This window comes from Sapajus apella, unplaced genomic scaffold, assembly GCF_009761245.1.
Source record: "Sapajus apella isolate SASKATOON/1434 unplaced genomic scaffold, GSC_monkey_1.0 scaffold31, whole genome shotgun sequence".
NCBI lineage: Eukaryota > Metazoa > Chordata > Mammalia > Primates > Cebidae > Sapajus > Sapajus apella.
This window is the reverse complement of record NW_022436971.1, coordinates 7,903,256-7,975,344: the sequence shown is the minus strand read 5'-3', so window position 1 is coordinate 7,975,344 and position 72,089 is coordinate 7,903,256. Positions and strand designations below refer to the sequence as shown.

At 42.1% G+C, this 72,089-nt stretch overlaps 1 protein-coding gene and 1 long non-coding RNA gene across 2 annotated transcripts in view; both read left to right on the top strand.

Moving 5' to 3' along the window:
• Nucleotides 1–11,753, top strand: part of LOC116562000 — a 20,231-nt gene extending 8,478 nt beyond the window's left edge. Inside the window, exon 3 of the long non-coding RNA XR_004273703.1 lies at nt 10,821–11,753. This is a non-coding gene — a long non-coding RNA (uncharacterized LOC116562000). The remainder of the gene's footprint in view (nt 1–10,820) is intronic.
• A 9,146-nt stretch (nt 11,754–20,899) lies between these two features.
• KCNS3 (potassium voltage-gated channel modifier subfamily S member 3) lies at nt 20,900–69,158 on the top strand. Its single transcript, XM_032294058.1, has 3 exons — nt 20,900–21,050; nt 52,807–53,005; nt 67,147–69,158. The coding sequence occupies exon 3, from the start codon at nt 67,206–67,208 to the stop codon at nt 68,643–68,645; it is 1,440 nt and encodes a 479-aa protein (XP_032149949.1). The 5' UTR covers nt 20,900–21,050; nt 52,807–53,005; nt 67,147–67,205; the 3' UTR covers nt 68,646–69,158.
• The last annotated feature ends 2,931 nt before the right edge of the window (nt 69,159–72,089 follow it).

Here is a 72,089-nt window from a genome sequence, read left to right as displayed (position 1 = left end):
GCAGTGGCAGAATCATGACTCACTGCAGCCTAGATCTCCCAGGCTCTAGAGACCTCCCACCTCAGCCTTTCAGGTAGCTGGGACCACAGGTGCTCACCATCACATCCAGCTAATTTTTTATTTTTTGTAAAGACAGGATTTCCCTATGTTGCTCAGACTTGTCTTGAACTCCTGGGCTCAAGCAATCCTCCTACCTTAGCCTCCCAAAGTGTTAGGATTATAGATGTGAGCCATTGTGCCTAGCACAGACTATTTCTTATATGTAATCAGTATCGTCAACTGGCATACAACCAACTCCTTCCTTCCACTTCCTGGGGAGATTTCATAAGTTCTTGGTTTGTTTATTTATTAAAATCAGTCAAGTCTAGTTTCAAATGCCAACCTCATATGTGATTCAAAACTGTTCTTGCTTATCCTAAGCCGTTTCCATGCTCCAAGGGCTTGGAGAGGCCATTGGAGCATGGTCTGCTTTTCTTCCCAACTTTCTCCTCCCTGGCTTCCTCCCTTGGTCAGCTGTCACTCCAGTAATGGGTGGGAGCATAGGTTTGGGCAGAGGCAGTGGTGTGCTAGTAAATTGTTGACAACAGGCTCTCTGGAAAAATGCCCTGATTTGTAGTGTTTACAGATTTCTGTGGGGTAAATGTCCCATCGCAGCTGATTTCAAGCTCCCAATGTGATGTTACTGAACATGGAAATTGGGAAGAGATATGCAGTAGCACACTCTCACAAGTTGGTATGACTAGGTGTGAGCTGGTGTGAACACACTCCTGGATGAGGGACAAAAAGCCAGTCTCTAGCTAAGTCAGCACAGATAGTCCTCTCTCTGCTGATTGTCACTGCTACTCTGGCTGAGATGGATGTGTTCTTTTTTTTTTTTTTTTTTTTTAACAATTTCAACTTTTATTTTAGATTCAGGGGGTAAGTGCAGATTTGTTACTTTGGTGTATTGTGTGATGCTGAGGTTTGGGGTACAACTGATCCTGTCACCCAGGTACTGAGCATAGTACCCAATGCTTAGTTTTCAACATTTCCTCCACCACCTCTGCTAGTAGTCCCTTTTGTCTGTTTCCTTCTTTATATTCATGAATACCTAATGTTTAGCTCCCACTTATAATTGAGAATATGTGGCATTTGGTCTTCTGTTCCTTTGTTAATTCATTTAGGATAATGGCCTCTAGTTGCATCCATATTGCTGCAAAGGACATGATTTTGTGCTTTCTTATGGGTGCATAGTAACTCCATGGTGTGTATGTACCACATTTTCTTTAAAGAATGGGCTTTTGATGTCCTCTGTGGGCTAGCTCCTTAGTGGGGTCCCAGGGCCTCCATTTTTATGGAGGATAAAGCAACTCCATCTTGGATGCTAACCTGCAATGTTGACTTCTGATTAATCCCAGTTCTGGAGATGCCTCTAAGATTTCTATTTTATCTACTGTTACTGTAAATCGTGACTTTAGACAGATTTCATGGCATTCTTGCCTTTCCTTGAGGGGTCCATTACAATTGTCCTACACGTTCCTCCCTGTGGTATAGAAGCCCTGGGTCTAGAAGATAATGGTGCAGGGATCCACTATCCCATCTTGCCATCCCATCTCATGGCTCCTGGGACACAGCTTCTGTTTATAAATCCTTAATAAAGATTTCTTTCTGAGAAACTGGATTTGTCAGCCTCTTTCTTTGGCCTCTCAGCTTCCTTGGCCTTTGCGTTTGCACAGACCTGCTTACTGTAGAACACCCCTGCTTTGTCTCTGCATGTGGGAGACCCAACTCTTCTCCTTCCCCTCAGCTCCTGCCATTGCTGCCCAGGCAGGGCCTCTTGTTGACAGGGTTCTTGTGCCAGATGGGCAGTCCTCCCATGTGAGGTGCCTGCAAGGTGGCCCAACCTAAGCAATGTCCTATAGGGTCTACTTTACATATGGGGAGTCACACATCCCTGACAGCAAATCACAGGAACACAGGCAGCTCAGCCCTGCTATGGCCTGAATGTTTGTGTGTTCCTCCAAAATTCATTTGTTGAAATTTTAACCACCTGTATGATAATATTAGGAGGTGGGAATTTGGGGAAGTAATAGGCCAAGAGGTCACGAATGGAATTAGTACACTTAAAAAAGAGATGCCAGAGGGCACCCTTGCCCCTTCAACCATGTGAAGACATAGCAAGAAGGTGCTATCTGTGAATTAAGCCATCGGTCCTCACTAAGACTTTGAATCCACCAGTATCTTGATCTTGGACTTCCCAGCCTCTAGAACCATAAGAAATGAATTTCTATCATTTTTAAGCTACTCAGTCTATGGTATTTTGTTACAGCAGCCCAGATGGACTAAGACAAGGTCTTTGTCTTCCCACCCCCATCTCTTTATTATCTTCTTCATCCTGTTTAAATAGGTGCAAGGATAGAGCAACAAATCTATTGTATTAGCAGAAATCAAACTAGAGAATAAGCTGCTGATCTCCCTTTCCTGTAGGCATTCCTCAATAAGAGAACATTAGGGGCAAAGCCCCTAGAGGGCTGGAAGGCCACAGTATCCATAGAGAAGACCATTTATTTGTTTCTTCATTCAATAAGCATTTTTGAATATCTCCTTCATTCCAGGAACTTGGTTTTCAGTTGCCTAGGGCTAATAATGGTACCTACCACATGGATTAATATAGGTAAGACACTTCAAAAATATCTGACATAAGTGCTTGATAATAGTTATTGGCTGGGTGTGGTGGCTCACACCTGTAATCCCAGCACTTTGGGAGGCTGAGGTGGGCAGATTACCTGAGGTCAGGAGTTTGAGACCAGCCTGGCCAACATGGTAAAACTCCATTTCTACTAAAAATAAAAAAATTAGCCAGGGGTGGTGGCAGGTGCCTGTAATCCCAGCTACTTGGGAGACTGAGGCAAGAGAATCACATGGTCCTGGAAGGCGGACGTTGCAGTGAGCCAAGATTGTGCCACTACACTCTAGCCTGGGTGACAGAGTGAGACTGTTTTAAAAAAAAAAAAAGGTATTGTTACAAAGACTTATTTCAGTTATCCTAACTTAACATGTGCTTGACCTGACCTGAAGAGAAAGTATCCATGTGACATGTGACATGTCTCCAAAAGGGAACTGAGGAAGAAGGCAGTCAATCATCTAGGTCTTTAAAAATATGTGTTTCCTTACTTCTCCAAGAGTGTACCAAGGATAGAAACTGTTTAATCTAGCTTTGTATTCCCATTTCCTCTCTCTCTCCCCATTTATCCTGTTACTTGGATTTATTGAAATGATTTGTTTTTTCTGCTGAACCGGACTGCCCCACATTTCCAGAGCTAACAGTATATATTACAGAAGTTTCTTAGTAATTGTTGAAGTGTGAGCAGTGTCCTGCCATCCCGAATCAAAGCATTCCATAGAACTGAGCTAAACAGGGTCTCATTGTAGCATCTTAGCTCTGAGCAGAATGGTGCCCAGGAGTCAGAGAAGTGAGGGGATCACCATGAGAGGGTTCTGTGTCTGAGCACTGGAACCTTCTTGAGAATGAGCTTTTCAATCAGGAGCCTGGAACTCTCTGCTGTCCTGTGTGAATTTATCAGGCCGTTATTTGCACGTGATCTTCTGTAGGGGAAAGTGACCTAGGCAGAGAATTTTATAAATGTGTGTCTTCCAACATGGGCTTTTTGGAAGAAAGTTGGATTTCTTCAGGAGAGAAGAGAGATCATTAGCAATGTGGCAGAATTGGTGGGAGGACATGAATAGCCAATGAAAGTAGTGGTCAAGCAGGGAGCCTAGACAGGTTCCAGGACAGCAGTATTGGATACTACAGGTTACCTGAGGCTGTGAATTTGTGTACATATGTGGGGGTGGGGTGGGGCAGGGGTTATGCAGGAGAAACATAAGTAAGAGGTTGCCAGATTTAGCAAAAAAAAAAAAAATGTATATATACCCATACATAAGTGTGCATGTGCATATAAATGCATGTGTGTATATACATATGGTACATAGAGTTTTTTTGTATAAATATGTCCAATTCAACATTTGGAAAATCTTTTGGAAAAATAGTTCTGTCAGAGCAATGACTTAGGGACCATATTAAATACATGACATATATGAGTTTTAAAATTCACATGTATTCTCACTTGTATTGAGATGAAAAAAATCAGAAAAAATTAAAATATGTGTGAATTATGGGACACTAATTAAATAAATTAACAGTGGTCCCAGATTTGGATATACCTTAATCTGTTTAGTACTGGTCCAGTGGTTTTCATATTTAATTTTATATGTGAGTATTACTACATAAGTCCATGGCTGAGATAGAAAATAAAGGAACAGCCTTAATTTTTTCAGGATGATGATGATGATGACTTTTATCATTTTGGTCCTCTCCAATGTGCCAGCCCCATTTTAGCTGCTGGTTGAGAGAATCCTTGGGAATATGAATGATTTGGTGGTGCCTCTGCCTTTTTTTTTATACAGAAGGAGTTGGAGGACTATTAGACATGATTCTCTGAGTGCTACTCTGCCCCAAGGAGATACGAATAGCACTTCCCTGACAAGTGAGAATTCTCTGGCAACTCTGAGAAATAAGTGGCAGACACTTTTCCCACTAGGAGTAAGTCTTGATCTAGAAATGTTTCCTCCCTTGAGTGAATGAGGATCACCAATCAAGAGAGGTGGATAAATTGGGAGGGATATTTAGAGGATATTTTGGGCAGTTAGAAAACAGAAAACTAGGATTACAAGTTTCTCATCAGGGAACAGACTGTCAGGTGCCTGCAGGGCTGAAATAGTTGGATGAATGGATGGATGGATAGATAAATAAATGAATAAATGGATGAAGACATAAATGGATATGTGGATGGAAGGAAGGATGGATGGATGGATGAATGGATGGATGGATGGATGAATGGATGGATGAAAGGAAGTATGGATAGATGGATGAATGGATGAGAATATTAGCCTCTGAACTTGCTAGAGAGAGAGATAAACTGAGGCCTGTGAAAAGCAGTCTGAACTCTGATGAAATGGCTAGACAAGGATTCCACATCAGTGTTTGCTGACCTTAATTAGCCTTTCATATGATGTACTAACACCTGTTTCAAAGGCTTGGGTGTGGTGTTCTCTTAGGAGAAAGGAGGAAAAGCATTTGTGGTAACTGGAATTTTTAGAATCCATCCAAAGGCAAGGTCCAATACCCTATTTATAATGTGGAACTATTAGCAATAAAGGTGTTGGTGATGTGCCCCTGGGTTCCAGCTCTAGTAAACATTAGTTTTAACATTACCATTAATCAGTGAAGAGGCACAGGGATGTGGGTCTTCTGTCCTAGTTCCACCCTCAGACCACTGGCATGAGCAAAAAAATGAGAGACCATGGGTCTACAATGAGAGACCACTGGTCATCTGGAATGATTATGGGTCTGGTCTCCTAAAGAAGATGGTATGGGTGATGGCCTGTGGCTATAATTGATGCAGGAGGTTAGACTCACAGAACTCACAATGTCACTCAAACATGCCAAAGATAGGGAAGAAAGAATGCTTGGCAAAGAAGTCATAAGATTCAGAGCTGCAGACAGCAGCAGAGGGAAAGAAACAGATCTTTGTGGTGGCAAATTTGATTGTATTTCTGGTCGCAAGTAATTGAAAAATGACAAATTTAAGCAAAAGGTAATTTCTTGGGAATTCACAGAGTCCATGATAGTTGAGAAGATCATAGTTGGGAATTGTCAAGAATCAAATGCACTCTGGATGGTTAAGAAGCAAAAAGCAGAAACAGCCACTTTATCAAACCTGCTGCTATAGGCACTGGTACTACCACTCTGACAAACCATGTCCACCACGTGCCCCAGGTTTGCACCATCTGTTTTTATAGAAAGCCATGGGTGGGAATGGCTAATTGGCCAAACGTGGATCTCAGTTTCTGTAAGGTTAAATTGCTCCCTTTTCCTGGGAAAAAGTAATGACTTGGCGTTCCTCAAGACCCATCCATCCTTTGCTCTGATAAATCTTTTGAATCAATAAATATTGACAGTAACTTCCAGCCTTACATAAAGCCTAGATGCAATACTGAGGGAAAAAGAGTTGTCAAGAAAGCTTACCCATTCCAGTGTGGATTCTGGATGGAATCATTTTTTTCTACTCTCACAGACAGGTTTGGGTTTTATATTTATACTAGGTCTTATGGTCGACAGAACTACGAAGCCAAGACATTAGCTTAAACATGATCTCTAGATGGTAACACATCTGAGAAAATGAAAACCTTCTGGCACAACATATTCTGAAGCCATGCTTTATAGACATCTTGACTGTGGGTTGAGGTGTCCTTCAAGATGAGTGTGGGGTTCCCTGAGGCTATTGGAAGGAACCAGATGGAAAAGCAGGAGTATTGGGTCAAGGGCTGGGGATCTTGATCTGAACTCTGGTTGTGGCTCCACAAATGTTTGGAATAGGGCTGAATCTATGGGTTGCTTTACAAATCAGCTTTTACTAATTACAGCCAATCTTTGCAGTTTACACTGGATCTGGTCAATTGGCCTAAAACTCACCATTTGGTGAAAATTACTTACTGACTGTCAGCTTTTCAATGCAGGAACCATATGTGGGTTAATATGTAGTTAGACAGCGTTTTAAAATATTAACCAGAGTGCTTCCCCTTCCATGATTTTTGTACATAATTTGCTCACTAGTCAGAGGCATCCTGTCACCTCAGGGAGGACTGCAGTTGTTATTACGGGAGTGCAAAGCGAAAGAAATGTCAGAGTTCCACTTGGGACTGGCAAAATAGGCACTTGAAGCCCAAAACAATGACTTTGAGAGAAAGGGATTAATTATTGAAGTTCAAGAGCCAAGTCCTGGCACAGATGCCAGATGGAAAAAAGAATAGTTGAAGAACCAGTTTTTCTACACAGAGCTTGCCATGAGATGGTGGGAAGTCCTTTGTGATTTAGCCTCAAGAGAGTTGGTGGAGGCCCTGTTAAGGGGAGGAAGCTGGAAATCCCAGATAAGTTTGGAAAAATCCCATGGCAAAAGATACCAATTCCACCTTTGCTAGCAATATCTGCTTTCAGCATGGTGATCAAACCAGAGGAGTGACAGCTGGAATTGAGAGGCCAAGTGCCTTAGAGGAGCCTTGAGTAAAGGGGAAGGGGCTGAGAGTTTCTGAACCCTATAAAGGTACTCTGGAAATGCCGTAAGTGATGGACCAGAAGCACTGGGGTCAGGGCCATGAGGGAACAGAATGCATTCAATGAGCAACTGAGGGCCCAGTCAGCAGGTGGACATCAGTGATGAGTCATGGTCGTAGGATGAGCATCAAGCCGTGGGGAGCCCATCCCAGCAGAGGCCAGTGTGGGCAGAGGCCCACTGTGGAGACTTTACTCCACTTACCCCATTGATGGGTGATGCACAGCCCTCCATGATCACAGATACTTCAAGGGATAAGAGAAGGAAGAGGGCAGAGAAAGAGCCTGAATTAACAGAGTTCAACTTTAGGAGTTACCAGATTTACCTGGAATTACCAAAATTGTCTTCTGCTGCCACGAGAAATAAAGACAATTAAGATTTGTACCTCTAAATCTGTGTCCTTGAAATTCATATTTAATATAATCTCAGTTCTTTGCACCCAGCCTGGTACAATGTTAATGTTAGGAAAACATTTGTTGACTGGTGGAAAGAGTGAATGGAAACATAGCTCTTCTGACTGCCAGGAAGACCATATTTGGAAACCATGTTTCTAGCCCTTTAGCCTGAGGGATTCTGCTTGTCATCATATGACAGTATTTGCCGACTCTGCCCTGGGATAGTTTACATATACAAGAATTCAGTTCAACCAGATTACTTACAGCCCAGTACTTCATTGTGAGAATGGAAGGGTATGCCTTGAGGTTTATTCAAAATTTATATTGATGCTCTTCATTATCCAACTAGGAATTTATTTTGTTTATGAGAAATTTATCTTTATATACAGAAAAGGAGTATGGGTAGCCAGGGCCAGGAACAACAGTGGAAGATAATTCATATTTATTATTCCCTATTGTACATGGTGGGGCACTGAAACCTCAAGACAAACTTGTAAGTAAATATTAGTATTACCCTCATTTTAGAATGATTAACTGGTATCTTTGGTTAGTGCACTTGGCACTCAATAGAACTTAAAATGTTGGTTGAATAAATTAATGAATTAAAGTTGAGCTACATGCTCAAGGCTACAAAAGAGGTAAGTGGTAAGAAGCTCTGAAACAACTCTGAAGACTGTAAATTTCCACAAGGCTGAGACGTTCATGTTACAGTTGTAAATTAGCTTCTTGCTGATTGTTTTAGTCCATTAATGCTACTATGACAAAATACTTGAGATGGGCAATCTGTAAATAACATAAATTTATTTTTCATAGTTTTTCAGGCTGGGAAATCCAAGATCAAGGTACCAGTAGGTTTGGTCTTTGCCTCCAAGGTTGCCCTTGTACATTATTTCCTTACATGGTGAAAGGGGAGTAAACTCCCTTGCCTAATCCCTTTTATAAGGGCTCTAATCCCATCTATGAGGGCTCTCCTCCTCTTAATGCTGTAACATTGGCCATTAAGTTTCAACACATAAATTCTGGGGAACACATTCAGGCCAGTGATTGTTTATTAAAACAATAGCAGTGATTGTTTATTAAAACTCTCTTTCGTTATGGTCTTCTTGGATCTCTTGGTCATTATTGTTTTGACTCTCCAAAGTACTTGGGTATAAGCATCTTTCTTCAAAGCAAGAGAAAAAGGGAGACTTCAAGATAGACAAGATGGAAGTTGAGAGACCATACCTCCCGTGGCCTCTATTTTCTTAGTAAATAGGTAAACAGGTTCTCTACTATGAATGAGACCTGGGGATTGAATTGGTATGAAGATTTCCATGGTTTAGAGTGAAGAAGACTTGGATGGGGTTTTGTGGGAAATGTTGAATAAACTAGAGTTGAGTAAAAGGTTTGCTGAGTAGTAGAGAGAATCTCTAAATAATTTGTGAGGGTAGTTTCTAAGATCACAAGTTTCTGAGGGCAGAAATTATTATTCTTAAGTTGTGGATGAGACAACTGAGAATTTCCCAAGGTTCTAAGATTTGTATCAACTCCTGTAATTATCTATATATTTTTATGGAGTTGGCTATGAATGTTTATTTCTTGATTATTTGATAGAATGCTCACTTCTTAAGAGCAGAGACTATGTCTTCTTCATTTTTGTGTTTTCTTAAATCCTGAGCATAGTGTACAGCCCCCAGGGGTCTCTCAAAGGACTGGGTTCAGAGCTAGAGGCTGAGCTCAAGGAGATAGCAAAATATACAAGCAGTGGTTGAATCAATTGAGAATTGCTTGTCTAGAGCAGCAGGCCTGGAGGGAGGAGGACAGAAGCTCAGGGTGAAGCTTAACTCATACTTTTATGGCAGTATCCTCCATGAAGGTGAGGCCTCCGGATGTCCAGATTGCTCCTGGCTCATCAAGATTCTCCTTTTGACCCTGGAACTTTTGCATAGAAGGGAGTCTGCCTTTCTCTGCTTTTCCATGAATCCACCTTCACCATCAAGGACTGACTGCCAAGCTTTCTTGCTCTTGTTCTTTATGACTCATCACCCCACTTCCAGCCTTGTATAACCAAGTTATTGAAAATAATAACTCATAATAGCTTAGTGTTCTGGTGAAGAGAAAATCTAGGACCTTCACAATTGCAGGGAACCCATTGGATCCTGCTATTGAGTATGGGTGTGAAAGTTTAGCTGTGTGTGGCTGTGTATGTGTGTGATACATAGGTGTGGCTTCCTGAAAGCACGTGTCCATCCATGCAGGTAAGCATGTGCATATGCTTGTGAATGAGGAAACATGTTGGCTCAAGTCATGTCTAGCTGATTTATTCTCCTGGAAGTCCAACTACTAGTTCAAAAGAAAGTAGAATTTTCCACACTTCTCAGTCATAAAGTGATCTGAGCCCAAGCATTGATTTGAATCTCCTAAAGATAGTTGTGAAAACACCTGCATTGTTCAGCACCACTATATCACTTGATATTACAGAAGTTAAAAAAATTCTTGAAGCATGTTAGTTTTAGAATGAATCTCATGAGAGCTTTAAGAGCTAAATAAAGTTGGGATTATGTGTCATACTTATTAATGTTAAATATTTGTTGTATCAGTTGAGATTGGAATCAGTTGCATTAATATACACATACACACACACATATACATACATTAGCTGTTTATTTCTCATGTAAAAGAAGTCCAGTGATTTGCAGTATACAACACTGATAAAATAGCCCTGCAAAGAGGTGAGGGACCCAGATTCTAATGAGCTCACACTTTGCCATCCCTGGGATGTACCCATTGTTCTCATGGCCCCAAATGGCTGCAAGAACTCCAGTCACCTCATCCACATTCTAGGCGGGAGGTTGGAAGAAGAAAGGGAAAAGGGCATGCCTCTTATTTTCAGAGACTCCCTGGAAACATAAGAGAATGCATAGGCTTATGATTCTAAAAGTTGGTCTCTATACACTAGTTGCAAGACAGGATGAGAAATATAATGTGTTTAGTTGGGGACATGTCAGCCCTATAAAAATGGGAGTTCTGTTACTAAGATATCAGGGCAGAATGGAAATTGAGTGACAAGCAGCAGTTCCTGTCACATTATATAGTGCTCTTATCTCTCAACTCTCTATCCTGCTATGTTATCCTAACACTCTATCTGGTGGATAAGGCAGATGGTGTCAGCCCACTGAATTGTGAGCTCTTACAGGGAGGAACCTGTTATTCGTCTTTTTTATCCTGTCTCTTCAGCTTCTTTCTTTAGCTTTGTGTCTGGCATATTAGTAAGTTCAAAATCCCCATTTTACAGGTAAGAAAATGGAGTCAAAGGGACATAGTGTGACTTACAATGTGGATTGATGAGACTTGAGAGCAGAGTCAGTTTGCTGTCACCCAGATGCCGACTACTTATCGCCCATTGCTGCCGTGGATTCCAGAGACCAGGCATCCTTTTCAGGTTCCTGGGGATTTGGAGAAGAAAGCAGTCTTTTATTATACCCTTATTGTTCAGATCGTGAAAATGCAAAAATATAGCCTGTCCAAGCAGTCACCATTTTAATTTCGAATGAAATTTCTTATTGTCATACAAAAAAGAGCATGTTCATAGGAGTGTATTTTTAAATTTTTTTTTTTTTTCATTTTTGGCAATGAAACATGAAGTCAGTCAGCACAAGGTAGGGTCTTTTCAAAAGCACATAAGAGAGATCCTGCTTGATTCCCATCCAGGTTCGGGCAGTGCCTCAACCTCTGGCTGTTACCAACAGCCTGTCCCGGCTACATTATTGTTTGCTTTTATTTCTGTTTGCATGAGCTTCTACCAGACTTAGGCAAGGTGCTAGGTGCTTTATGTATATCATTCCCTTCAGTTTCACAACTCTTTAAGACAGGCATCTGTTCTGATTACCTCTTAGTCACTCCGCTGGTAAAGGTGGACTCCTTTGCTCTAAATAGTATGGGATGGCTGCACATAGGATATTTGACACTTGACAGGTGGCTCTGACAGCAGTTTATTAGTCACATATACTCACAGCCTGGGGGAGGAGGCTGCTGCCTGCTATGCAGGGCCACATGGGGTGGCACTCAGGAGCAGAAGGAACCAACAGGGACTGTGGGAGGCAGGCTTTGCAATAATAACAGCCTCAGGTGCCTCTTGGTTTCTTTAAGAGGATGTGATCGGTTTTATGAGTAGCCTTGTGTGCTGGCAGGGAAGTGAAATCCACTAGGTTGAGTTAGGGTTAGGGGATGCAGCTGGTCCAGCTGAGAGGCGATACAACCAGGAAGGCAGCCTTTACTACTGCGTGGGGGCATATCTGGAGAGAGGATGGGAACTCACAGCTAAGCCTCTGGAGACCTGTGGGGTTCAAGGATGTCAGTGGCACATTGAATTTCATACTTTACAATATAGTATCATTATCCTCATTTTGCATGAGAGGAACTGAGGCACAGGTGGAACAAGGTGACTCAGCTAGTATAATACTGAGCCTGACTCCATATAGCTTTTCCTTTCCCTGCTATTGTTCTTTATCAAATCATTTATTTGAATACATGCCCACCTTGTGGAAGAGCATCTTGCAAATGGGGAGACTGAAGATCAGAGAGAGAAATGATATGCTCAAAGGCACTCAGCTAGAGAGGGATGGGGCTCAGGTAGAACTCGAGGTATGGAGTCCAGTGCTCTTCACCTGCTGTGACAACTGCCTTTGGCTGCATTGCCCCTGACATTAGAAGGCTAGTCACAGCCTGCTTGCTCCCACATCTCTGGGCAGACAGCGTAGAACATGACTTTGGTAACGCCGATTGAAATATCAGCAGGGTTCCTGTAGCTCTACTATTTCTTAAAGATTGAACTGGAGATTGGACTGGTAAGTTTTTGTTTTTAGCTGTTCTGTAGCGAAATAAGGATTGAAACAATCATATTATATCTGGGGATGATATTCAAATATTTAACAACTGCTAGAAAGACTGTCAGTTCTAGCTGGTCCAGACATTAACTCTTCAGTTTTTGAGAAGGTAGAAAAGTCTGAAGTGTCCCAGGGACAGGGCTGGGGCAACAGGAAGGATGCTCATGGAGCTTGGGGGTGTGGTTATTTACCAGCCAATGCAGAAGAGTTTCAGTATTCTCATATCAGCTCTGTTTGTATTCTATGACCAGCAATCCTGCACTGTGTATACATCCCGTTCACATTCTTCCCATGTTCATAAGGTGGCACATGCAAGGATGTTCATCCCAGTGTTGTTTGTATTGGTGGGAATTTGGGATATTTTGGGCATCTGTCCTGAGGAGTGTTGGGCAGCATGTGGATAATATGGTAATACTGAGGAACAGGCCAGATACACCCAGAGCAAGAGTGCTGGAGCTAAAAACACTACATCGTGTGGAGTGGAACACAATAAAAGCTTCAGATAAAGGACAAATGATCATTTACATAAGTTAAAACTGTATACATTCAAAACAGTCATATACATTTTATAGGGACACATGGAAAAAGAGGCTATCAATAAACATGTTAGAACGGCTGCCTGTATGGCTGGAGGCAGTGGCTCATGCCTGTAATTCCAGCACTGGGAGGCTGAGGTAGGCGGATCACTCGAGGTCAGGAGTTTGAGACCAGCCTGGTCAACATGTCAAAACCCCGCCTCTACTAAAAATACAAAAATTAGCCAGGTGTGGTGGTGGGTGCCTGTAATCCCAGTTAATCGGGAGGCTGAGGTATAAGAATCACTTGCACCTGGGAGGTGGAGGTTGCAGTGAGCCAAAATTGCTCCACTGCACTCCAGTCTGGGTGACAGAGCGAGACTCTGTCTCCAGAAAAAAAAGAAAAAAAATGGCTGGCTATGGATAGTGGGTTGGCCAAGAAAGTGTGGAAGAGAGAATAAGAAAAACAAACCAACCAACCAGGAGAGAGGCCTTGGACCTGCTAATGATGACAATATGCCATAACGCTCTGCATCCAAGGGAAGTAAAAAAGGAAAGAAGGATGAATAAGTCAGTGCAGCTGACCAACACTCCTTGATATTTCCAGCTGTTCATAAAGAAGAGTGAGGTGCATTCAAGATGAAATGACCTGCCAGTTACTGCTTAGAGAGTGGGGCATTCACATTTTGAACCCTTCTCACCACCATATTTTGAAATGAATTTCCTCATCATTATTGTGATAAGAAATAGTGATTTTTTTCAAAAGAGATTTTAATAGAAAATGAAATGACAAAATATGTAGAACAGAAAGACATTCAGAGAAATAGTGTCTAAACACACTTTAAAAAAAAAAACCAAAAAACCCTAAGAAATGAGCATTCTAGTCCCCGGACTCCTGGCTGAGTCTGCGCCTGGATGCCTGGCCTTGGGCTCCCTTCCTTGCCCCACACGGGCCTCAGGCCCTGACCTCATCTTCCACCTCCACTTTCGGAGTACATTCAGGGTGGAGTTACGGCTGACTCCAGGCCTCTGTCCCTGGGGGGTGTAGAGCAGCTTGTGCCCCCTTTCTTTCAGAGGATATGGGGTAACTTCCTCACAGATGCAGCCCAGTGATGCCATGTGTGCTCCTCTTGTGTCGATATTTAGTTTAACATGGCTTTTTGGAACACACGGGAGAACCTGAGTGCCTCTGTTGTGGGGTGATGGGTTTCCACTTGAGCACTTAGAAAACGCTTTGTCTCACGATGATGGGCACTCCTATTTCCTTCTCTTCTCGGACCCCGAGTCATACTAGACCTGTCATTCCTCCTTATATCACTGGAAAGCAGGGCAGTGAGTTTGACAGTTCTTTCCCAAAGGGCTGAAGGAAGGCTCTGTCCTAGAGGCCTTGATTCTGGTAACATAGGGTCTCCTCTTCTCCTCTCCTCCCCTCCCCTCCCCTCCCCTCCTCCCTTCATTCCTTCTCTCTCTCCTTCCCTCCCTCTCTCACTTCCTCCCTCTCTCTCTTTCTATCCCTCCCTCCCTCCCTCCCTCCTTCTTTTCCTTCCTTTTTTCCTTTCTTTCCATTCTTTCTGGGATTCCTTAAACATTTTATTTAAATCTCATTCGTAAATATATTTTAACTTTTAAGAACGAAAACCATCATGAAGACTCAAGAGTGCTATGCCCAAACTTTAACACACCAAAACTCATCAACTGGTTGAACGCTTGTGACACAATCCCTCAGTTTGTTCACGCTTTGGAATAAAACTTCAGCTGTGTCTAGTACTCATCAGAGCCTCCTCTGGCTTAGACTTGGGGGAGCTCTCAGTGGCTTGCACATGAGAGGTGGGAGGGACTGGACTGACTGCCATGGTCACCTGCACCAGACACACAGACTGGGACCTGGTACCTGGGCCAGAAGGCATGAGCTACTCTCACTTTCAACACTAGGTATTTTCATAATACAAGGGACTGGGAAACATGAAGAGGAGGGATTTTCAGGAGCCAGCACCCAGGGGTGATGATGACATCAGAATCCCTACTTTTCAGCAGGCAGAAACTCCATCCTTGAAGATGGAGTTCAGCAGTGAGTGACAGAAGCCACAAATAACAAGGGCTGAAATGAGATGAAAGTTTCTTTCTTTCATATAAATGAGGGCATTCCAGTGCTAAGAGGATCCAGGCCCCTTCTGTCTACTCACTTGACCATCTTTATCATGCAGTTTGTTCTTGTGGGTCCAAATGTCTATCTAGATACAGTGATCTTTGTGCTCTAGAGTGTGGAGGCAAAAGAGGGAAGGGGAAGGGCACTCCCCTATTCCTTTGAGGACATTCCCAAAAGCTGAATGTGCCACTTCCACTGATGTCCCATAGGAAGGAAACCAGGTACATGCTCTCCTCTTGCTGCATAGGATGCTAGGACGTGTAGATTTTATCCCAGGCAGCAATATTGCTAGGAGGATGGCCAACTGTCCTGGTTTGCCCTAGACTGAAGTGGTTCCTGGAATGCTGGACTTTCACTTTTAAAACTGGGACAGTTCCAGACAAACTGGGAAGACCTCTTCACTCTAGTACCCAGATAATACTTGGAGATATTGTTACTGAGAAAGCAGAAAAGATCATGAGGGTGTGCCCAGCATTCTTTGCCATGGGGATACTCTTTATTTGTCTAGTTGGAAATGAAGGCTCTGCCCTGAGTTCCACTCCACACATGAAGGGCTAATAAAGGGGTGCAAAACGCCCCCAGAGAAACAACCACATGAGGATGGAATATCTGGCCTTTGCTTCCTCTTGGTTTGCTTTTCTGTATCTTCCCCTGCTGTGTTTGTTCATCCATCCATCCAGCCATCTACACAGGCATCAAGTCATCTCCCTTTTCATTCTTATTTTTTTGATATGGAGTCTTGCTCTGTCACCCAGGCTGGAGTGCAGTGGTGCAATCTTGGCCCACTGCAACCTCAGCTTCCAGGCTCAAGCAATTCTCGTGCCTCAGGCTCCTGAGTAGCTGGGACTACAGGCGCCCACCACTGCGCCCGGCTAGTATTTGTATTTTTAGAACGATGGTGTTTCACCATGTTGGCCAGGCTGGTCTTGAACTCCCGACCTCAAGTGATCCACCCGCCTTGCCCTCTTAAAGTGCTGGGATTACAGGCAGGAACCACCACGCCTGGCCACCTTTCATTCTTAAAGCATTTGCTGAGCATCTGTAATGTGCTATGAAGACATTCAGATGAATAACACCACTTAGTTCCTGCCCTCAAGGGGCTCACAGTTTAATCCATACAGACAATGAATGATAGTGCAGAAGTCTAACTGTAATTGGAGCTTTGTACAAAGTGTAATAGGACCCAGTAGAGCAAGTAACTAAATTTACTTTGTGAGTCAGAGAAAGCCTCATAGAATGGGTGACATGTACTGATCCTATTTTCCAGGTGGATAAAGAAGCACTATAGGAATGAGGCACCAGCAAGGCGAGGCTCAGATGGCATGCAGTGAGCACAGAGGAGAGATGGGCCACTTCTGTCGGGCTGGAATGTGAGGAAAGTGCCGAGGGGAGGGGAGGTGGTGGGGAATGAGTAAGGCAGAGAGAAACGTGTGAAGAGCTTGAAATGTGGTAAAAAATCAAGTTGTGACCAGAGTATGAGCAATCTGGAAGGCCATGCCTTGAGGTATTTTTGTGCGCTAACTTCTCAGACAGAGCCTTTCCTATGCTAGTGTGTTATGAGGACCTACCAGTGTGATGGAGTAGACACCTTCCTTTCTGTGCCTAGACCAGGCACAGGTGTTCTGTGACACTCATCTTGGACAATGCTCAAGGGCTTTCAGAGTGTGACTCTGAGTACCTGAGGACAGTGTTACTTTGTGTCTGGAGACAGCCTATCACAGCGTTTTTCTTTCTTTAATAATTTATAAAGTGTCTCCTTTTATCTATAGAAACATAAAGCTTTTAGAGTTGGCAAGGACCTTAAAGATCATATAGTCCCAACCCAAATGGAGTGCCTGAGAGGAAATATCACTGAGCTAATCAGGGACAGAGGTGAATCAGAATTCAAGTCTTTGGACTTGAAGATCATAAAGATTTAAGGATATATATATATATATATATATATATATATTTTTTTTTTTGAGACAGGGTCTCAAACTGTCACCTAGGCTGGAGGGCAATGGCACCATCTTGGCTCACTGCAACCTCTACATCTCAGGCTCAAATAATCCTCCTTCCTCAGCGTCCCAACTAGCTGGGGCTGCAGGCGTTCACCACCATACCTGGCTAATTTTCATATTTGTTATAGAGATGGGGTTTTGACATGTTGCCAAGGCTGGTCTTGAACTCCTGGACTCAAGCAATCCACCCGCCTTGGCCTCCCAAAGTGCTAGAATTACAGATGTGAGCCACTGCACCCAGCCCTAAAAACCTTTTGATATAAAAATAATACCAAAGGGCAGTTAGAGTAAGCATACAATAATTTTGTGAAAAGAGCATGATCTTTGTAGCAATAATCTGAAATAAAAGCATTCTAGCTGATTGAGAACTAAATTTAATTTAATGTAAATTTAATTCTGAGCTTCCTGGCAGCCAAGCAAAGACAGCGATATGGTGGTTTACATGTTTTGTTTTTACTTGGCAAAAAGTAGCATAAACATAAAGGATTTAGATTTCGACCAGGAGCAGATGGAACTGGGCAGCCCAATGCCAGAGCCTTCAGTAACTCACTTCACAAACCTGCAGATCTCACAAAATGTCCTGGAAATTCAGTCTTCAAGGAGCACATTGTCTAGTGGAAAATAAACAGTTAAAATCTCATATTGTAGATGCTATGCAAGAGGGAGACAAAGGATGCTGAGGGAGCGTGGAGAGGAGACACAAAACCTAGGATAAGAGAGCTGGCTTCCCAGAGGGTCATGATTATGACATGATTATTCACTGAATCTCGTCCTAAGGGAGAAGGGGTTTGTTGGGCAATGCAAAGCTTGGTGGTGGGGAATTATGTTCTCATCAGAAGAAGCACTGCTGTGAGTTCAGGGAGTCATGGTGGGTTTGGGGAGCTGCAGGTGTTTCATGTGCTCAGACTGGCTGGAGTGATATTCAGGCAGCTGGGTAGAAAGTGGCAAGTGAGAGGCACCCAGCAAATAAACGTTGCCCATTATGGCTAGACCCCTCACTCGTGACCTTCCTGCCAGAGATGAGCACATCTTCATTTTCACCTGCAGACCTGTTCCAATTTAAGAAGCTAATGAGTATTTGCCTTTCCTTCAGGGCTAAGGTAAGTACTAATCCAGCTGGATTTCTGTCATTTGGACTTTAGTGAGAATAAAAAGTCAGGGACAGGTTTGGATGGGGGGAGGGAAGGGAAGACATAAACGTGTGATAGGTGGGTAAGAGAGGGGGACCTTCATAGGAGGCCCAGAAGACGATCGAATGCATCCCACATTGGTGGGATGTCTCCATCCACTCCAGGAATCCTGAAGCCACGAGGAGTGAGCACTATTGTCAGCTGATGATTCAATGATTGGTCCCTCACACATTAATGCATGGCATATCCAGATGCTTTCCTACAGGCACAGTTAATTAAGATGGAATGGAATATCATGTCACCAGGCATAAAGACTGGGCAGGAGATGGGGCAGTAGGGAAAAAGAGGCAGTTAGGTCACAGCATACCCCTGGTCATGGAGACTGGGGTTGGGGAAGGGGCTGCATACTGGGTGTGTGTGTGTGTGTGTGTGTGTGTGTGTGTGTGTGTGTGTGTGAGAGAGAGAGAGAGAGAGAGAGAGAGACAGAGAGACAGACAGACAGAATTTACCACTTTGCCTAGCTCAACCTTGGTGTCAACATTCAAGAGCAAACTTTTGGGGAGCAGACCTGCCTCATGGGTCATCCAATGTAGTCCTGATTGTTATTTCATTGGCTTCACACGATCACCCTGTGAGAGAGGAACTTTCCCTACAGATGACAAACACAGGGCTAAATGATGCAGTGGGTCCCTGCAGGGCTCAGCAGGGTGAGAATTCCCGTCTATTTTTCTGCCTCTCAGATCTGTGCCCCTTCTCTGTGCCCACTCCTGCATGCCCACCATGGGGGCCCACCTCTTCTGTCCTCAGCTCCTGAAGATGCACAGCGACCCTTCCTGACTCCCACTGTGTGTGCTTTCCTGCCTGCTTGCATCTGCCGTCCAGACTCCGGGAGAAGGACCTCCCTGCCGACTCTTCTGCAGTGCAGATGACTTCTTCAGTGCTTAGAGATTCTGAACATATTTCCTTCTCAAGTAAACCATGCTGGACTTTTTGGATAAACTTAATGATTTAAAAATGATTAAATAGCTAACTGCTAGGAGAGATTTGGGAGCATTCTTCTAAGAGGTTGATAAAATGTAAATATATTTTTAGAACAATCTTAGATCTTATGCTAAAGATGATGAACTGTGTAAGAAAATTACCTTCATCAGGGGCTTGCAAATGGCAGTGTAGACCAATGCTTCGGCTTCCACAGGAGAGGAGACAAGATTGGAGGAACCAGAGAACCATGGAGTTAGGGACAGAGGGCTCAAAACTGCTCTGCAGATGCATTCATCTGTACTTTGCTTTCCAGAAGCAAATGAAATTGTTGGAGCTTGGTGGGCTCCAGGCCTCGGGGGAAGACCACCTTAGGGTTTAGCTTTTCCTCTGCCCTTCCTGTCTTCTGTTATCGTCTTCTTTGGGCCAAAACTGTCTTTAAAAGGAAAACCTCCTCTTTGAAACCTGCAAGATACTACGAGCCTTGCTTCCTTTTTCTGATTTCCAACGTGTGCTTTTGATTAAGTAAAAAACAATTAGAAAACCCACAGATAACACAGGGTATTCAAGAAGTTTAGGAAAGTGTTTTTCACCATCTCTTTGCCCTCATTCCCTCCTCAGCGATTGCCTCAAGGCCTGGAGCTTGAATCTGCGTGGTCTCCCTAGGCGCCTACCTGAGGTGAGTGGTCAGCGGGTGCTGGCTTGGGGGCAGCTGGCAGAGCGCATGCTGCGGGTGGGAACCCAGGGAACACTGGGCGCTTTAGCTTGGAGCAGCTGGCACTGAGGAATTATTGTACGTCTGCACAACTTAAAAATCTGCAGTTTGGGGGAGGGAGGGGGAGCGCGGGGGTGGGTCCTCGAGCGTCCCATTTCTCCTGCCGGCTGTTGACTGAGCACTCTCGCTCAGTGCAGCTGGGCCAGCGATGCCTTCTGGACAACACGCTGTCCTCGCCGAGGTCTTGGTTTGTTCTCAACCTCGGCTGAAGGCATCATCCCCTGACTGCCTCTCCCAAATTCGTCCTTCGGAAAGGGGACCCGAATGGTTTCCTCTTCTACCTATGAGGCGCATCTGCTTGGTGCAAATGTCCAGCCACCTCTTCTGACTCGGTGAGTCGAGGAATGAGACAAAGCATCTTGTTCTGCACCGTGCGTGAGTCTTCGGGCAGCAGGACCGGTGGCAAACATTGGCAGGAACTGGAGCTATATGTATTCTCCTTCGCACTTTGTTTTAAAACAAGTTTGGGCCTCGCGACTTCCTGAGAAAATCCAGGCAAATTAGTAAAGTGTCGCTTGGGCAGCGACTTTGGAGAGGCGGTCGCCCCAGCCGCCGGGGCCGCGGGGGAGGTCATCCTTTTCCCGCCCGGTCACTGCGCTTCCGGCCCAGGAGGGAGCGCAGGTGGGAAGCGCGGGGCGCGCTCCTGCTCCCACCCGGACCGCGCCGGCCGCTCCGGGGTGACTCTGCACTTGGGCCTGGGCAGGGGCGCGCAGCCGGCAGGGCCGGGTCTCGGTCCATCCGTCTGTCCGCCTGTCCGCCTGTCTCGCGGTGGGAGCCCGACAGTCCTGGGCCGCCAGTGCCCTCGGCCCAGGACGCCCGCCTGAGCGCCCCATGCGGGGGGCTGGCGGAGCTGGGACCAATGGGGCTGCGGCCGAGCGGCGGGCCCCGCCCCGCCCCGCTCCGCCCCGCCGGCAGCTCCTAGGAGCCGCGCTCCAGCGGGGCGGGACCGACGGACAGACCGGCCGACGCGGGCCACCCCGCTCTCCTCGCCGCCGCGGCGGCAGGCGCGGGGCCGCGCCGCGAGGCCTGATCCCTGCAGCGCGGGCGGGCGGCGTAGCAGAGCGGAGCGAGCCGGATGCGCCCGGACTCCTGCAGGTACCTGGCTGGCGTCCCCACCTCCCTGCGCCCTCCGGAGACTTCTCCGGGCGACCCTGCAACTTTACCGCACCTTCTCCCACCTTTTGCTGCCCCAGTCCCCTGTGGTCCAGGTCGCGGCTGCAGGACCCCAAGGGTCTACGGCCGCGGGGCACTTTCCGTCCTGCTAAGTGCCTGGCTCGCGGCGCCCGCATCCTCCGGTCCCCAGAGCCAGCCGTCGCCGGAGCCTAAGGCTCCGCCTGTTGCGTGAGCTGCGGGCAGCTGAAGCGGTGCCTGGTTTCCTTTGAAAGCCGCGGGGAAGGTATTTAGGATCAGCTTTCCAGGCGTGGGGTGGGCTGTGGTCGGGGGGAGGACCACCTGGAGGCGGGAGAATCGAAGAGCCGGGGAAAGGCGGCACCTGGCACAGGGGCATCCCCGGGGCGTTTCCTTAGCCGGGAAGCCGTTCCTTCCCTTCCTCGAGAGGAGGCGCTTGTAAATGCTCCCTGGGCCGTCTGCTCCGCCTTCTTCTCTGTCATTCCTCCCCTCCCTTATGCCCTGTAGCTGTGCAAGGCGCCCCGCCACAGTTGCAGGGAAGAGCGAACCCAAGGCCCTTGCCCTTGTGCAGCGCTGCGCCCTGGGTGGGGACGCGTGGGGCTTGCCGCGCAGGTGTGGAGTCACTTGCGGACTCCGCGTTGGGATCAGTGGCAGTGGTAGGGATGGGTGCCCCGGGGTCAGGAACTCCTCTTTTCCGCGCCCTTCTGGGGGGCTGCCCCACCTCCTGAGGCGCCTGGGCTAGCAAGCGAGTCAGTCTTGCCGGCAGGGGCCGCGGCAAGCCTGGCTGGGCGCCTTTCGCATTGCAGGGCTTGTCTTGCACCCCCCCCACCCCCCGCCATCCCGCTCTGTCCCTTCTAATCCGTTTGGAGAAAGGAGCACCGTTTGCATCCTTGATATCTCCCTCCGGTTTTGTCTGGGGAGACCTAGCCGAAAGCTTCACTCGGGTGGCTCGCGGGAGAGGCAGAAGACAGCAAAGAGCTACCTCCACCTACCAAAATGACCTAGGGGCCCTGGTTTGGTGCCCAAGCGTGAAGTGGGGGAGGGGCGGTAGGCGTTCCTTACGTTCCTCCTGGAGAGTAGCTTTGCGGTTGACCCAGAGCCCTCGGGTTTTTTGTCTTTCACTGTTTCCTCTGAAAATACTGGGTTAGGTGAGGAAAACCAGTTCAGAAGACTTTCCTGTTTCTTTCCCTGTATTTGCTCAAGAGATTTGCGTAATCATTCACTTAGAACTGTGTAAGTCACTCCTAGTTGCCCCCCTCCTTAGACTATTTGCAAATACCTGCCCAGGTAAACAGGAAGCATGCATTTTCCCAAGCACCTGTCCCCTTGCTGAAGGCATATACCCTCATGCTTTGTCCTCCCTGCATGTCTGGAGCCAGAGAGGTGGCTTTGATTCTCTAGTTGAACTAGGTGTAATGTGTAGGCTCCACTTCTTACCTGAGTTGTGACCTTCTTGAGATTGACTCGTTCAGTATGCACTCACAACCAGCCCGCGTGGGCCAGGCCCCAGGATGCACTCTGGGACAGACAGTAAACGGATGATATGATTTCTGCACCGAGTCTAGTCTATTCTTTATTTCTCACCAGCTTCCTTTCTTCTCTTGTTCTGTTATTATGTTTGTCATTTCCAAACTAGGAATTGTCAATAATGGGATACAGAAAAGGTCATATGGAAGTGCCACAGAACTCTGAATCCAAAGCCTGTTGTGAATATGCTAAGGAGACTTGTGGGATCTGTTTTAATTGAATCTTTTGTCTGAGCCATTATTGCCTGAATAGAGCCATTGACGAATGCAGCCACACCAGGTGTTTGCTGGTCAAGCATATGAGGGCAAATTGGGAGGTCAGAAGTAGTCTTTGCTCTGTTCCACAATATTATAATATTAAAAACCCAAAGCTCTGGAGCTCGAGTTTGCCAGCAAGGCACCAACTGAGCATTATGATCTTCTTTTAAGAAGGAAGGGGAAGAGTGGGAACTGCAGCCCCCTCCTGTCTTCATTGGGTTTTGCCCTTCACTGTAATTCTTCACAGACGTGTGTCCCTCTGTTCTACCACACATCTCAATCTGCGCTGTGTCTGGCATTTGCTGTTGGAATGTGTGTCAGCTTTGAGAGAGAAGGCACCACAGGGTTTTCCTCCTCCTTTTCCTTCTTTTATTTTTTAGTAGATAACATTTATTGGCTGCATACTATATATCAAATACTCTGCTAGGCACTTTTCCAGGCACTATCTCATTTAATCCTCATAATAACTGCATGAGGTAGTGATACGCAGTATTGCTGTGGGAGCCAGCAGTAGATGGAGCCCCCAGGTGCATGTTGAGTCAGATGGGAGGCAAATGAGAAATGGTGGGCCTGAGGTCCCGCTAGGAGGAAGGACAGATCTGCAGGGTAGGATGAAGCAGAGAAGGTGGGTGTGTTTGTTGACTCTGCTTGTCAGGTGTCAGGAAAGTGGATCTTCTAGAGTGCCACCTGTGTTAAATACCCACCTAGAAACTTAATAGAGAACAGACTAGGATGTGGGGAACTGGCTTGCAGCTCTGATATCTATTTCTTTATGGCTCCTTGACTTGACATGTCACTTTGCTAATCTAGGTCTTGGTCTATTGAGCTACACTGATCTAGATCTCTAATATTTATTATTACCCTGTACTAGGCACTAAAAGCTAAAAGCTTTTAAATGTATTAACTTATTTCATCCTAATGACAATCTTAGGATGATATGTTCTATTATTACCCTATTTTAGAGGAAGAAAGAGAGACAAACTGAATAACTTGTACAAGGTCACCCAGCCAGGACAAGATGAAGCTAGGATTCTTTCTATCCCTGGCAGTCTGACTGCAGAGTCACTGTGAGATTCGGTCTTCCCCATTTATTCCTGCAGTTCCAACGTGGTGCCCTATTCTTAGTGGGATCTTGGATGAGGTTTATTGAAGAGTGACAGAGAGGGCTTGCAGTTATCAAGTGACTTTTGGGTTCCATGTCTCAGCCTTAAAAGGAATTTTAAAGACTGCATTAGCAAAATATTATTTTTGCCTTTGCCAAAATAGTCTGCTTTTCAATGGAATTCTGCCCAGCTGGTTAGGAAAAAAGGAAGATAAACCAAAAGGATCGCGGGCCAGGCAAACATTATGGTGATTTTCAGAAAATGTGTTTATCAATATAAGAAATTCAGAAAAATCACAGAACACTCTGCACTTTGACTCAGACTTGTGAAGTACACCAAGCAGTGACCAATTCATGAGTACTTACTGTATGGGTGCTAAGTGCCCAGTACTACAGGCATTGAAGGTAGGCAGAATCTGTGACATGGCCTTTGAGCTTGAACTTGTAGTGGATCTGGAAACTCCAGATAAATGAGACAAGATGGAACAAGACAAGATGCTAAATATTGAAGTCCTGATAAAAATCACAATAACTTGGTCACATTTGTATAACCTATTATGGTTTGTAGGAACTTTCACATGGGATATCTCATTTCAGTCCTCAGAGCAACTGAGAGTTATAAGCTATAGGTGGGACAGAGGTGAGGAAGCCCATATTGCTGATGAAGAAATTAAGGCAAAGTAAGCCTTGAACTTGGACACAGTCATGGGTCATCTGACTTCAAGTCCGGCATCTTTCTGCTTCATGTCTGTCTGGAGCTAGAGGGCAGAACAGGAGGGCAGTGAGCTATTGAGAGTCCTTGGGGAGTAGAGGGCTGAGTTTGAATTTCATCCTGGACCTGGCCTTTGATTGCTGGTCTAGACTACCCAGGGTGCTTAGTGGAGGCAGGGAAGGGGGAGAAAGAGTGTTCTTGTTTTATTTTTTTGGAGGCCTGCTTCTATGTGAAGCCTGGAGTGAATATTCAGTCATCATGAACATAATAACAAGGCTTAAAATGTACAATAAGACATAGAAGCTGATTTAGAATTTTCATTGTGGTTTTTCTTTATCATTTCTCTAGATCACCTTTTGAAAGTTTTTAGCATACCTGCACATTATACTTTCTTTTTTTTTACAGTTGTTAAGAGGATCAAAATGTGCACATTATAAAAGTGAACTCTTCAATAAGTTAAAAATAGTTACTAGACTAGGTTGTGGTAGTTTTCTTGTGGGCAAGAGGTCTCATTCTCTTTGGAGACCTGCAGAGCCTTGCACTATGATTTGCTTTGAGGAGATTCTGTATAAATATTGTCTTCAGTTGCACAAGCATTGAATGATAAAGGCATAAGATCTGCTTTTAGCCAATAGTGTTACAGTTAAGCAGTTAATGTTGACAGCAGCAGCTTCAGTGAGTTTGCGGAAGTCCCAAATGAATGAAGTATTTTGCTGACTATCCTACTGATCAGTCACCTGAGCACTTACCAGATGTTGACCAAAGATGACATAATGATTAACTTACAGTCACATATAAGTATTCTCATTATATATTCAAATATGTACATATATTCATTCAACAAGTATTTGAGTACTTACCTGATGTTATGTACTATGGTAGGTACTGGGTATACTGTGGTAAAGGAAACAGATAGTGGGGGTGAGAAGTGGGAGGGAGACAGACATGAAACAAACCAATGCAAAATTTAAGTGGCAATTAAGTATTCTAAAGGACTTCATGGGAGAGGGTAACAAGGGTAGGGAGGCATAGTTTAGATGAGAGGGTCAGGGAAGACCTTTCTGAGGAAGAGATATTTCATTTTGATTGATAAAAGGAGTCCATTAAGTGAAAAGTTGAGGAGAGAATTCCAGGCTGAGGATTCTAAGGCAGGAATGAGCATTGAGCATCTTTTTGTTCTATTCAGGAACTTCAAGAGAACAAGGGTGGGGATGGCTGGTAGGAGGTTGTAGAAGAGGGCCGAGGTCAGATCATGCTGCGCCCTTTAGGCCAAGTTCAGGGTCTTATGGTTTATTCTGAGGGCTGTGGAAAATGGATTTGCAGCAGGTAAGTGTCACAAGCCAATTTAAATTCATACAAGGTTGCTTGGGAAAGCTGTGAAGAACAGATAGGAGAATAGACTGGAGAGGTGCAAGCATGGGAATTAGGAGCCTCGTTTGGAGGTGTGCTGCAGAAGTGGGGCCTAAAGAGAGCTTGGACTGGGTTGAAAAATGAATGGAGATGAGGAAGTGCAGACCATACACATATAGCTCCTGAAAGGGAGCAGAGAGACAGGATGCGTGTGGAGGCAGATTGTATCTATGTGGAAGGCGACCTTAGATGAGGTTAGGGATGTAAGTCCAGCTCCTTGGTGAATTAACACATATGTATCTCTGTGTGTAGAGTTGTAGCACTTCTAGAAGATTAGACATTTGAATCCTGGCTCTGGCTCAATCTTGAAATCTAAGTAACTTTAAGCATATCACTTTGAGTACTTCCAGAAGATTAGACATTTGAATCCTAGCTTTGGTTTTGTCTCCAAATCTGGGTAGCTGAACATATCGCTTGTACTTACCTTTGTGTGTATGTTTTTTTCCCCCACTCCCTGGTGATTTTATAATTTTTTTAAAAAATGCAGTCTTCCTGCAATGTTCTTTAATAGTGTAATTTATATGTGTTAATATGGGTTAATTTTAAAAAATTGAATTAGCAGAACTATGAATGGTCATGTAGGAACATTTGTGATAGGATTCTAAGCTTTTGCTCATTGATGATCATGGATAAGCTGCTTTCAAATTAGCTTAAATAGACAGACACCAATAATAAAGTCTGGTGGTAAGGAGAAAGTAACCCTTCCAATGTAGATGGGGTAAGGACCGATAGAGCCCTGGGGATGGTTATGAGCCACTTTCTTGTGTTTCAGTGGTATCTCTCCTTACCTGGTCTTTTTCATTGCATGAGACACATCCTCTGGCAGGAGTGAGCAGTGATAGCTGTTAAAAAGATAAGAGAGGTACATCTGGTCTGTTTTCTGAGAACCCATTTGTATTAGGGTTTTCCAGGCAAGCAGAACCAATAGGATGTACATACATGTAAAAAGAGATTTATTATAAGAAATTGGATCACACAATTATGGAGACTGGCAAGTCTAAAATTTGCAGGGTGGGCCAGCAGGCTGGAAACCTAGGAAAGCCAACACTCCATTTCAAGTTTGGAGGCAGTTGCTCTACAGCCTGGAAGAGCTGATGTTACAATGAAGTCCGAAGGCAGGCTGCTGGAAAATTCTTTCCTGTTCGAGGGAGGCCAGGCTTTTTGTTCTGTTCAGGCTTTCAACTGACTTGATGAAGCCCACCAACATTATAGAGGGCAGTGTGGTTTACTCAAAGTCTACCAATTTCTATGCCAGTCTCTTCCAAAATACCCTCACAGAAACACGCAGAATAATGTTTGACTAAATATCTGGGCACCCTGTGACCCAGCCAAGTTAACACAAAATTAGCCATCACATCACATTTAGCAGAATACACTGGTCTAAACATCAGTAATGAACATCCACAGATAGCCTGATGGGGCATTATGGAAAGATAGAGTATCCAGTGATCAGTTCCTAGTTATAGGGCCGTAGAACTCAAAGTTACTCCAAAGATCAGTCAAATCATTTGCTGCCTCTGAACTTCTTTTGGGAATGCTGGCTTAAATCCTGGCAAATAATTAGAGTATTAAAAGAATGTCAGCAGACTAAATTTGGGGCTTCAACATGCTTATGTATTTTTTACTTTTATTTTGCTGTGGACTGGATTGGCTTTTCTAAGCCCTGATGAACATGCCATGGTGAACCTAAAAGCATTTCTTATGATTTACTTGAGATAAAAATGTAATTGGCCAAAGAGTTGGGAGAACTTCATGGTTAAAGACTGTTGTTTGTAGACTTGGACTGAGAGGAGAAGTTGTGGCAAGGGCATTTCATTATTTTATTCTTTGAGTTCAATAAATCATACCTTCTTGGCAGTGTTTTTTTGTGGGTTTTTAAGATCTGAGTTTTCTAAGCATGGTACATTCATGAGGCCACTGACATAAGACCCCGGCCTTCCTTCCCTTGGTGCTTAGATGATACATAGATGAGATTCAGCCCCGAGGCTCAGACTTGAGCCCCTTGACAGGGCTCATCTCCTCTAGGATAAAAGGGTAAAAAGAAAGTACTACATATGGCAGTGTTTATCTGTGTGTCCACCCATCCGCCCATCCATCCATCCATCCATCCATCCATCCATCCATCCATTCATCCATTCATTCCATTCATCCACCCACCCATTTAAATGTCCATCCATCCATTTGTCCGTCCGTCCATCCATCCATCCATCCATCCATCCATCCATCCACCTTTGCCACAGTGTAAAAAGGTATCTGTGTCCCCATGCCTGCTCATCTTCTCCTTAAATCACAACTCCTACAAAGTAGGTTCTTTTCTCAGATGTATAAGTAGGAGTCTTGTGAAAGTTCATGCAAAACCTGAGAACTTGTTTTTTAAGCAGGTTCCCCAGACTTTTTGATGTAATTAGAAATTGAATATTAGCATGGTGCATCTTTTTGGTGATGAGCACCAAATTTTCTTCTCCCAGCCTCCCTAGACTTAAAGTAGTATGTGTTGGCTTCTCATGTAATTTTTAATTTTTAAATTATTTTTTTCTTTTATTATTTTTATTTTTCCATAAGTTACTGGGGTACAAGTTGTATTTGGTTATATGAGTAAGATCTTTAGTGGTGATTGGTGAGATTTTGGTGCATGTGTCACCCAAGTAGTATACGCTACACCTTATTTGTACTCTTTTAATCCCTCGCCCCACTCCCACTCTTCCCCTGGAGTCCCTAAAGTACGTTGTATCATTGTTATGGCTTTGCACACTCATAGCTTAGCTCATACATATCAGTGAGAACATACGATGTTTGGTTTTCCATTCCTGAGTTGCTTCACTTAGAATAATAGTCTCCAATCTCATTTAGGTCAGTGCAAATACTGTTAATTCATTCATTTTTATGGCTGCATAGTATTCCATCATGTATATGTATGTGATGGAATATGTGTGTGTGTATATATACACATACATCATATATATGTATCATATATATCCATCATATATATATGTGCATATATATACATATACATATATATGTGTGATATATATATTACAGTTTCTTTATCCACTTGTTGATTGATGGGCATTGGGGTTGGTTCCATGATTTTGCAGTTGTGAATTGTGCTGCTCTTTTTTTGAGACGGAGTCTCACACTGTTGCCAGGCTGGAGTGCAGTGGTGTGATCTCAGATCACTGACACTTTCTCCTGGGTTCAAGTGATTCTCTTGCTTCAGCCTCCCTAGTAGCTGGGACTACAGGCATGAGCCACCACGCCTAGCTAATTTTTGTATTTTTAGTAGAAACAGGGTTTCACCATGTCGGCCAGCATAATCTCTATCTCTTGACCTCATGGTCCGCCCACCTTGGCCTCCCAAACTGCTGGAATTGCAGGCGTGAGCTACTGTACCTGGCTATGCTGCTATTAACATGCATGTGCAAGTATCTTTTTCTAATAATTACTTCTTTTCCTCTGGGTAGATACCCAGTAGTGGAATTGCTGGATCAAATGGTAGTTCTACTTTTAGTTCTTTAAGGAATCTCCACACTGTTTTCCATAGTGGCTATACTAAAATACATTCCCACTAGCAGTGTAGAAATGTTCCCTGTTCACTACATGCATGCCAACATCTACTGTTTTTTGACTTTTTGATTATGGCCATTCTTGCAGGAGTAAGATGGTATCACATTGTGGTTTTGATTTGCGATTCCCTGATCATTAGTGATGTTGAGCATTTTTCATATGTTTTTTGTCCGTTTGTATACCTTCTTTTGAGAATTGTCTATTCATTTCCTTAGCACAATTTTTGATGGGATTTTTTGTTTTTTTATTACTGATTTGTTTGAGTTCATTTTAGTTGTAGATTCTGGATATTAGTTCTTTGTCAGATATATAGATGGTGAAGATTTTCTCCCACTCTGTGGGTTGTCTATTTGCTGACTGTTCCTTTTGCCATGCAAAAGCTCTGTAGTTTAATTAGGTTCCAGCTATTTATCTTTTTTTTTTTTTAATTGCATTTGCTTTTGGGTTATTGATCATGAAATCCTTGCTTAAGCCAATGTCTAGAAGGGTTTTTCCAATGTTATTTCTAGAATTTTCATAGTTTCAGGTTTTAGGTTTAAGTCCTTATTCCATCTTGTTGATTTTTGTGTTAAGTGAGAGATAAGGTTCCAATTTCATTCTCCTACAGGTGACTAGACAATTATAGCAGCCCATTTGTTGAAAAGGGTGTCCTCTCCCTACTTTATGTTTTTGTTTGCATTGTTGAAGATTAGTTGGCTGTATTTGGGTTTATTTCTGGGTCTTTTCCATTGGTCTCTAGTCTGTTCCATTGGTCTATGTGCTTTTTTTAAATGCCAGTATGATGCTGTTTTGGTAACTAAGGCCTTACAGAATAGTTTGAAATCAGGTAGTGTGATGTGTCCAAATTTGTTCTTTTCACTTAGTTTTGCTTTGGCTATGTGGGCTCTTTTTTGGTTCCATATGAATTTTAGAATTGTTTTTCTAATTTTGTGAAGAATGATGGTGGTATCGATGGAACTGCATTGAATTTGTAGATTGCTTTTGGCAGTATGGTCATTTTCACAATATTTATCTATTCTATCTAACTATTTATCTATCTATTCACAATATCTACCTGTCCATGAACATGGGATGTGTTTCCATTGGACTGTGTCATCTGTGATTCCTTTCTGCAGTGTTTTGTAGTTTTCCTTGTAGAAGTCTTTTGACTCCTTTGTTAGGTGTATTCCTAAGTATTTTATTTTTTTTGCAGCTATTGAAAAAGGGTTGCGTTATTGATTTGATTCTCCGCTTGGTCATTGTGGGTGAATAGAAGCACTACTGATTTGTGTATGTTAATCTTGTGTCCAGAAGCCTTGCTGAATTATTTTATCCGTTCTAGGAGTTTTCTGGAGGGGTCCTTAGAGTTTTCAAGGTAAACAATCATATCATCAGCAAACAGTGACAGGTTGACTTCCTTTTTACCAATTTGGATGCCTTTTATTTCTTTCTCTTGTCTGATTGCTCTGGCTAGCACTTCTGGTACTATGTTGAAGAGGAGTGGTGAGAGTTGGCATCCTTATCTTGTTCCTATTCTCAGAGGGAGTGCTTTCAACTTTTCCCCGTTCAGCATTATGTTGGCTGTGGTTTGTAATAGATGGTTTTTATTACATTAAGATATGTTCCTTGTATACTGATTTTGTTGAGAGTTTTAATCATAAAGGGATGCTGGATTTTGTCAAGTGCTTTTTCTGCATCTATTGAGATTATCATGTGATTTTTGTTTTTAATTCTGTTTATGTGATGCCGCTCATTATTGACTTGTATGTGTTAAACCATTCCTGCATCCCTGGTATGAAACCTAGTTGGTCATAGTGAATTATCTTTGTTGTATGTTTGATTTGGTTAGCTAGTATTTTGTTAAGGATTTTAGCATCAATGTTCATGAAGGATATCAGTCTGTAGTTTTCTTTTTTGGTTATGGCCTTTCCTGGTTTTGGTATTAGGGTGATGCTGGCTTCATAGAATGAATTAGGGAGGATTCCTTCATTCTCTCTCTTGTGGAATAGTGTCAGAAGGATTGGCACTTTGTCTGGTAGAATTCTACTGTGAATCCATCTGGTCCTGGAATTTTTTGTTTGTTTGTTTGTAATTTTAAAATTGCCATTTCAGTCTCACTGCTTGCTATTGGTCTGTTCAGGGTATCCAATTCTTCCTGATTTAAGCTAGGAAGGTTGTATTATTCCAGGAATTTATCAGTCTTTTCTAGGTTTTCTAGTTTATGTGAATAAAGGTGTTATAGTAGCCTTGTATGATCTTTGTATTTCAGTGGTGTCAGCTGTTTTGCTTCTTAGTGAGATTATTTGGATTTTCTATCTTCTTTTCTTTGTTAATCTTGCTAATGATCTATCAATTTTATTTATCTTTTCAAAGAACTATGTTTTTGTTTCATTTATCTTTTGCATTTTTTTTTGTTTCAATTTCATTTAGTTCTACTCTGATCTTGGTTATTTCCTTTGGGTTTGTTCTAGTTTCTCTAGTTCTTTGAGGTGTGACTTTAGATTGTCTGTTTGTGCTGTTAGACTTTTTGATGCAGCCATTTAGGGCTATGAACTTTTCCTCTTAGTATTGCCTTTGCTATATCCCAGAGGTTTTGATAGTTTGTGCCGTCATTGTCATTCAGTTTGAAGAATTTTTAAATTTCCATCTTGATTTCATTTTTGACCCAATGCTCATTCAGGAACAGGTTATTTAATTTCCATATATTTGCATAGTTTTGAAGGTTCCCTTTGGAGTCAATTTCCAGTTTTATTCTACTGTGGTCTGAGAGAGTGCTTGATATAATTTCAATTTTCTTAAACTTATTGAGGCTTGTTTTATGGTCTATCATATGATCTATCTTGGAGAAAGCACCATGTGTTGAATAGAATGTGAATTCTGTGGTTGTTGGATGAAATGTTCTGTATATATATGTTAAGTCCATTTGTTTCAACCGATAATTTAAATCCATTGTTTCTTTGTTGACTTTCTGTCTTGAAGACCTGTTTAGTGCAGTCAGTGGAGTATTGAAGTCCCCTGCTATTATTACATTACTGTCTATCTCATTTCTTAGGTCTGTTAGTAATTGTTTTATAAATTTGGGAACTCCAGTGTTAGGTGCATATATATTTAAGATTGTGATATTTTCCTGTTGGACAAGGCCTTTTACCATTATGCAATGTCCCTATTGGTCTCTTTTATCCATGGTTGCTTTAAAGTTTGTTTTGTCTGATATAAGAATAGCTACCTGTTCACTTTTGGCGTCCATATGCATGAAATGCCCTTTTCCACCCCTTTAAGTTTATGTGAATCCTTATGTGTTAGGTGAGTCTCCTGAAGGCAGCAGATACTTGGTGAGTTCTTGTCCATCCTGCTGTTCTGTATCTTGGAAGTGGAGCATTTAGGTTATTTACATTCAATGTTAATATTGAAAGGTGAGGCAGTGTTGCATTCATTGTACTCTTTGTTGCCTGTGTACTTTTGTTTGTTTGTTTGTTTTTGCTTTTTAACTTGTATTTTTTGCTTTATAGGTTCTGTGTGATTTTTACTTGAAAGACGTTCTGTTTTGATGTATTTCCAAGATTTGTTTCAAGATTTAGAGATCTATTTAGCAGTTCTTGAAGTGGTGGCTTGGTAAGGGCAAATTCTCTCAGCATTTGTTTGTCTGAAAATGATTGTATCTTTTCATACATGATTCTTAGTTTTGCTGGATACAAAATTCTTGGCAGATAATTGTTTTGTTTGAAGAGGCTGAAGATAGGACCCCAATCCCCTCTAGTTTGTAGGGTTTCCACTGAGAAATCTACTGTTAATCTAATAGGTTTTCCATTATAGGTTACCTGGTGCTTCTGTCTCACAGCTCTTAAAATTATATCCTTCACCTCAACTTTGGATAACCATCAGGTACATAGGTTATGTACCTGATGACAGTGTACATAGGTGAAGATCTTTTTGTGATGAATTTCCCAGGTGTTCTTTGTGCTTCTTGGATTGGACGACTAGGTCTCTAGCAAGGTCGGGGAAGTTTTCCTCAATTATTCCTCCAAATATGTTTTCCAAGCTTTTAGAATTCCCTTCTTCCTCAGGAACACTGATTATTCTTAGGGTTGGTCATGTAACATAATCCCATACTTTTTGTAGACTTTGTTCATATTTTCTTATTCTTTTTTCTATGTTTTTATTGAATTGGGTTAATTCGAAGACCTTGGCTTTGAGCTCTGAATTTCTTTCTTCTGCTTGTTGGATTCTATTGCTGAGACTTTACAGAGCATTTCACATTTCTAAAAGTGGGTCTGAAGTTTCCTGAATTTGTGATTTTTTTTTCTTTAAGCTATCTATTTCTTTGCATATTTCTCCTTTCACTTCTTGTATCATTTTTTGAATCTCCTTGCATTGGGCTTCATCTCTCTCTGGCTCCTCCCTGTTTAGCTTAATAACTAACCTCCTAAATTCTTTTTCAGGTAATCAGGGATTTCATCTTGGTTTTGATCCACTGCTGGTGAACTAGTATGATTTTTTTTGGGTGTTGAAGAGCTTTGTTTTGTCATATTATGAGAGTTGATTTTCTGGTTCCTTCTCATTTGGGTAGGCTCTCTCAGAGGGAAGGTCTAGGGCTGAAGGCTGTTGTTCAGATTCTTTTGTCCCACATGGTGTTCCTTTGATGTAGTACTCTCCCCCTTTTCCTATGAATGTGGCTTCCTGTGAGCTGAACTGCAGTGATTGTTGTCTCTCTTCTGGACCTAGCTACCCAGAGAGTCTGCTTGGCTCTGGGCTGGTCTGAGGGGTTGCCTGCACAGAGTTCTGTGATGTGAACTGTCTATGGATCTCTCAGCTATGGGTATCAGTGCCTATTCTGGTGAAGGTGGCGGAGGGTGCAGTGGACTCTGTGAGGGTCCTTAGCTTGGATGATTTTATGCTGGTTGGCCTCCTGCCAGGAGGTGGCACTTTCCGGAAAGCATCAGCTGTGCTAGAATGGGGAGGAGCCAGCAGTGGGGGGCACCTAAGAACTCCCAAGATTACACGCCTTTTGTCTTCTATTAACAGCTTGGATAGGGAAGGACCATCAGGTGGGGGTGGAGCTAAGCACAGGTGTCTGAGCTCAGACTTTCCTTGGGTAGGTCTTGCTGTGGTTGCTGTTGGGGATGGAGATGAGATTCCCAGGTCACTGGGGTTGTGCACGTAGGAGGGTTATGGCTGTCTCTGCTGAGTCATGCAGGTTGTCAGGGAAGTAGAGGAAAGCCTGCAGTCACAGGCCTCATCCAGCTCCCATGCAAACTGAAGGGCCAGTCTCACTCCCGCCGTGTCCCTGCTACAGCCCCCCCTACAGTCTCTTTCCAGGCAGAGGGTGAGAGGGTCTTGAAAACTTGCCTGAGGCTATCTGCCTGCTACCTGAGAAAGAAAGGGTTTTAATTCTTCCCCTACCTGCAAAGTCTGCATGCCAGATTTGTACCCTCTTCTGAGTTCTGGCCAGGTTTCTCGCCCTGTTCAAATTATTAGTTTGCCTAGAGGATTCCTTCTCCCTGTGGAGTTTCACCCCCTGCTCCTCTGGCCACCCTCCCAATGTATTTCTGTGTTGCCAGGCAGGGATGGGCTGCCTGGGGACCCAGTGAACTCCCAGGGACTTTCTGCTGCTTCCTCTACCCCTGTATTTCACTCAGCTCTCTAACTTGACTCAGCTCCAGGTAAAGTTGGAAACTTCTCCCGCAAACAGACCTTCAACTTCTCCACTGGGGATGTGTGTTTGGGAAAGGAGGGTTGACCTTTCCCAATTCTGCAGTTGGGGCACTCACAGTATTTGGGGGTCTCCCTGGTCCTGAAGAAGAAGTATGCTTCCTTCAGAGGGTCTGTGATCCTCTCGGGATTACTGGTTTTTTTCTTGCAGTCAATTTGGAACTTAAAATTCACAGTGCAACCCTCCACGTGCTGCTCTGCCCAGAGCTGCAATCTAGTACTCTCTTCTGCCATGATCCCAGGAGCCATTTTTTTTCTTTTAATATGGGGGTTTGAAGTAAAGAGTATAGGATACACAGTTTAGTGTGGCCCTGAACTCCAATAGATTTGCTTTTAGCTGCTTTTGACCAGTCATCCCTATAACTCCATCAGTGGAGTTAAGAATACATAAGCAAGCCCTGTTTTACAACCCTTCGTTTATAAGTTATGTGAGCACCTCAGAAAAAATTTCCATGCAGACATCATTAGACACTAGGATTAGGTTTCAGACTGCCCCACTGAAGCAGATGTAAATCTTAATGAGTACACAGTGACATGGTTTTGAGTATTGGAACCCGAGCACTATATGATGTAGAAGGAAGCTTTTCTCTCCTAGGAAGGGTCTACACACTTGCACCATACACCCACCCATACAAACACACACCTTAGAGGAGACAGAGTGCTCACTAGTGTGGACTACTTAGCTAATTAATTTTAAGTAGACAAACAACAAAAGAGCACCATCATATTTTTTTTTATGTAACAGACAATAACACCTCCACAAACCCTGTTCGTGCTATTCTACTGTGACTTTCTCAGATTCCACCAAATAGATCAAGTGTGGAACTATTTCAGATTTCCCTTGTTAAACTGACTTCAGTAGGAAACTCACAGAAACTTTGATTGTGAACACCAGGTAAAGAAAGCCATGTTTTACTCCAGATTGCTGGGAGTTTGTTTTTTTCAAATGTGCGTTTGTATTTGCTGCAGAGTGAGAACTTTCGGCGTGGCAGAAGGAAAGCCTGCACCTGTTCAGAGATGACGCCTGCAGCCATCTCCTGATGCTCGGCTCTGAGCTGGCTAATGTTACTGCTGGGCTTGCTGGAGAGTGTGGGTGTTCTGCCAGGGACCTCTTTTTCTCCCTCAGCTCAATTCCACCTTGTTCTTTCTTGTATGGGGAACTTGGAAACTCAGATAGCTGGGTGTATTTAGAAAATAGGCTGGAGAAAGGAGATAGGTGTGAGAATTCATTTTAGTAAGCCAAATTTAAAACTTTTTCAACTTGCATTGTCTGGGGATCTCATTATTTTATAATTTTTTATATCGATAAAGAATAGGATTAATTATAATTGATAGTTCTGGACAAAGTGTTTAAAAAATCCTCCCAGGATGGTTTCCAGGGACTGGATATGGATGTTTGTAAAGCATAACCACACTTTTACTACCTTCCAAAGAATGGTCTAGATGCTGTATAAACCATCATACTTACTTTATCTTTTAAAAAGTTAAATAAAACTTTTTGTAACCTAGTGAAATAGTCACTCTGGCAACATATTACAACAATAGACACTTACTTGGCTCTCTGAGAGTTTTGCTGTACATATGCTGAAGATTTATAGTTTGGCAAAAACACTGTGTTTTCTTCTAGCAGCAATAAACACTTTTCTAAAATCCTTTGGAAACGCTATAACATATCAGGTGCTCAGATGGGGTGCAGAAAAACAACAGCTTAGGTCAGACATTCTCATCGACATGTTCTGGAGCCCACACAAAAGCCAATATAGTGCGAAGGTACCTCCCAAGCAGCCCTCTCCACAACATTTTGAGCAGGAAATCCCTTGGTTTTTTTTCCTTTAAGTGGAATGTTCATTTGGTTAAACTTTCACCAGGCATTTCCCATTTGTTTACTGCATAGCAGGCACTAATGCCACCATATGTCAGTGATAGTACTAAGAAATGCCGTTCTGCAGGCACAAAGGAGAATGTAGCATTAGGCGCGGGTGTATGGGAAGAAGGGAGTACATTGAGACAAAGTTTCCTCAAAGAGGTGACATTTGGACTGATTCCTTGAAGACAGAACTGGAGTCAACTGGAAAAGAAGGGAAAGGGACACCGCAATCAGAGGGAACAGCTTTGATGAGGTTTGGAAGAGAGAGTGTGTAGTGCAGTCGGGGATGGTAAATAATTTGGTGGAGTGAGGCAGAGGTATAAGGTATATTGGTGGGTGCTGAGGCCAGACAGGATAGAGCTTAGTCTCCATTCTGAAGATGCTAGGAAGCTGTTGAAGATTTACATAAAGTATTGGCACATTTGACTTATGTTTTTATTTTATTTATTTTTATTTTTTAGAGATGGGCTCACTCTGCTGCCCAGTGGAGTGCAGTGGTACAATCATAGTTCACTACAACCTTCAACTCCTGGGCTCAGGTGATCCTGCTACCTCAGCCTCTTGAGTAGCTGGGACTATAGGCTTGCACCACCACACCCGACTCATTTTTCATTTTATTTTTTTTGTAAAGATGGGATCTTGCTATGTTGCCCAGACTGGTTATGGACTCCTGGACTCAAGCAATGATTTTTCTGCTTCAGCCTCCCAAACCACAGGCATTACACGTGTGAGCCTCTGTGCCTGGCCTGTGGCTTATAGTTTAGAAAAGCCCCTCTGGCTGTCCATGGAGATGGAAATGGCATTAGAGGTAAAGCCAGATGATGTCACTGTCTTATGTACTGTTGTGACTTTGGTGGCATTGGAGAGGGGCCTCTGTCACCCAGAGAGTTAATTGGTTTTGTTCCTTGATGGATAAAATTCCTCAACTTTTTTTTTTGGAATGGAGAATTCTGGGATAGTTGAGTGGAATTTTTGGCTATATGTTTGTTTGTTTGTTCTGCTTCAGGTCCCCCTAATTCCCTTTGGGTAATTATACTCCACTGTTGACTATTGACTTTGTAAGTAACTGTTAAGATCTCCCAAGAGGTCCCTTTGGCTAGCTTTTTCTCCCTGCCCCAGTATAGCCATTGGGTGAACAGGTGGCGTAGGCTCAGCCATTCTGACACTGTCAGTTGAGTGACTGGAGAATGAAAGAGAACGCTGCAGTGAGTTCTTTCCTATGGTGGCTCCCTGAAGAGGTATCTTCCTCTATAAATTATTCCTGTAGTTTCCTTTCTCGATTTTTTCAACTTTTATTTCAGATTCAGGGAGTATGTGTGCAGATTTGTTTACATAGGTATATTGCTTGATTATGAGGCTTGGGGTATGATGGAACCAGTCATGCTGGTAGTGAGCATAGTACCAAATAGGTCGTTTTTCAACCCTTGACCCCCTTCCTACCCCCCATCAGTAGTCCACATTGCTTATTGTTCCCATCTTTATGTCCATGTGTACCCAATATTTAGCTCCCACTCACATAAGTGAGAACATGTGGTGTTTGATTTTCTATTTCTGTGATAATTCTCTTAGGATAATGGTCTTTAGCTGCATTCATGTTGCTGCAAAGGACATGATTTTGTTCTTTTTTATGGTTGTGTAGTATTCCATGGTGTATATGTAGCACATTTTCTTTATCCAATCCACGGTTGATGGGCAACTAGGTTGATTCCATGTTTTATTATTGTGATTAGACTGCGAAGAACATACAACAGCATGTGTCTTTTTGGTAGAATGATTTGTTTTCTTGGATATATACCCAGTAATGAGACTGCTGAGTTGAATGGTAGTTCTGTTTTGAGTTCTTTGAGAAATCTCCAATCTGCTTACCACAATGGCTGAACTAACTTACATTCCCAGCAACAGTGTATAAATGTTCCCTTTATTCAGCAACCTTGCCAGCGTTTCTCTGATGATTAGTGATAATGAGCATTTTTAAACATATGTTTGTTGGCCGCTTGTTTGTCTTCTTTTGAAAGGTGTCTGTTCATGTTCATGTTCTCTGCTCACTTTTTAATGGAGTTCTTTGTTGTTGATTTAAGTTTCTTATAGATTGTGAACGTTAGTCCTTTGTCAGATGCATAATTTGCAAAACTTTTCTCCCATTCTGTAGGTTGTCTTTTTACTCTGTTTATAGTTTCTTTCTGTACAGAATCTTCTTACTTTAATTAGGTCCCACTAGTCAATTATTGTTTTTGTCAAAATTACTTTTGATGACATAGCCATAAATTCTTTGCCAAGGCTGATGTTGATAAAGGTATTTCCTTTAATAAATGATTTTTAGAAAGAAAACCTAGGTTTTCTTCTAGGATTTTTATAGTTTGAGATCTTACATTTAAGTCTTTAATCCATCTTGAGTTAATTTTTATACACGGTGATAAGTAGGGGTTCAAAGTCATTCTTCTGCATATGGTTAGGCAGTTATCTCAGCACCTTTTATTGATTAGGGAGTCCTTTCCCCATGGCTAATTTTTGTTGACTTTGTTGAAGATCAGATGGTTATGGGTATGTGGCTTCAATTATGGTTCTCTATTATTTTCCAGTGGTCCATGTATCTGTTTTTACACCAGTACCATGCTGTTTTAGTTACTCTAGCCTTGTAGTGTAGTTTAAAGCCAGTAATGTGATGTCTCTAGGTTTTTTTTTCCCCTTAATATTGCTTTGGCTATTCAGGCTCTTTTTTTGGTTTCATATAAATCTTAAAACAGTTTTACCTAATTCTTTGAAAAATGACATTAATAGTTTGACAGGAATAGCATTGAATCTATCTGTAGATTGCTTTGAGTAGTATGGCCATTTTAATGATGTTGATTATTCCTGTAATTTTGACTTTCAGGTTCCTCAGAAGGGCCCTGACTCCTGTCTGCTTCCAGGTGTGACTTTTCAGTCTCCTCTTTGATTCTAGGAGTTTCACATAGCCATCTGAAAAAAATTGCATTTGTTTGAGTTAGCTGCAACCAGTTGCTGCTGCTTGTGTCCAAAGAACCCTAATAGATGAAGGAAATGTCCAGAGGTCTTGCTTCACACCAGAGTTTAAAGACTAATCTCCTAGGCTTTGCTACTGGTTTGAGAGGGGCACAAGGAGAGAACACAAGAACATTATTTTTAAGGAGGGAGCAAGGGATGTTCTCAATGGGGCAGAGGAAACTGGATTCCTGCAGACCAACTTTGCTGGCATGCCAGTATTGTTGCAGGCTGGTCTTGCTCTCAGGTCTACCTGGAGTGGGTCAAGTTAGCATCAAAGAGCTCGGAGCAATTCCTGTGTACTTACAATTCCACTTCTTTCTCAGAGGGCACTCAGGGCTATGGTAATACTTAGTGATAAAAATAACAATAGTAAATATTGATGTAGCACTTACAGCACTGATGTAGACACTATTATAAATGTGTTATACATATTAACCCATTTATTTCTTATAACTAAACTTTGATGTAGGTACTATTATCATCTTATCTTATATTGTTATTATATTACATGTGTCTGCCCTTTGCTTTCAGTCATCTATTACCCATCAACAGATGAAGAAACTACAAGGAACAATTTAAATAATTTAGCTAAGTTATACAAATACAAAGTGGTAGTTACAGAATCTATGCTGTTACTCCTGGATTCAAATCTTAGCTCTACTTCTTTTTGGCTGGGCAAGTTATTTAACCTCCGTGTCCTCAGTATCCTCATTTGCAGAATGGGAGTAATAATAGTATTGATTTATCTAGTATTAGGTAGCATAAAGTAAAATGTTTACAATAGTGACTGGCACAAAGTAAGCACTGTATAAAGGTTTTTCCAGAATAGTGATTTGATAATGGACCTGAACATACGTACTTTATAGATATAAGCCCATAGCAAATTGTGACTCTTCTATTAATCCCTGTGCTTTGTAGGTGTTTTGTAGTCTTCACAAAAAGGGCATGAGGTGATAAGTCATTGGTATTGTTTCCATGCTCATTTAGGGAGATAAGGCCAAAATGCAGTTTAATTTAAGGACATGGGCCTGGTGTGTCAGGACAGACAACAACCACTGCCTACAGAAGCAAAGAGTACGGTGAGCCTCCCCAGTATGGGTGTCACCGGAGAGCGGACTTGGGCTCTGAGGTTGCCACCTCTGCTTTCTACTTAACTATTTGAAACCTTAATTTCCTCATCTGTAAGTGGGGAATCATCATAATGCCTGCTCTTCTGCATTGATCTTGGGATTTAAAAAGATCATTTGCCCATTCATTACTTTTGACTGAGCACTAAGGATGCAAAAATCAAGAAAAAATGGGCCCTAATTTTGCAGAACTCACAGAGCAGTGTGAAGATGATGAGTAAATTGTTCTACTGCATTTCAGCAAGTTAAGTACTCTGGTGGAGGCAGGTGTTGGTAGGTGGGGTGCAGTGGAAAGGAGCCTGGTTTTGAGGTAGGAAGAGGTCTGGAGTCTGGGGTTGGTTCTAGAAAATATGGTAGAGCTGAGTCGTAAAGGACATTCTGAGCAGACCAAACAAGTGCAGAGAAGACCTGGAGTTGTGAGAAGCTAGAGTGCATTTGGAGATTTTCATTAATTCTTTTTTTTTTTTTTTTGAGATGGAGTCTTGCTCTGTTGCCTGTGCCGTAATGCAGTGGCGCAGTCTTGGCTCACGGCAACCTCTGCCTCCCAGATTCAAGCAATTCTCTTGCCCCAGCCCCCCTAGTAGTTGGGACTACAGGCATGTGCCACCACTCCTGACCATTTTTTGTATTTTTAGTAGAGACAGGGTTTCACCATGTTCACCAGGCTGATTTCAAACTCCTGAGCTCAGGTGATCTGCTTGTCTTGGCCACCATGCATGGCTGTTTTTCACTATTTCTTTACTGTTCTAGAGTTTCAGTTGGGTTGTGACAGGGAAGGCTAAGGGATAAGGAATAGTAACAATAACATTTAATTGAACATTTATTATGTCCCAAGCACAGAATGCTTTACTTGTATTATCTCATTTTTAATCCTTATGCCTTCTCTGTGGTATCTGATATAATATCCATGCTTTACAAATAAGGAAAGCGAAGCTCAAAGAACCTAAATGACTAACCCAAGGTCACACAGCTAGTGAGTGCTGAAGCCAGGATACCAACTCAAGCATTCTGGATCCAGAGTTTACCCTGAAGGCTGGAAGAGCCATGTGGGGACTTTCAGTGTGGCGAGTGGGGTATAACATCCAATGTGCGTGTTAAAGGTAACTTCAGCTTAGTATGAAGGATGAATTTGGGGGTAGGGAATGGAAATAGGTCTAAGGCAGGGGGGACAGTTAGTTGTCTATTGTGATGAACGAGGGGAAAAACACCGAGTATCTGGATTAAAACAGAGGCAGGAGGGATAGAAAAAGAAAATAGATCTGAGAGGCAATGGGGATGTGTATTTGCTCACCCTTGGTGCTGGCTGGCTGCCAGCAGGCCTGTGTGACAAGGGAAAAGTAGGGGCCTGGGATGATCTCCAGGTGTCTGGCCTGAGTAAGGAGGTATGAAGGGGATAGAGGATGAAGGGTAGATGTGGATGTGCTTATTTTAAGGCCCCAGTGGGACATTCAGATGGACACGTCTGGTAGGCAGCTATGAGAGTCTGGAATGTAAGAGGGAGACAGGGCTGGAGATGCACATCTGAGCTCCACTCTCAGGTGACACTGGCCAAGGAGAAGAGCGGAGGCACGTGGAGGATGCCATGGTAGTGGGTGAGGCGGGGTGGGAGATGTCACAAATGTGGCCCGTAGACTGTGTCTAGGCTGCAGGTGTCTTCAGTTTGGTTGATGATATTAAAACAGGAAGAACCATAGTTGCTAACATTTAAAAAATTGGGGAAATTTTTTATAAAAATAAAATTTGTAGGTGTTCTTGACAAATTGGGTGATCTGGCCTCCTGATACCCAAAGGTGAGGGACGACAGTTGGCCCGTTCCCTCTTTCAGCGGGACCGGTGCTCTCTAGTTGCTACAGTGGCCAGGTGTCGTCCTCCTCTCATTGTGGGCCCCTGCCTTGCTCCTGCAGGCATTGTATTAATATTTTGTGACCCCAGATTTAAGATTTGGGAAGAAGACACAGAGTTTCATAGATAAAGAAACGTGAGTAGTCAGACAAGTGGGAGAGAACACAGCAAGTGGTGTTAGTGGATTGCAGAAGCAGGGGAGGCTGGTAGGACAAATGCTATGCACAGGCAAGTCCGATGCAGATAAGCAGATTGGGAAGTGTCCTTTGGGTTTGGTCACCTGGAGATGCCCATAGCAAAAACTCCTCAAAGTGGGGTATTAGGTCAAGAATTGTAGAATAAAAGGAAGGAGGAATGTAGAAAATAATTTCTAGAAGCTGTGTTAACAGAGAGGCATTTGAGATTGGGAGACTTTAATATATGTGTGTGTGTGTGTGTGTGTGTGTGTATGCGTGTGTGTGTGCGTGTGTGTGTGTATGCGTGTGCGTGTGTGTGTGTGTGTGTTAATGTGAATGACTTGAGTATGTCTATATTAGGATGTATTTGATATAAAATAGTACTTTATTTGTCCTTGACTTACATTTGATGAAAACTACAGAAAGTCTAGTCTTAACATTGGTTGACAGATTATTCTAAAACTGGTGGTTTTTATGAAAAGGAAGGCTTCCAGCTTATAGGATGAGATAAAGTGCTTTTTATACATCTATGCAGGCAGCCCTGCCACTTTAGATCTTTACCAGTGTTAAATGCATTTTTGCTAGTTTAATATGCAAGCAGCCATGCCTTAAGATGGGTAGTTTTACATTTTAACAACTGTAGGTTAAGTCAGTTAGTATTAATGTGGTGATTTACCACCTGCATTTACTTATGAGTGTGTGCACCGTCCATTTCCTTTTAGTATTAGCCAGGTAGAATCTGTAAGATGATCTTATTCAGCATCACTTCTATTGCAGTCTGGGTTAGTGTGCTTTTATAGATGTTATGACATATCCCCAATTTTTCCATTTACTTTTTGGTATTTGTTTCATGATATAATTTGATCCAACCAATAACTTGTATATGTGTGTATGTTAGAACTTATCTATCTTGTCTTTAATAAAAAAATCTCTTAATTAAGGAAAATAATGTATATGCCATCTGCAGTGGTTGATAAATAAGCTACTTGTCTTCTGTGGTGACCACAGTTTCAAAAGCACATTTGTTGTGATTTTTCTTTTCTCCCAGTTAATGCAGTGGGCAAGAGAGACTTTAAAATTTGACACAGAATGGAAGCAGCCAGTAGCTAAGCTATTGGCAAATGTCAACCAACTCATTAATTAATTAATTAATTCAGCAAATAATTTTTTAAGAATTTACCATGTGTCAGATGAGGTTCTAGGGACTGGGAATGCAGTGAGGTAGAAGAGACACAAATCCCTGCATTCCTGGAGCTCATATTACAATGGAGAAGCAAACAGTAAATAAGATAATGAAATTAAAAAGTATATATCTAAGTATATTTTATAGAGCAATAAATCCTAGGATTAAAAATAAAGCAAGGAAGGGAATAGAAGTTTTAGGGGGTTATTGACATGTTAGATAGGGTAACCAAGGAAAGTTTTGTTGAGAAGATATCATTTGGGCGAAGACTGAAGGGAAGTGAGGAGGCAAGCCGTGCCATCACCTGGAAAAAGAGCAACCCAGCCACTGCAGAGGCCCTGAGTTAGGATGTGCTCACTTGGCATGCTAAGCATTAGGAGGGAGACCAGGATGCCAGATAGGAGTGACAGAGGGTGAGAGGAGTTGGAGGTAAGATCAAACACATGAAGTTAGGGGAGGGAGGGTGGTGGGCATTTTGACTCTGAGTAGGATGGAAGTCACTGGAGGGTAGAACATAGGAGTGACATGATGTGATGCACATTTTAACAGGATCTCTAGCTAAAGGATTCTTAATCCTTCCTTTTGCCACAGACCCCTTTGGGAGTCTGAGAAAGCCTATGGACCCCTTGTCAGAATAGTGCATTTAAATGCAGATGAAAGCCACAGGATATAAAGGAATCCAGTTGTGTTGAAGTGCAATTATCAAAATAGTAAAAACTATTTATGTGTTAGCAATATATGTGCTTATTAATTCATTAAATAAAATCTAGCAGTAGGTCCATTACTGTGATTCCAAAGTAATAATGAGTATAAGTGATATTTTGAGATCTCTGCAACAACTCTGATAGGATATGAAATTATTCATACTTCTACTGGTGTGAAGTCACTGGCACTGGTAACACACACTACCCTAAGCCAATGCCTGCATTTTTAATGGAAGGAATTGCTAAAATTTTAGTTAGAGATTGGTGAAAATAAGCATTTTGTTTTCTGTCTAAATTCAAGGACCTCCTGAATTTCAACACAGATCCCTACTCTGACTCTTAGGTGAACAGATTAAATGGAATACAAAAGAGGACTGGGATGAAGTAATGAAATGTTGCTAATGTTTCTGTTGTTGTCTACATGGCAGTTGGCACTACTGGAATTCACTGCTTGCCATTTCAGGTCACTGGGATTCCTGGTAGATTGGCACACCCAGTGGAAGTGTCTACTTTTTTTAAAAGATGTTCTAGGATGAGCAGTAACTCCAAGGGGTCTTTATAGTCTCTGACTGGTTCCTTGTGGCTAAAACTTTTAGGAGGCCTGGGGTGTGGTCCTTTTGTAGCAGCAGATTCTCTGTATGGCCACAGGCAATCAATCCTTTCTCTTCTCCCAGAGACATCTCTCACTTCGGTATTCATAGGTTCACAAAGGTGTGGATAGTACAGGCAGAGTTCTTCATATTTTAAAAGAAATAATCTGTATACATAGCTCTAGGTCATAGGCTACCTCCTATAGCCCAAGTCTACCATTTTCTGCTTTCTGTCCATACCATGAACTTTCCTGCCACCATACTTTTGTGTGTGTTCTTTCCTCTCTTTGGAGAAGAGCCTTCTTACACTTACCTGGCTCCTTGTTCATACCTGACCCACCCTTCAAGGATTAGCTCCAAATGCTACCTATTCATGTAGCTGTCCCCACTTCCTTGTCTCGAGGGACTGTGCCTCTTCTGAACTTCCCCAGTACCTTCTCTGTACCTTTTCCCATGCCTGACATACTACTGCACCTTGCATTGCAGTTATTTATTTACCTATTTACCCTCCTTTTTGTTGTTCTCAGCTCCTGTAAGCTTCGAGGGCAAGATCCATGTTATCTTTTATCTTTGGTAGTTCCTAGGATACTGCCCGTCATAAAGCAGCCATGAGTGAACAGCAGCAGCTTGGGATAGTGGAGTGCTTTGGCTGGGGAATAGGGATCCTTTCTTATGTTAATCTATAAATTCATTGGATGTCAATCTCATTCCCTTTCTCCTCTGCCCAAAGGCTGGCTGGGGCTGCTTATGACCTTTTATTTTTCTATGCTGATATAACTATTTTCATAAATATTTTATAATACCTATTTATTTAAAGTTAGAAATGCACACAGTGTTGAGAGGTAGAGAGTAGAAAGCAAAATCACTCCAAATTCCATCATCCAGAGACAACAAATTTAATATTTTGATATATAGTCTCATTTACTCTAAAAAGTTAGACATATTTTACAAAGGTAGGATTATGCTATATATTACATCATAATTATTTCTGTTTTGTACTTAGCATATTGTGACTTTTTAATGGATTTACAGGCAGTAGAGCTGCAGTAGCTAAGAGAATGGCTTTGAAGCTTAATTGTTTGGGTTCAAATTGTGGGGTTGTCACTTAATAGCTTTTGATTCCACAAAATCAGTTAACTTCTCTATTTACCAATTTCCCCGTCTGCAAAATGAATGCAACAAAAACACTACTTGTCTTAGTGTTGTGAGGATTAAATGGATCTAGACATCTAAACAGCACAGGGCCAGACTTAGTATAAGGAAGCTGTAACTTCTGTAACTTTTACTATTTCAGCATTTTTAATCACTGCAGAGTATTCATTGCATGGCTACCTCCAGTCTGTTTAATCATTCCCCTATTGATGGATGTGCAGGTTGACTTTGACATTTCACTCTTACAAATAATTAATGATGCATTGAACAACCTTGTACATGCATCTTTGAATGCTTGTCTGATTTTTTTCTTCAGGACACATTCTAAATTGTGAAACCCTGGAATTCTGTGATACACATTGCTACCATGTCCTCCAGAAAGGTTTCTTTTAAGGAGTTTTCACCTCTGCAATTGTATGATACTTTCCTGCTCACTCCAAAGCTGCTTGCTTTCAGTTCATCTTTATATGCCTGTGTTAGTGCAGTCGTTTGATACATTCATATGGGACAGCCCTAGCCTCTGTCTCCAGCTAGCCATGCAGTAGGGAGATGACTACATGGTGGATGGAGCCAGGGCAGTTCCTTCCTAGGGCCAGGAACAATTGCATGGGCCACTCAGAGTAACCCTAGAGCCCTGTCAACGCTCAGTGGCTGTACGGTGCCTCCTTCTATGAGGTGTACACCCTTCCCCAGGGAAGCTCCTGGTCTGCCTGTCTCTGCTTTCCTTTCTCTAGATATTCTTGCTGAGGTGACACACCTGTGTCCCTGCTGCCTCCCCTCCATTCCCCAGGGGGAGGTTGTGTAGAAACATAGAACCGGAGGAAGGGAAGGTGGTGTTTAGTTACCCATGCATCAAGTCTTTGGGATTTCTGCAGTTGGTATCGTATTTACTCACTTTGAATGACCAAGAGAAATACAATTTATAGTAACCTTTCAAAAATAATTTAGAGACTTTGCTTTAGAAAGCCCTTACTGGTTTGTCCCTGAATGTATTAGACCCTGAGATGTTTTCATTTTCTTATTGAGACAGATTTTTAAAAATAATGTTAATTCAAGGATTTGCCGTATTAACTTAAGGTACTTCTTGAAATTTGATCATTTGGACAGAGTGGGTAATGGAGGGATATTCTTAGTAAAGCCCTGTCTGAATCAACTGGAAGATGTTGGATTCTGATTGCTTTGGATTATAGGATTTAAATATCAGTACAATTTTTTTCTAGCACACTAAATCCAATTATGGCAGTCTGATTATGATATTTTAATTTTATTTAAGCAAAACACTGGGTGACAAATTTCAATAGTTAAGCCAGATAGAGGTAGGGTTGGATTTCACCTTCCGTTATTGTTCATATAATGTTATTGCTCTCAGATTTTATTAAAAGTAGGTCTGTGGTTGATGAATGTTAGGAAGACTACCAAACCGAAATGAATTGGCGTTTTTTTTTTTCCTGGGACATCAGTTAGTCTCCACAAGGTCAGAGCTTTGGTCAGGAGTGGATGTATTCAGGAATAGCAGTACCTGCAGAAAGCTGCAGCAGGCTATAGATCTGAAACTAGATTAGTGCATGTGTATAGTATATCATCCTGACACTCAAAATGTTAGAAAATTTAAGACAGACTCACTAACCTTTAGACTCAAATTACATGAAGCATGGTTTGAAATTCTGCGAAAGGTTAAACTTGCTTTGCTCTTTCTTCATTTTTAGAGTTTTGATTGTATGACATTAGAAATGCCATCACTGAATTCTAAAAGAACAAGTGTTGGGAAGGTATCCCCAGCCCCTGTCAGCAGATGAAGTATTAGTACAATTTGTCAGTCCAAGCTTTCTGACCTTCCAGCTCCCAAACAGGTGTCTGAGGTTCTTTTACTCTACTTGTAGAGCACTGGTTCTCAAATGTGGACGGTTAATATCCCCGAGGGATATTGGCAGTATCTGGAGACATTTTTGGTTGTCACAGCATCGTGAGGGGTGGGTGGTGTGCAACTGGTATCTAGTAGGTGGAGGCTAGGGATGCTGCTAAATACCCTACAGTGCATGGGACAGCTCCCACAAGAAAGAATTGCCTAGCCCCATGATGTCTATAGTGCCAAGGCTGAGATATCTTGCTGTAGAAGTTTTCAAGATCAGGATATCTCCAGATAAGCCAGCTGGCTGCCAGGAGGGCACTCACAGGTCCCATATCCCAGGTAACATTATCACAGGTAAGGGCCAGCTCTCTCTTAGCCTTGCAACTTCAGAATTTCACTATCAGGTGTCCCAGAGCGGATCAAACTGTAGGCAGTTGACTTGCATGGAAACTCACAGGAAACTGCATAAATACACCTCTTTTCGCCTTACTAAGTTCCAGTACAGTCCTAGACAGAACTAGCAGACGGAATAGACACTTGTCTTGGCCGCATAGCTCATTTGCTCCTGATAGGAAGGTGTGTGGGAACCCAGATCAGCAGAAGGTGCCTCAGGGAGTCTGGAGTCAGAACAAAGGGAAGTCTTTGGGGATTATAAAGATACCTGAAACTCTGAGGTCTGGAAACTCAAAATCCCACTCTTGAGATGTCCCACCATTTGGGTTGGACATGCTGCGTCTTCAGGATGAGACTCTTCTGTTTTCATCACTGCTGGAATGGGTCTTTGGAACCAGTCTCAGTCTTTCACACTTTCCTTCTCTGCTTCTGCTACTGACCAACTGCTTTTCATTATCCATATTGATCCTTTTCATTAATTTACTCTTTAGTCTTGTTGGCTCGGGGAAGAGGAATTTGTTCAAAAAAATGTGTCATGCACTACTCTGTGACAGGGATAATTATATAAAGATTGATATTAGGACAGTGTCCCTGACTGGAGGCTTTCTCAGTCTAGTGGGTGGCACTGATGTGACAACATTTCAGAAGATTGTGGGCAGGACAGTGATGGGACCACACAGGATTCTGTGCAAGTACAGAGGACACAGACCTATGGTGCACTTTCACTTGGAGTGTCTACTTTGCTGTATCAGGCACTGATTTTGTAGTTTTTGGAGGGCAACCTTATTCCTATGATTCTGAGACCTGGGAGAAGGTTGCAGGGAGTCATTCTCACTCATGTGGACTGTCTGCTGTCCATTTGCTTTTCCTTGGGTTCTGTTCCAAGATTGGGTGTCAGATGTCTGGAAGATGACATGAGTCCAACATGCCACTTAGTCATTACTTCTTCCCTCTCAACAATGGAGGCGGTTGTTTGTTCATTTCTGAATGCTGTAGTCAACCCACCAGGAAACGCAGCCGGCCTGGAGGGAAGTATAAGGATGATGCAGAGGGTTATTGTGAAGAAAGGAGGGAACTCTGCAGAGGGTGGCAATACTTGAGTGAGCTTCATATGTTTTCCAGGATTGGGCTGAATCATTCAGCAAAATCAGAAACCTGTTCAGTGCTAAGTCACAAACAATGATCTCTTCTTTTGAACAGGCCAACACTGACCGGGCTGGTAGCAACATAAAGAAATGGAAAAACTGGCTGAGATTATTAGGCAGGGATGGGAGAATATGTTGAATGTACACATTTTTCTTTCCCAATGCCTCCTGACTTGGGTCATGTTCTGCCTACTACCCCCCATCCCTGCTTGACCTTCCCCAACAACTAAGAGGGATCTTGATTTTCCACACCAATTGAACTCAGGCATCTACCTGAGTTTATCTTCTGGCTGTGTTACACCTTAGGTGTAGGACTTTGGACAGATCATTTCTCTGAACCTCAATGTCCCATCTATAAAATGGGAATAATACCACTTACGGTGGCTGAGGGCAGAAGAGATGTGTATAAAATTAAAATGATACTTGACTTCTTATGGGTCTCAGATGATGCTAGTTATAATTTTATGTTGAGAAGTCACACTTAGAATGTGAATGCTCTTAGAGGGGTACTAATTTACATAAATTCATAATAAGAGGTATTGTCTGGTATTACATCTTGTCTGAAAATCCAGTTTTTTGGATAGGAATCATGATGGAAAATGGGGCAAGGCACAGGAATTCTGAGTTTCGTGGGGAGGGAGAGAGAGAGGGACAGCCTGGGATGTCCTTTGTTCATTAGACATAGACGAAAGGCCTACTAGGTACCAGTGCTATAAAAAGGATATACTTGGCTAACCTCCCAGTCTGTCCCTGGGCCAGCCATGACCTTCCTGTGGCAAGCCAGTGCAATGAACTTCTCGGCACTGCTTGGGGATTCTTAGAAATGCTGCATAACCTAAATATTGTGTGTGTGTGTGTGTGTGTGTGTGTGTGTGTGTGTGTGTGTAACTAATATAGTGACATCAAAGCTGTTTGCAGTTAATTACCTCTCAGCCAGATTAATCTTACCTTCCCTTAAAATGTGCTACAGTTGGAAAGGCATCTGATTGGGAAAGGAAGACTATGTGTGTGCTATATCCTTTTATCCAGGTGCAGCAGCAGTTCTGTGTTTCATTGGAATGCAAAGTACTGAGACTGACCCAGTGACATGCTACTGAGAGGCCATGAAGAAAGAGGAGGGAGAAAGGAGGAGGAGGAGGAAGGGGAGGAGGAAGAGGAAAGCATGGAGGAGGATGGAGGAGGAGTTTAGCACCTGAATTGATTTCACTTATCCCTGTTGAGATTTCTCTGTCTCCTCTGCTAAGTGTTCCATCTTAGAAGTTCAGTTTGGGTGGAGCTGCATTTTGCTTCTGAATCTTTCTTCGGTATCACCTCTGCCGGAGGTAGGAATTTACCCCTTAGCAAAGTCCAGATGTGCTGAAGGATTGCTCTGCTGTTGTTGGGATGACTTGGAAACTGTGTTCCTGTTTCATTCTCCTTTCCTTGCCTCTTGATATTGTTAGGATGCTATTTACTTGTTTATTTGGCTTTGGACCTGAGAGCTCTTGGTTAAATGAGGGCAGGCACTGCATCTGGTTTATAATCCCAACCCTAAGATGATGCCCAGCAGATCTTAAACCACAGCAAATGTTTGTTTAATGACTGACCTAGCCAGAGGCACTTATTTCATGATTTTTGCTCAGAATCAATATTTTCTTCTTCTTTTTTACCCCTCCCGCTTTTGGACCTGGTGTTGATTGGAAAACATGAAAATCAATGGATGGATGCTTAGAAGCTAGTACCAGTCTACAGGAATGCATCAGCATGAGGCAAGGCTTACCTGGGTGGAAACTGGAATTTTTTGCTTTTTAAAATTTATTCAGAGAGAGAAACTGAAATTTGGCTTTTTATTTTGTTGTTACAGAACCTTAAAACATCCCGCCAACACACACTTTATACACATAACCACACACAGAAACTGTGTTTGCACCTGAGTCTTTTCTGATCTGTGAAATGTAACTATGGGCAAATAAAGCAAAATTGAATTTGGCTAGGCCTTGAAATCTATTGATTTCAAATTACAGCAGCAGTGTTAATTCTATTATAGCAGTACCATCCAGAAGTAGGATTTTGAAATGCATTAAAATGCATTCATTTAGAAGCTTACAAGTATATCCTTGATGAATTTGCTGGGAGAATAACACTTCTATAAGAAACCATCTGGGAGAAACTGCAGCCCTAATCCTAGTGCCTGGTTTTATCTTTAGATGTTTTAGTGGCCTCTGTCAGTAGAGGAGTCCTAAGACTTTCACTACTATTGAGTACTGAGGATTCGTAAACCTAGTGCGTGTCATATGCCAGTGATGGTTCCACAAGGGGAAGAGACCACCACCCACCTGCTGAGAATTGGATAGTCCCATCAGCGAAGTGCCCAGAGTGCTAATCCTGAGTTAGAATGTCTTGGGTATATTTCTTCCTTGCAGTTACAGCTTGGCTGATGGTTTTTTCTGCAGGTGAGAGTGATTTTCCAGTGATTGCTTTGGCCTGTATCACCAGAAAACAGGATTCTTCCCTTCTTTTTGGTCACCAAATGCCTATGCGCACCACACATTCCAGTGTGCTGAGAAAAGCAGTTAATAGAGCTTCTTGGATGATGATGGACGTCCCACCAGGCAGGATGAAGGCAGAGCGTGTGGCATCTCCACCTCAAGGGTAAGAGTTGCCATTCTATCTTTTATTTTCTCAAACACCCATTATTTATCAAAGGAAGGCGAGAATGAACCTTACAGTGTAGCGAGAAAGATGGAAGTTAGACACTTCTGATTGTTAAATCCACTGGGCAGTTGGGACATATGACTAAGGGAAGAAAAGTGTTGGTCTCAAAGGATTAGTTTGGAATTATATTAAGGGACACCACTGGCCAGCTTTAGAAAATGCTGTGGTTCAAATTTCTTCCTTCTCCCTTTTTTGACATTTATAGTTCAGACTTCAGAGAGTGACACTACTGTTATTGTGACTGGATTCCATTTGTGTTCATGTTAGCGACTCTGGTTTAAAATGTATGTTGTGGGACTGGAATTGGTCAGAGTCTGGCTCAAGTCACAGAATGGGTAGCTCATCAGATGTACCTGGCCCAGAGGCACATCTTTGTTTGAACCACATAATGCTTGAAACATGCTGGATCAATTCTAACTAAACTTGAGATATCCCACATAAAGATCAGGGTTTCCAGGTTCTCCTGGGAACACAAAATAATACTGGGCCTCTGTTCCTAAAAAGGATTCCAGTGCTGAGTAGCCTCTGCCTCTTAGACAAGTGGGGACAGTGCACCACCATCCCCAACCAGCTCAGATGTTTGGCTTGATTGGTCACCAGAAGTATTTAATTTTGCCATGCCTGATCTGGATCATTCTGCTAGCTCATTGACAAAAGCAGTTAATAGCTTTTGTTAATTCTTCCAGATAAAAGCAAGTATCTTTTACTAGATTATGGGCAGCACTTAGCATAAGGGGCTGTAGCTGTGAGAGGATAATACGTAGTCCTTTCCACAGTGGAGCTTAGAGTCTAGAGTAAGCAACGATCAGACTTGTGGGGAATTAGGAGAATTGTAGAGAATATCGTAATGCCTTGTGATATGTACTTAAATGAATGTGGACACAAGTGGGCTATGGGAGAGGGCGAATACAGTGGGGAGGTAGAGAAGGGAGCACTAATAATTTGGCCTGGGCTCAAATTCTCCAAAACTCCTTCCCCTGGGCAACAGAGCTTTCCCATGACAGACTTCTGTACTTGCATGATTCCATACAACCTGGCTCAGTTGGAGATATGATAGAGTATTTACAGCAGGGTTTGGAGCCCCTCTTGTGGCAAAATCCACATTTTTCCTGTTTCTGTTTGAAAAGCTATCATCTGCGGTTTTTTGCTTTTTACAAAGAGGCAGCTTTCTGGCTGTTTGGCTCACTAAATCACTCAGCCTTCTGAGCAGCTCTCTGCTTGGAGATGAGCTGTGTGAATTACAGAGATCCCTGGAGTTTCCAGAGAGTAGCAGTCACACTAGATACAGATCCAGAGGGAATGAGTACAACTTTAATGCGATTGTACCAGTTGGTGGGAGTAAGAGAGGGGGAGGGAATAGAGGAAGGAAGTGGGGGAAGGTAGAAATGCTGTTATATCAATCTTTTATTTTTGGAATACAGTTTTACATGTATCTCGTGCTTTGTTTTTAAAAGACTTTTACATTTTTAATTTTATCCTCAAGGTGGGTTTATAATCTCCTTCTATAGATGAAGACTCCACCTGCCCAAGGTCATTCAAATGGGAAGAGGCAGCTTAGAAACAAGTTTTCAGAATCCTACCCTTTCCCTCTTTTGCTAGTTGCCACTGATAATTCAGCATGAATAAGAGGACACATTGTTTTTGTTTTGTAAAGTTCGGCATTTAAATGTGTTCAGTTTATGAATGCTCTGAAATGGGGCAGCCTGGGACCCTGCAGACGATCTGGACCTGTGCCATTGGTGTTTCATCTGGCTGTGGCCCATGCTGTCAGAACATGTCAAGTGCAGGACAGACCTGGGAGGGAGGGAGTTCCCTTGCCTGCCTGTTTGGCCAGTGGGACTCACACTTTACAGCAAGCCTTCCTCAGTGGACTGGGCTGCACCACTTGGAAAGCTGCTGGAGGGAATGGCTCCATGTAGGAGCCTCACCATGCTCAGACAAGGGTGTAAGAGAAGACTGTTACTGGGGAGGCGCCTGGTAGGAGGGTGCTGAGGAGGAGACATGGCGGTGGATCGAGTTTAGGTTTCCAATTCTGTTTACATTTGCTTGGTTTTATTTTGTATATCCCCACATGGCATGACCAGAAATTGAATTTAGTATATGACCTACTCTTTAAATAAATCTAAATGAGCTTTCTTTTTAAATTTAATAGAATGAAAGAAAACTCTTAGAAGAATGCTCCAAAAAAGAAGGCAATATTAATGCTGAAAATGGTGTATCTTTTTCTTTGTTGAAAAAGGACTAATGTAGATTTTTGGACATATGGAAGGAAAAACAAATCTAGGTTTTTATTTACTTTTATGAAATTGATACCAAAAAGCAGTTCTGTCCAGTAAGAAAAATTGGCTCGTATTATAATACTTTTATTACTTTTCTGATCAAAGCAGGTGCATTATCAGAGACAGCCATGAGCTTGTGTGTGTGTATGAGTCAGCCTTGAAAAGACGCAATTTTGAGATATTTTCTTAGGTGAGTTTGAGAGCATGAAGCAACAAGAGCAGGAAGTGTACCTGGAGAAGGTGAATGAGAGATTAATGGCTTTGAGAAAGCTTTACAGGTGCCAGTTGGAGACAAGTGAGTCAATGGTAGTTTTTATTTTAAGCTGCCAGTCAGTATCATGGATTTTTGACATCCTTTCCTTCTTTTCAACCTTATAAACACCAAGAGGCACAAGGTGGCCAAATACTGTATGTACAGTGTTCTCACCATGAGTGATTTGGGTTGATAGTAGTCAGGAGAATCGATACAGTGAACTTAAGCTTAACTTTAAGAAAAGAATGAAAAGCAGTTGGGTCTTCTACTTTGTGGCCAGTGCCACTGTACCCTCAGATGCACTTGATTTAAGACCCCATGTGTCCTCAGCATGTGAACGTCCATGTCCTTACAGAATGGCTAACAAAATATGCAAATGAGAACATCCGCCAGTCTCTACCTCCTCCCAGTTAAAAACAAACTAACTAACTTTAAATACGCATATTTGAGGCATCATGAAAAGAGCCTGCCCCATAAAAGCAGGACAATGTTGGGCAAATTCTGAGCCTCAGATGTCCCCATCTGCAGCACAGGAGTCTAAGGTCTACCAATTAGGGCTGTTGGAGGATTAAAGAAAATGATTCATTCACTCACTTACACATACTCATTGCCTGCTAGTGTCTGTGTACTGTGCCAGTTGCTGAGAATAAAAGAGTGAATAATAGTATATATGAAAGCACTTACCACAGAGTGCATAGCCTGAAAAATGATGCTTAGCAAATTTTTCTTAAAACAGGTTTCTTTTTTTTTTTTTTTTTTTTTGAGATAGAGTCTTGCTCTGTCACCTAGGCTGGGGTGCAGTGGTGTGATCTCAGCTCACTGCAACCTCTGCCTCCCAGGTTCAAGCAATTATCCTGCCTCAGCCTCCTGAGTAGCTGAGACTACAGGCGCCTGCCACCACACCTGGCTAATTTTTACATTTTTTAGTAGAGACAGGGTTTCACCATATTGGCCAGGCTGGTCTCGAACTCCTGCACTTGTGATTTGCCCTCCTTGGCCCCCCAAAATGCTGGGTTTACAGGCGTCAGCCACCACGCCTGGCCAAAACATTTTTAACGGAGAATTTTAACATGTACAAAAATAAAATAATACATTAAACTCCTGTATGCCTACCCATTACCCACTGCAACAGTGATTAACTTATAGCCATCCTGCCTTCCCATGTATTATTATGAAATCAATCCCCAATGTTGTGTAATTTTATCAATAAATATTTTAGTATGTATTTCCAAAAGATAAAGATTTTCTTATAAGAACATAATTATATTACTATTGGGACACTGAAAAATTAATGATAATTTTTTTTATGATATCAAGTATCTAGTTGTTTTTTTGTACTAGTTTGTTCTCATATTGCTATAAAGAACTATGTGAGACGGTAATTTATAAGGGAAAGAGATTTAATTGATTCAGAGGTCCACATGACTGGGAAAGCCTCAGAAAACTTAATATCATGATGGAAGGCAAAGGGGAAGCAAGTACGTCTTAACATGGTGAAGCAGGAGAGTGAGAGAGAGTGAAGTGGGAGATGCTACACACTTTCAAACAGCCAGATATCATGAGAATCCACTAACAATCATGCAAACATAACAAACAGCAAGGGGAAAACTGCCCCTATGATTCAATCACCTCCCACCAGGCCCCTCCCCTGAGACTTGGGGATTACAATTCGACATGAGATTTGGGTAGGGACACAGAGCCAAACCCTATCAGTTTTCAAATGTCCCTGATTTTATATATATATATATATATATATATATATATATTATTTTAAGCATTTGGCTGGTTAGAATCAGGATCTATACAAAGTCTGTATGTTGGATCTGTTCGATATGCCTCTTATTTGATCTGTGTCATTTGTCCTAAATGATTTCCCAGCCTTGATTTTGCTGATTGTTCCTCTGTGGTATTATCGAACTCCTCTAAAATATTTATTTTGTTTCAGAAAAATCTAATTATTTTGTTACATTAGGCTTAATTAGTGGGTTTAGATATTGTAACTCTGATCTTTGTTATGAAATTCTCCATCAGTTTTTTTTATCTGGATTTTATCAGCCAATGATAATCATTGACTAGATCCATTATTTGCATTGCAAAATGGCAAGATTTTAATTTTACCATTCCTTCTTTACTTATTATCTAGAATTCCTATTTATTTATTAACTTATTTTTATTATAATTTTTAAAAATAATAAATAGAAATGGAATCTCACTGTGTTGCTGAGGCTGGTCTCAAACTCCTGGGCTCAAGTGATCCTCCAGCCTTGGCCTCCCAAAGTGCTGGGATGGAATCCCTTTTTAAATAACAGTATTATTGAGATATACTTTGAGTACAGCAAAAAATCTACCTTTTTAAAAACAGTGTTTAATGCAGTGGTTTTTGGTATATTCATGACTGTACAACTTTCCAATTCCAAGACATCAACCCCAAAAGAAACCCAAATCCATTGATAGTACCCATCTCCCCTATCCCCAGACCCCAGCAACCGCTAATCTACTTTCTGTTTCTATGGTTTTGACTATTCTGGATATTTCATATAAATGAAATCATGCAATGTATGATCCTTTATTGTCTTTTTTTAGTAGGCTTTTTTCATTAGCATAGTGTTTTCAAAGTTTATCCAGGTAGTAGTGTGTGTCAAAATCTTCATTTTTTGATGGAGATTTAGATTATCTCCCCTTTTTGGCTATTATGAATAATGCTGCTGTGAACATTACATATATGTTTTTGTTTGAACATATGTTTTCATTTCTCTTGGGACTACACCTAGGAATGGAATTTCTGGGTCATATGGTAACTCTGTTTAACTTTTTGAGGAATGGGCTTAAACTGCTTTCTAAAATGGCTGTACTATTTTTACATTACTTCCAGTGACACACAATGGTGCCACTTTCTCCACATCCCTGCCAATATCTGATGTATTATAACACAACACTTGTATTATTATTACTTTTTGACTATAGCCATCATACTGGTATGAAGTGGTATCTCACTATAACTTTGATTTGCATTTTCCTAATGTCTAATGATGCTGATCATCTTTTCAAGTACCTTTTGGCCATTTATATGTTTTCATAGAAATGTCTGTAAAAATTATTTGCCCATTTAAAATGAGTTTATTTGTCTTTTTATTATTGGGTTGTAAGAGTTCTTTATTCTGGGTACTATATCCTTATCAGATATATGATTTGAAAATATTTTCTTCTATTTTGTGGGTTGTCTTCTCATTTTCTTAATACTTGTGCTTTGCCTTGGTAGTGCCCTTTGATATATATTTTACATTTTGATAATAATTTAATGATTTTTTTCTTTTAGTGTAATTTTAATGTTACATCTAAGAAGCCATTCCCTAACTCAAGGTCATGAAAATTTATGTTCATGTTTTCTTCTAAGAGTTTTATAATTTTAGCACCTATGTTTAGGTCTTTGATCTGTTTAATTTTTATATATAGTGTGGGATACATATCCAATTTAGGTTTTATTTATTTATTTTTTTGCATGTGGCTATCCAGTTGTTCCAATACTGTTTACCAAAAAGACTCTTACGCCTGTTGAATTGTCTTGACACACTTGTCAAAAATCAATCAAAAAGCCCATATGGGCTTATTTTTCAATTTATTCATTGATTTTTGACAATTGTGTCAAGAATTGCTTTGTCAATTACTGAAATTTTAGAATCTTAGAATCAGTTTGTCAATTTCTGAAAAAAGGCAGCTAGGATTTTTATAGGAATTGTATTTAATCTATGAATTAATTTGGAGGGTATTGCCATTTAACAATAGTTAACAAATTAACAAATCTTTCAATCCATGAACATTGGGTGTCTTTCTATTCATTTATTTCTTAATTGTTTTCAACAACATTTTGTAGTTTTCATTGTACAAGTTTATGCCACTTTTGTTAAATCGATTCCCAAATATTTTATTTTTCTGGATGTGATTGAAAATGTAATTGTTTTCTTAATTTCATATTTGTATTTTCTTATTGCTAGTATATAGACAATTTTTTGTATGGCAATCCTGCAATATTGCTGACCTTATTTATTCTAATTTTTTTGTATATATATACCATAGGATTTTCTATATATTAGATCATGTCATCTGTGAATAGATATAGTTTAGCTTTTCCTTTTTAGTCTGGATGTATTTTCTTTCTTTTTCTTACCTAATTTCCCTGACTAGAACTTCCAGTACAATATTGAATAGAAGTAGTGGGCTTAGACATTCATGTTTTCTTCCTGATCTTAAGAGAAATGCTTTTAGTCTTTTATCATTAAATATGTTTTTAGCTGTGGGCTTCTCTTAGATGCTCTTTATCAAATTGAAGAAGTTCGGTTCTATTCTTAGTTTTTGAGGTTTTTTTTTAAATTGTAAAAGAGTGCTAGAGCTTTTCAAATGCTTTTTCTGCATCTTTTGAGATGATAATGTTATTTTCATTATTTCTTTAGTATTTACATTACTTTGATTGATTTAGATGTTAAGTTAACCTTAAATTCCTGAGATAAATCCCACTACTCATGGTATATAATTATTTTTTAAATGTTGCTGGATTTGGTTTGCTAATGTTTTGTTGAGGATTTATTCATCTATGTTCATAAGAGATACTGGCCTGTAGTTTTCTTATGGTGTCTTTTTCTAGTTTTGGTATTAGGATAATACTAGCTTCATAGAAGGATCTGGGAAATGTGCCTTTCTTTTCTAATTTTTGGGAGAGTTTGTGAAAGATTGGTGGTGATGGTGGTGGAACTCACCAGTAAAGCTATCTGTACCTCAGCTTTCCATATGAAAATTGTTATAATTGCAAATTCCATATCTTTACTTGTTAATAAATAGGTTTATTCAGACTTTCTCTTTCTTCTTGAGTTAGTTTGTGTAGATTATGCCTTTCTAGTGTAAGCAAAAAATAAAATTCTAAGTCCTCCTGACTCTCTGAATGGACCCCTCTTCTAGGCCAAGGGCATTCCAAAATTAACCTGAAAAACTAGTTCAGACCATGATGAGAAGGAGAGGTCAGACATGCTTCATTATACCCTCCTCTCTTTTGAAATTCAGGAAAAGCTTACCAGCATTAACATCAGCCCAAACCTTAGGACTGATAGTACCAACTCTTTAATTCTGATAAGAAACATTTACAATCTATTCTCTCTGAAGTTTCTACCCAGAGGCTTCATCTGCATGATAAAACCTTGGTCTCCCCAACTGCTTATCTTAACCCAGACATTTTTATTGATTCTAAGTCTTTAGACAATGTATTAGTCTGTTTTCATGCTGCTATCAGGACATACTCGAGACTGGGTAATTGATAAAGAAAAGAGGTTTAATTGACCCACAGTTCCACAGGGCTGGGTGGGGGCGGGGGTCTCATGAAACTTACAATCATGGTGGAAGGGGAAGAGGCATGTCTTACAGGGTGGCAGGCAAGAGAGCGTGGTGAGAGAAGGGAAAAGAGCCTCTTGTAAAACCATCAGATCTTGTGAGAACCCACTCACTATCATGAGAACGGCATGGGGGAAACCACCTTCATGTTCTAATTACCTCTTATCAGGTCTCTCCCTTGACATGTGGGGATTACAATTTGAGATGAGATTTGGGTGGGGACACAAAGCCAGACCATATCATTTTACACCTGGCCCCTCCCGAATCTCACATCCTCATGTTTTAAAACCAATCATGCCTTCCCAACAGTCCTTTAAAGTTTTAACTCATTTCAATATTAATTCAAAAGTCCAATTCCAAAGTTCCATCTGAGACAAAGCAAGTCTCTTCCACCTAGGAGCCTCTAAAATCAAAAGCAAGTTAGTTACTTCCAGGATACAATGGGGGTACAGGCATTGGATAAATGCTCCCATTCCAAATGGAAGAAATTGGCCAAAACAAAGGGGCCCCATTTGTTTTAGCCCTACAACAAATTGGTCCCAAAGAGGTAAGTCCAAAACCCATCAGGGGAGCCATTAAATCTTAAAGATCCTAAATGATCTTTTATTCCATGTCTCACATCCGGGTCACAGTGATGCAAGAGGTGAGCTCCCGCAGTCTTGGGCAGCTTCTCCTGGTGGTTTTGCAAGGTACAGCCTTCCTCCTTGCTGCTTTCATGGACTGGTGTTGAATGTCTGCGGCTTTTCTAGGTATATGGTGCAAGCTGTCAGTGGATCTACCATTCTGGGGTCTGGAGGACAGTGGTTCTCTTCTCACAGCTCCACTAGGCAATGTCCCAGTGGGCACTCTCTGTGGGACTCTAAACCCACATTTCTCTTCTGTACTGCCCTAGCAGAGGTTCTCCATGAGGGCTCTTCCCCTATAGAAAACTTCTGCTTGGACTTCAAGGAATTTCCATACATCCTCTGAAATCTAGGCAGCAGTCTCCAAACCCCAATTTTTACTACTGTCCACCCGCAGGCCCAACACCATGTGAAAGTCACCAAGGCTTGGGGCTTGCACCGTTGAAGCCATGGCCTGAGCTGTACCATGGCCGCTTATAGCCACAACTGGAGTCAAAATAGATGGGATGCCCAGTGCCATGTCACAAGGCTGCACAGAGCATCAGGGCCCTGGGCCTAGCCCATGAAACCATTTTTCTTTCTAGGCTTCTAGGCCTATGATGAAAGGGGCTGCTGCCAAGACCTCTGACAATGCCCTGGAGACATTTTCCCATTGTCTTGGCAATTATCATTGGGCTCCTGGTTACTTACGCAAATTTCTGCAGCCAGCTTGAATTTCTCCTCAGAAAATGGGCTTTTCTTTTCTATTGCATCACCAGGCTGCAAATTTCCCAAACCTCTGTACTCTGTTTCTCTTTTAAACATAAGTTCCAATTTCAAACCATCTTTGTGAATACATACAATGGACTGCTTTTAAGAGCACCCAGGTCACATCTTGAATGCTTTGTTGCTTAGAAATGTTTTCTGCCAGATATCCTAAATCATCTCTCTCAAGTTCAAAGTTCCACAGACTTTTAGAGCAGGGGGAGAATGCCACTAGTTTCTTTGTTAAAGCATAGCAAGAATGACTGTTTGCTCCAGGTCCTAGTAAGCTTTTCATCTCCATCTGAGACCATGTCAGCATGGGCTTTGTTGTTCATATCACTACTAGTATTTTGGCCAAAACTAATAAACAAGCCTCTAGGAAGTGCCAAACTTTTCCACCTCTTCCTGTCTTCTTTGGCATCTGCCAAATGGTTCCAGCCTTTGCCTGTTACCATGTTCCAAAGTTGCTTTCACATTTTTGGGTATCTTAATAACAGTACCCCACCCTCTGTGTATCAATTTATGGTATTAGTCCATTTTCATAGTGCTATAAAGACATACATGTGACTGGGTAATTTATAAAGAAAAGGTGTTTAATTGACTCACAGTTCTGCAGAGCTGGGGAAGCCTCAGGAAACTTACAGTCATAGAAGAAGGGGAACAGAGATGTCCTACATGGTGGCAGATGAAAGAGAATGGTGAGCGAATGAGAAAGAGCCTCTAATATAATAAAACCATCAGATCTTGTGAGAACTCATTCACTATTACAAGAACAGCATCGGGGAACCACCCCCCATGATCTAGTCACCTTCTAGCACTTCTCTCCCTTGACACTTGGGGATCACAATTGGAGATGAGATTTGGAGGGAGACACAAAGCCCAACTATATCAGACAGTAACTTAATTCTTCCAGCCAATTGCCAGTCAGAAGATGTTTGAATCTACCTATGGCCTGGAAGCCCCCCACCTTTGCTGCCAGTTTTCTGGACTTTTGGGACAGAACCAATGTACATTTTACATGTATTGATTGATGTCTTGTGTCTTTCTAAATTGTATATAGCCAAGTTGTAGGCCAACAACCTTGGGTACATGTTCTCAGGATATCCTGAGGGCTGTGTCACAGGCCATTGGTCATGCATGTTTGGTTTAGAATACCTCTCTTTAAATATTTTACAGAATTCGACTCTTTTTGTTGACGCTAGCAGTTTGTACACTTCATCTAGCTTATCTAATTTGTTGACATACGATTGTTCATAGTATTCCTTTATAGTTCTTTTCATTTTGTAAGGTCAATAGTGGTATTGTACTTTCATTGCTGATTTTGCTAATTTGAATCTTCTCTCATTTTTAAAATTTTCTTTTGTTTCATTTTTGAGACAGAGTCTCACTCCGTCATCCAGGATGGAGTGCAGTAGTGTGATTTGGGCTCACTGCAGCCTCCGCCTCCTGGGTTCAAGTGATTCTCATGCCTCAGGCTCTTGAGTAGCTAGGACTAGAAGTGCGTGCCACCATGCCTAGCTAATTTTTGTATTTTTTGTTGAGATGGGGTTTTGCCATGTTCGCCAGCCTGGTGTTGAACTTGTGGCCTCAAGTGATCCATCTGTCATTTAAAAATTTTTAAAAATTATTTTGTTTTATTTTTATTTATTTTTTATTATTTTCTTTTTTCTTTTTGTATTTTGTTATTATTTATTTATTTATTTTTATTGCATTTTAGGTTTTGGGGTACATGTGAAGAACATGCAAGATTGTTGCATAGGTACACAAGTGGCAGTGTGATTTACTGCCTTCCTCCCCATCACCTATATCTGGCATTTCTCCCCATGCTCTCTCTCCCCAACTCCCCACCCCCCGTTGTCCCTCCCTTATTTCCCCCAAGAGACCCCAGTGTGTAGTGCTCCCCTCCCTGTGTCCATGTGTTCTCATTGTTCAACACCCACCTATAAGTGAGAAAATGTGGTATTTGATTTTCTGCTCCTGTGCCAGTTTGCTGAGAATGATGGTTTCCAGGTTCATCCATGTCCCTACAAAGGATACGAACTCATCATTTTTGATGGCTGCATAATATTCCATGGTATATATGTGCCACATTTTCCCTGTCCAGTCTATCATTGATGGGCATTTGAGTTGGTTCCAGGTCTTTGCTATTGTAAACTGTGCCACAATGAACATTCGTGTGCATGTGTCTTTATAGTAGAATTATTTATAATCCTTTGGATATATACCCAGTAATGGGATTGCTGGGTCAAATGGAATTTCTATTTCTAGGTCCTTGAGGAATTGCCACACTGTCTTCCACAATGGCTGAACTGATTTACACTCCCATCAACAGTGTAAAAGTGTTCCTATTTCTCCACATCCTCTCATCTGTCTTATCCTCCCAAAGTACTTTCACTTTTTCTTGATTAGCCTAGTTAAAGATTTGTCAATTGTGTTATTTTAAATGACCAATGGCTTTGTTGTTTTTCTGTTTTTTTTGCTATTCTCCATTTTGTTTATTTTCACTTTAATCTTTATCATTTCCTTTCTTTTTTTCTCAGCAGGAATTTGTTATTTTGCATACAAACTTGGCTTTCCATAAACACAAGGGGAAAGAAATTCCTTTCTGACTTTTCTGTCCCCTTTAGCAGTGTTACTGTCCGTCCACTTACACAGACTAGAAAACACATCTTCCTTTGGCCTTTCTGCTCCCTTGTCCCTTTTTCTTCAAATCAGTTACCAAATCCTGTAGATTCTATCTTACAAACTTCTCCTGAGTTTATCACTTCCTCTATATGTACTGCCGCTGTGTGTGTCAGTGTCCTTGCCACCATAACCTCTTCTATTGCAGCCCTATCTTTTTGGGCCTGGCTTTTGCTGTGTGCAATTTTCATGCTGCTGTCATTGGCTGCTTTCTAAGTCATAGTCACAAACAGCTGTGTCCACTTGTTGATTAAGACCCTTTAGTTGTCTTGCTGACAGGATAAAATGTGGATTCTTTGGACTGATGTACAGGTCCCTTCACAATGTGGCTTCTGTCTACCCTTTGATGCCCTCTGGTGGGAATGTCCTTTTCCCTTCAGTTTTGTGGTGTGTTAGTTTGTTCTTACACTGCTATCAAGAGCTACCTGAGACTGGGTAATTTACAAAGATTTAATTGACTCACAGTTCTGTAGGCTGTACAGGAGGCATGGCTGGGGAGGCCTCAGGAAATTTACAATCAGGCCAGCAGGTGAAAAGGGGAAGCCAACATGTCTTACATGGCAGAGCAGGAGAGAGAGTGAAGGGGGAGATGCTACACACTTTGAAAGAGCCAGATCTCATGAGAATTCTATCATGAGACAGCACTTGGGGGATGATACTAAACTATTAGAAATCACCCCCACAATCTAATCACCTCCCACCAGGCCCCCACCTCTAACACACGGTATCACAATTCAACATGAGATTTGGGTGAGGACACAGAGCCAAACCATATCAGGTGGACTTCACTTGAACCTTTGGGGTACATATAACCTCTGCTATGAAGCTTCTCCAGCCAAGGTCAATAATCCCAAAGATGCTTCACCTGCCTCTCGCATAGCATGCCTCATATTGGGTTATTAGATTATAAAGAGGAAGAAGTGGGGGAGTCTATTTCATGGAAAGAGCATGGACTTTGGAATTAATTCAGTCTGGGTTTAAATTTTGGCTCTACCATTTACCTGTTATGTAATCCTGGACTCAACCTAAAGAGGCTGAGAACAGTACCCATTTTTCTATCCAGCTTCCGTATAGTGTTGGAAGGACTGAATGACATAATGTGTAAAGGCATCTAGTAATATCTGGTGGGGACTCAGGATACGATGGTCTCCTAGTTTTACTTGCATCATCTGCTCTGAGGAAGCATCTTTGCATTGGGTGATGGTCAAAAGCAGTAATTTTCTTGCTGAGAAATGGATCTGATGCATCCTGATTAGTGTCAGAATTAAAAACAGGCCACATGCTCAGCCAGTATAGACAATCTGTGGAAAGATAATTATAGATTAGGGCCACATGGGAACTGTCTGTGAGGGGAAGGAGGTGGGAGCGGAGGGCATTTGTGTCAGGAAACTGATAGTGCAATTATCATAAAGAGGTTTTCTCAAGTTGGATTCTTTTCATGTGGATGTACCTGAAACACCATCCCATGAAGTGTAATGATATCTTTAAGATATAAAGTACTTAAGGACAGGGAGATAATTATATCCTCTTGATTGTCCACATCCAAACATAGGGAGTAGGGCTTTCTCTTAAAGGACTAAAACACTGGTGCACAAAGGGAAACTCACATCCTAAGAGCTGAGCAGAGTCCCATGTGATGTGTATGCTGGGGGCATGACCAAGCCTCAGGGATGGGGAGTGATGAGCTTCAAGCCTGGCAGCAACAAACCTGTCACATCTGAATTGAGTTTTCCTAAACATGAAGAGCCTGTGTTTGAGTCTCTGGAGATGCTTATATTGTGTAAGTGATCTAAATTGCATTGTATTTTGGGGGGGCAAGGTTGGGAGGTACAGCTTGGATGCTTAACAAACAGAGAAATGGTAATTAAGGTTCATAAAAATTCTATTGCCACCTTTTCCTCTTTCCTAAAGAAAATGGATCCCCCAAAACCTAAGTTTTTGGGGAAAAATCTGTTTTGTGTTGATTTTCTTCTGATCAAAACACATAATAATGTATTCATTTTTATTGCATTTCCTGCTTTGCTTTTGATGTAGCCCATCATCCTGGAAAGGGCAGATTAAAAATAAGCTTGGCTGGGCACGGCAGGACAGAGTGCTAATATCATCTTGTGCTCCTTCCAGGTGCAACGTGATCTTCCTCGTCTCCCTCCGCAGCCAGCACTCTGCCTCCTGTATCCACCATGGTGTTTGGTGAGTTTTTCCGTCGCCCTGGACAAGACGAGGAACTTGTCAACCTGAACGTGGGGGGCTTTAAGCAGTCTGTTGACCAAAGCACTCTCCTGCGGTTTCCTCACACCAGACTGGGGAAGCTGCTCACTTGCCATTCTGAAGAGGCCATTCTGGAGCTGTGTGATGATTACAGTGTGGCTGATAAGGAGTACTACTTTGATCGGAATCCCTCCTTGTTCAGATATGTTTTGAATTTTTATTACACGGGGAAGCTGCATGTCATGGAGGAGCTGTGCGTGTTCTCTTTCTGCCAGGAGATTGAGTACTGGGGCATCAACGAGCTCTTCATTGATTCCTGCTGTAGCAATCGCTACCAGGAACGCAAGGAGGAAAACCATGAGAAGGACTGGGACCAGAAAAGCCATGATGTGAGTACTGACTCCTCGTTTGAAGAGTCGTCTCTGTTTGAGAAAGAGCTGGAGAAGTTTGACACACTGCGATTTGGTCAGCTCCGGAAGAAAATCTGGATTAGAATGGAGAACCCAGCGTACTGCCTGTCTGCTAAGCTTATAGCCATTTCCTCCTTGAGTGTGGTGCTGGCCTCCATCGTGGCCATGTGCGTTCACAGCATGTCGGAATTCCAGAATGAGGATGGAGAGGTGGATGACCCGGTGCTGGAAGGAGTGGAGATCGCGTGCATTGCTTGGTTCACTGGGGAGCTTGCTGTCCGGCTGGCTGCTGCTCCTTGTCAAAAGAAATTCTGGAAAAACCCTCTGAACATCATTGACTTTGTCTCCATTATTCCCTTCTATGCCACGTTGGCTGTAGACACCAAGGAGGAGGAGAGTGAGGATATTGAGAACATGGGCAAGGTGGTCCAGATCCTACGGCTTATGAGGATTTTCCGAATTCTAAAGCTTGCCCGGCACTCAGTAGGACTTCGGTCTCTAGGTGCCACACTGAGACACAGCTACCATGAAGTTGGGCTTCTGCTTCTCTTCCTCTCTGTGGGCATTTCCATCTTCTCTGTGCTTATCTACTCTGTGGAGAAAGATGACCACACATCCAGCCTCACCAGCATCCCCATCTGCTGGTGGTGGGCCACCATCAGCATGACAACCGTGGGCTATGGAGACACCCACCCAGTCACCTTGGTGGGGAAGCTCATCGCCAGCACATGCATCATCTGTGGCATCTTGGTGGTGGCCCTTCCCATCACCATCATCTTCAACAAGTTTTCCAAGTACTACCAGAAGCAAAAGGACATTGATGTGGACCAGTGCAGTGAGGATGCACCAGAGAAGTGTCATAAGCTACCTTACTTTAACATTAGGGATATTTATGCACAGCAAATGCACGCCTTCATTACCAGTTTCTCTTCTGTAGGCATTGTGGTGAGCGATCCTGACTCCACAGACGCTTCAAGCATTGAAGACAACGAGGACATTTAACACCACCTCCTTGGAGAATTGCACAGCAAAATGAGCAGGAGTGTTTGTTCCTGTTTCTCTTATCCTTTCCCGACATTAGGTTAATACAGCTTTATAAACCTCAATGGGTTTGTTAAAATCATTTAATTCTCAGGGTGTACCTTTCAGCCATAGTTGGACATTCATTGCTGACTTCTGAAATGATAGAATTGTCTTTATTTTTCTCTGTGAGGTCAATTAAATGCCTTCTTCTGAAATTTATTTTTTACAAGACAGAGTTGTAATATGGTTTTGGAATATAAGATAAACGGTATTGGGTAGGGTTTGTGGCTACAGCTTATGCATCATTCTGTGTTTGTCATTTACTCACATTGAGCTAACTTTAAATTACTGACAAGTAGAAATCAAAGGTCCAGCTGACTAAGACTACATGCATGTAAGATCCACAAAATGAGACAATGCATGTAAATTCATGTTCATGTTCTAGACTTGGAAATTAGGAGCTTAATAAACTTCCTAATTCAGTATGGAGAATGTCTTGGTTGTATGTTTTTATGTTGAGTAACTATATTTTAGTATGTTTAGGATTGGTTTGGAAGAAAAATGTTCTTTTCGGAATATCAAGAGCTCAAGAGCCCTTCCTTTGTTTTCTTTTTTCTTTTCTTTTTTTTTTTTTTTTTTGGAGACAAGAGTCTCACACTGTTGCCCAGGCTGGAGTACAGTGGCGTGATCTCCACTCACTGCAACCTCTGCCTTCCAGGTTCAAGTGATTCTTCTGCTTCAGCCTCCTGAGTAGCTGGGATTACAGGTGCCTGCCACCATGCCCAGCTAATTTTTTGGTATTTGTAGTAGAGACCAGGTTTTATTATGTTGGCCAGGCTGGTCTAGAACCCCTGACTTTGTGATCTGCTCACCTCGGCCTCCCAAAGTGCTGGGATTGCAGGCATGAGCCCCTACACCCGGCCCCTTCCTTTATGTTTTTGAATTTTGGGTATGTACCAAGCATATGCTAGCTCTTTTTTCAGTAGACTTGATGGTAATTGGCAGATAGAAAAACATGTCCATGACGAAATTGTGCTGTCCAGCATAAATTGATTAAACGTAGGTGTTTGGGACACACTTAAAATTGGCATATATGAATGAAGCATGTATTCTTACAGCTATTTCTTCAGTATATATTTTGAATTTTATAATAATTTATATTGCTAGGGCAAAATCTCATTACCTAAAAAATACTGCAGAGCAGAGTAAATCTACACATTCAGAGGCTGGGATATTTTCAGTTGAATGGAAGAAGGGAGAAATGTTGTACAAACACACAGATGTGATTCATTATGACCAGAGGAGTGAAACTTAAATCTCTGGAAAAAGCTATGCCAGCAGCTATAAAATGAGCCAACATTTTCCAATAGCTGTAGAGATGGTAATTTCTGCATCTCATGTAGAAACTTCCCACAAAGAAGGAAGACATATATATGCATTTTCAGACAGTGGCAGAGCAATTCTATCCCATGTGGAGAGAACTTAGCTAAAGTGTTAATTTTGGCGATGTATGGAGACTCTCACACATGCTGTCATGGGCTGGTTATGGGATTCTTTACCTGAAGTCTTTCCAATGGAAGAGCCACATGGATTTGTTATGTTTGTAGATGCATTTCATTGAAGAAGGACGTTATCAGATACAGGTAACTCTTTGACTCATCACTCCTCTTAATGTTTCTGTGACTTTTGAGATGGATATAACTAAACAGGGCTTATGGCCACTTTTAAATCTGGAGGTTTATATTTCCTTTCCTGATCCAGAAATCAGACACGTTTGTTTACAGAGTCTGATTTTTAGAATGCCCCCTGAAGCTGCAACAGACTCTGAGGGTCCATCCTTGAGGATACTGCATGGCAGACACAGCAGAAACTGTGGCTCAGAGTTTCTGCTCAGAAATGTCTGTTTGCTGGTGCAAGTAGAGTAAGGGGAGATTTGCCAGTCGGCTCTGTGTAGGAACTGGGTTTCTGCCTGTTTCTCATATTAATTGCTAGAGAGCACCTTGCCGTGTGGCAGGAGTGGTCGTGTGGCTTCCCTTTGGGCTTGGCCGGCTGCAAACCCTTCCCCCCAGTCCCTTCTCAGCCTGGTCCCTGCCGTACTCTTCAGTTAGAATCCCTGCCACATCCCTACCACGAGTTGCAGTCCCTTGTTGTATTTATGTTAGCCTCCCTGAGCTTCCCCAACACCCACACAGGACTCCTCTTCTTCATTCCCACATGGTGACATGCTGGGTTTCTGCTTTCTCCAAGGCTTGAGTCAGTGGCTGAACGCACACTGGAGGGATGCTGGCTGGTCCACAACTGAGGCACTGCCTGTTTTTGTGTTGATTGATCCTGGGCATCGGGGTTTGTTTGTGGGAGACCCAACCACTTCAGAGAGTTTTATCCTGTAATTCTTTCCTGTTCTTTGTTCCTGTCCTGTGACTGCTTTTTCTCCTTCCAGTTCCTCAGATTTGTTTTCATCCATAGCAGTTCTTAATGGCGGTTTGGAAGGCCACTGATTCCCTAGGCACCCGTCCCAGCTGAATCGATTTTCTCTTTCCCTTCCCTCTACCACAGAGATTGTTTCAGCTTCTGCTTGTTTTCATTCAGTGTTTCCTGAGTGCTTGCTCTGATGTACGTTCAGGGCAGCCCCCGGGAATAGCAGACTGAGACTCCATCCTTATCCTCTGGGGGCCTTCAGGCCAACAGGAAACAGGGGTCAATTGACTCACTTCTTTCTCTCTCTGTTTGTGTGGAGAGCGAGAGTAAAGAGAGAAAAGGCTTCCTTGGGGAGGTGATATTTGAGCCGTTGGGGCGCTGGTCTCTGAGTCTGGTGAGTTGTTTAGCGTTAGGGATAAAACCCTCACTGATACTGAGCAGGTGGAGTTTGTTGCCTCCCAGATCCCACCTTTCAGCCATATACGCTGCTCATCTCTGCCTCTGTGCCTTCTCTTTTCTCCCCTGTTGCTGACCACCCTACTTAGTTAAAAGGTTAAAAGATCTTTCACCTTTAGATATGCTGATGCCACGTTGTTTTTTTTTTTTTTTTTTTTTTGCTGTGGAGGTTTAAATATGCTGATATAGGTAGACTTTGTGACTTTAGTTGCTCTTCCTTTTTTGTTTTAGTCTCTCAATTGCTTGTGTAGATGCCTAAAATCTTCCTCAAGTGTTTATTTTATATTTAACTCAGGATTTTAGGGACACTTGCTATTGTTCCTGTCTAGATGGTTTTACAGGGCCATTGTCTTGGAGCTTCTATGCTGTGAGACCTCTATTCTATTTTACAGAGGCTGGTTAATGTTACTGGAGAAGCTTTAACTAATGTTCAGAAATGGGTGATTTGTACCATATGGAACTGCAAATATCTCTCATTTTTTGATTGAGAATAGCGGCTGTTTCAATATGGTACAATTTAGTGTTAAAGGCTTGGTTCGTGTTAAGCAT

Coding starts and splice junctions, on each gene's coding strand:
- KCNS3 (XM_032294058.1), top strand. CDS start 67,206: ATGGTGTTTGGTGAGTTTTTCCGTCGCCCTGGACAAGACGAGGAACTT.